At 46.0% G+C, this 71,217-nt stretch overlaps 2 protein-coding genes across 4 annotated transcripts in view; one reads left to right on the top strand and one right to left on the bottom strand.

Moving 5' to 3' along the window:
• LOC310830705 (claudin-4-like) overlaps positions 1-6,350 on the bottom strand; it is a 9,089-nt gene extending 2,739 nt beyond the window's left edge. Inside the window, exon 1 of the mRNA XM_083710538.1 lies at positions 6,243-6,350. The gene's annotated coding sequence lies outside the window, so the exon portion shown is untranslated. The remainder of the gene's footprint in view (positions 1-6,242) is intronic.
• Positions 6,351-28,899: 22,549 nt separating this feature from the next.
• Positions 28,900-46,782, top strand: SRRM2 (serine/arginine repetitive matrix 2; the record flags this gene model as incomplete). 3 transcript variants are annotated; one of them, XM_083708125.1, is made up of 15 exons in its annotated part: positions 28,900-29,081; positions 30,751-31,027; positions 32,571-32,675; positions 32,845-33,039; positions 33,587-33,664; positions 33,833-33,895; positions 34,293-34,319; positions 34,722-34,772; positions 34,879-34,968; positions 35,113-35,305; positions 35,451-40,255; positions 42,588-42,857; positions 44,147-44,272; positions 44,423-44,539; positions 45,711-46,782. In XM_083708125.1, exons 2-15 carry the CDS (start codon positions 30,789-30,791, stop codon positions 45,718-45,720), a joined length of 6,369 nt encoding a protein of 2,122 aa, XP_083564251.1. In that variant the 5' UTR covers positions 28,900-29,081; positions 30,751-30,788. The 3 variants fall into 3 exon arrangements, with proteins under 3 accessions (XP_083564251.1, XP_083564250.1, XP_083564252.1); XM_083708124.1 differs by lacking the exon at positions 28,900-29,081 and adding an exon at positions 29,317-29,492; XM_083708126.1 differs by lacking the exons at positions 28,900-29,081; positions 45,711-46,782 and adding an exon at positions 29,317-29,492 and having other exon boundaries at positions 44,423-44,543.
• Positions 46,783-71,217: the final 24,435 nt, after the last annotated feature.

The following is a 71,217-nucleotide window of genomic DNA, read 5'->3' on the forward strand; positions in this document are numbered from 1 at the left end:
GGAACAGTACCCCCAAACATCTGTTACTTGAGGCAGTTGTCTCACATGGAGTAAAGGTTCGGCTGCCCAAGATTCCAAAAGCTAATGGCAGCCAGGAGTGGACAATACTGGGCTTCGACAGCATTTGAGGTCAATTCACATACCATGAAAAACCATGGTTTGGCATTTTAAATAAGCAAGCCATGTGCTCCAGCTCAGAGGATTGCCTCTTCTTTTTTTAAACAAAACGAAACGAAACACAAGGCCCGTAGTTTGCAACTGCACCTGAACTGGCAGATGCTGGTTTGTGCTTCCTCTCAGCCAGGACTGAAAGCCAAAATTTAAAGTTGGTTTGCAGTCCTGGCTTAGAGATCCAGACCAAACCAGAGCTGGCCAGTTCAGGAGTTAGCTGACAACTAATACGTCTTGCACTAAAGAATATAAGTGCCCTTTCCTGTTGCTTTATTTTTCTGGATTCTAGAACAGCTCTCTCTCTCTCTCTCTCTCTCTCCATTTTCTATGTAGTTTCAGAATGACTGGAAAGGGCAACATTTTGTTTACTGAAAAATAAGCTGATGTTTTTATTTCAGATTAATCCAGAACACTTTTACCTCTGGCACCACCCAGGATTGGCTTCAACAGTGGGTGCCTCTGGCAGCAACATGAAACGCCCAACAGAATGTGGACTTTGGTGGGGTGGGTGAGAAGGGAAGCAGCTCTGAATTCAAATCTGTCCAGACACGAAGCTCATTGAACACTGTTTGGTTAAGCTGAGTGTGTGTGTGCGTGCAAGTGACTTGCTTATCTCCCAAGACTCTTGCGAAGATGCAAGTGGAGTGACTCATGTGTGCCATACAGAGTTCTTCCAATCCATTGCTGTATTTGTAAAAATAGTCAGCCAGCCCCCACCATCCCCATAAGAACATAGAGCTGCAATCCTGCAGTTTTCAAGCCACACCCTGCCTAAAAAACAGAAATTAACCAAGCTGGCACTGCATAATGGTCAGGTTGGGCCCCAAGATAGACCCAAGTTCAAATCCCCACCTTGCCACTGAGGTCACTGGGTCAATCACTGTCTCTCTGCCTAACCTACCTCACAGGGTTATAGTTAAGATAAAAAAGGAGGGTGGGGGAGAGGCATGTAAGTCACTGTGATATTCTTGGAAAGGGAGGATATATACAAGTAACGTCTACAGATACAGTGGTACCTCGGGTTAAGTAATTCGTTCCGGAGGTCCGTTCTTAACCTGAAACTGTTCTTATCCTGAAGACCACTTTAGCTAATGGGGCCTCCTGCTGCTGCCACGCCGCCAGAGCACGATTTCTGTTCTTATCCTGAAGCAAAGTTCTTAACCTGAGGTACTATTTCTGGGTTAGCAGAGTCTGTAACCTGAAGCATCTGTAACCCAAGGTACCACTGTATTTCCTCTGCTTTATTAGCAATATTAGCTGACCTAAATTTTTGCAAGCAAGAACTGTTGGCTGTTCATAAACCCCACTTAAAATTCTACAGATATACTTTGCCCCTTTTCCCCAAAGTAGTGGGATTGTAGGTAGTTGTAGGGGGACTTTGGGCGTACAAATTTTCAGGGGTGCCCTGTGCGATGCCAAAATTTGGTGTGCCCCGTCTTCCACCTTTGTCACAGCACCCTCTGTGGCGCCCAGCATAGGTGAACTGGGACTCAGCTATACAGCTGGAAATAAAACAATTTTAAGTATGTTTTAAGTATAATATACAATGTGACACTAGATGGTTTGAAAAATTCAGTATTTTTAAAAAACTTTTTTTATTTTTTTAAAAAAGCATTTTCAAAACAGTTTTTATATGTGCGTATATTCCACCCAGGTCATGCTCCCCTAAATCTACCTCTGATTGTAGCAGCTGAAGTCCCCACAATTCATGACTTTGAAAATCAGGGCAACCTGCTAAAGGAATTGGCAGGGAGGGGTTCATCAGGTGGCTTATGCTGTGGTAGAGGTGGGGCAGCTGACCTCAGGATCCTGTCTTCTCAGAAGAGAACACCTGTGTTTTAAGCAATGCTCCCACCTGACTCATAGAGGCCGGAGATAGCCTAGGTAGGTGATACTCCTATTTGACTCAGAAACAAGGCCTAGCTCCTGACTCATCTGCTCAGGCAAAACCATTCAGGATTAGCCTTCAGACTCTAAACAAAGCCAGATGATATAGATAGTTCTCTTTTTCTCCTCCTCATACTGAGCAGGACTGAAGAAAAACAACACTCCCTCCCTCCAACTCATCAGGCACCTAGAATAGCAGCGGGTTGCACAACTGGTTGTTCTCTTAAGATCCGCTTTGAGCAGGTAGAGAGGGACACCTGCCCTAGGAGCGACCTCAAGAATTGCATCATCTTCTGCCCTCAGGACTCAACAAGGTAGTTTGTTGCCACTGGCACTCCGCAACATTAACTGAAGGGAAAGAACAGTATAATTTGGCGACCTATTTCACAACTATTAGGCAACAGATACATGCCATTCTCCTCAGCGCTGTGGCTCACTTGTTTGCAGTGTCTGTATGGGGTGGTGGTGGAGGAATGTCCTCATTGTTTTAGTCAAAGCTGGGTATTTAGGTTTCAGCCCACCTCTGCCCCAAGGCTCCAGGCAAGTCAGGTAACAAGGACATGTACAGCAAGAAAGCACTACAAACATCCACTGGGCTCTCTCTGGGAGGAAACAGTGGTTTGGATGGGACATCACCTCCTTCCCACCCCCATTAAAACAACCGGCACATGCCTGGACACAAACTATACATTACGCAAAGGGTCCATTATCAGAACTCGCCCAACATTTTGCTTTATATTGGCATGTCGAAGGGGAGGCTCCAAATTCAGTAACAGCAGTAAAAGTTAAGCCCTACACAGTCTTGGTTGGAGTAGGTTTACTCTGTACAGAAGTGAATCTTTAAAACTATTTACGAATTACCTTTTCTCAGCAAGTCCAAGGCACTCTAGCAGGTGCTCAGTATCACTATTACTTAAAAGGCAGAGCTAAGTGACTGAACAGGTCAATTTGGAGCTTCAGTTGGGGAGCCATGCTCAGGAAAAAACTTGATGTTGCAAACTTGATAAGATGATCCAGGGGAATGGCTCAGCGCTAAGGCAAGTGTAATGGCAGTTTGTGTATCTCGCAATGCAACAAGATTAATAGCAGCTCAAGGGGGGCAGTGGAAGAAATGCAGAATGGGATTTTAGGCTGGCAAAATTGTGCATGAGAAAAGGTTAAAGAAAGACCTCCCGCCAACTGCAACTGCTCCATTAACAAAACAGGCAATCTGATCACAGAATTTCTGCATGGCTTATAGCCTGCCTTTTAAGGTGTACACTTTTGATCTGCTAAGCCTAGGCAAGCGTGCAAAGGATCTTTAAACACTGGGATGTTAAACTTTAAAAAACCCAACAACCCTAGGTTTGCACTATGTTCCATTTCAGCTGCATACAGCAATTGATTGTTAGCTTATTACGATGGAGCCCAGTATTTTTTTAGCCAGCATAAATAAAAATGGGGCTGGGGTATGAGACTAAGTAAAGCACAGAACAGATTTCACCTGGAAGCTGCGTACTTGGCCCCCAAAAGCCCTTAATGCTGATTACAGCAAAGGAGATGCTGGATGTGTCAGGTTAATGATAGAGAAACATAGGCAAGTAGCAACAAGTCTCTCCTCCCAAGTCCAAGCCTGGTTTTCTACGTCCACCAACCATGCTGTCTGAGGCTGATGGGCTTGGAGCCCAAAACCATTGAAGGGCATCCAGGTTGGGGGAAGGGTAGTACAAGGAAGGATTTAGGAAGAACCTACGCAGGGTTGTGTCCTGAGCTAAACTGATCACACCAGCACCGCCATTTTCCTTCTCAAAGAGGAAGAGAAGACAAAGAGACAAGGAAAGAAACATACAGGAAGGAGTTCTAAATGGATCCTTTGTTGTAAATAGTGTCTAACAGCTTCCTCAACCTCAGCCCTCCAGATGTTTGGAGACTACAATTCCCATCATCCCTGACCACTGGTCCTGCTAGCTAGGGATCATGGGAGTTGTAGGTCAAAAAAATCAGGAGGGCTGAGGTTGAAGAAGCCTGATCTAAAACATTAAGCCTTCTGATATGAGAAAAGGCAGAATATTACCTGTGCAATAGGCTCTAGGCCCTCATTTTGTAATTAAGTCCTGGTAAAGATCACTTTTTTAACAAATAAAATGAGTAACAAGTTTTTTTCCAACCACCCACTGTCTCAGTCAATGTGTGTTTCTATTTAAAGCCTCAGGGGAGGTTTACATCACATAAAGATCACACACCCTTTTAAACCATGTTAATCCAGGGCCAATTCCAACCATGTTTTACGGTATAGTTTTCAGCTAGTTTAAAGGACCAACTTTACCTTCCTTCCCAGGTGTAATAAACGCAACCAAAACACAATGCCATCTTGCTTTTCAGTTGGCTCTAAAATCAACCTTACTTCTCCCTCTTCTACTCCCAAAACTAAGTAACACAAGTCTAGTCTGATTTAGAATTAAACACTTTAGACACAGGCCTTAAGTGGTGTCTAGTTCTCATTATCCCAGTGTTTGGGAATACCTGTATTAGGACCAACCAAATGTCACAAAAATGTGGCAAGCTTTTGAGTTATTTAGGCAAGAGGGTGGGGTGCTTGATGAAGAGTTATGGAGAACTCAAAAGCCTGCCACGTTTTTGTGAGTTGTTGGGCAATGCATTTATTAGAATCAACCCAAAAAAATGTATTACCATTGGATTCTACCCTCCCCCTAGGGAATCAACCAATACACTAACAAGAACTTTGAAAAACCAGTATGTTACAGACGTGTGAAATCCACCTGTCGCAAGGCTCCTTTCTAAACACCACCCCATGGTTACAGGGTCCTTCCCCCACCCCCCATTTCCAGAAGACAAGGCAAAGCTCCGACTCTAGCCCTACTTATTCTGTAGCCCCAAAACTCTCGAGAGCAGAAGGCAAGTCTTAGGAGCTGCAGAAATCGGCCTCTTATGCCTGCTAGGTGGGTGGGGTATACGGGCGCAGGTATGGCGGGAGAATCGTCAGCCCTTATGGAAGGTTTTCCAGCCTCTGGGACAAAGAGACACGAGGTCACTGGGTGCCTGCGCTCCAGGGAACAAAGGTTCCCCACCTCCGCCACACGTATGCCTCGGGCGGGGCCGGGGCGTGAGCGTGGGGGGGGGGGAGAAGGCGGGGCCGTCCTCCTCGCTTTGTCCATGCCCTTCAACCGAAACTGTCCCCCCTCCTCTTTCTTCTCAAGGGGGTTTCAGTGGGAGTCCAGCTCGCCACCGAAACATCAGGGCGCCACCCATTCCCTTGCTGGGACAATGGAGGCCAGGGGGGAGGATACCTTTGATATGGGCAAGGGGGGGGGGGAGCGCGGACCCACAACTCCAGCCCTTTCCCACCATGAAGTTCCCAGCAAAGTTAAGAAAGCCATTTCTGTTTGCCGCTCAAGTTTGCTTTCCACCTACCGTAAGTTCCCCTGGGAGCACGTTTCAACGGGTCTACTCTCGCGTAGGGCTCTGGGCTCACAATGCCGCTATAACCCTTTATTTAGCGGGCATTTTTTTTTACTCTTCCAAGGGCTTCTAGACAGTGGCGTAGCGTGGGTTGTCAGCACCCGGGGCAAGGCAAGTAATTTGCGCCCCCTAACCCTAACCCCCAGATGTTGCGCCCGGCCCCCCCTGCACCCCCCACGCTACGCCACTGCTTCTAGAGAAGGCAGACTTATAGCTCCGGAGACCAAAAGGAGCGAGAGAACTCATCTCACGACAAGTCCCTAAATTAGCGCTCGGGCGCTTATTGAAGACGCCCGTAGACGCCTTCCGCACCTGCTTAAGAATCCGCGGGTCTTCATAGATCAAGCGCGAGGTTCACCAGCCGCATTAATCTTACCCCCAATCCAAAGAGAGCAAATCTAAATCTGTCCCAATCTTTTCCAAATACCGCAGGAGATCGAGCGTCCTTTGGGAAGGAGCGTGGAATAGAATAAATTTAATAAATAAAGGACTTCTTTAATACTGTCTAATACACCGATCCTTGGGGAAGGGACCCAGGCGTCCTGGCATCACTCCTCAAGGCATCCCGCGGGACCCACATAACGCAACAGATTTTTAAAAACTTTGCCTCGCACACAATACCAAGCCTTAAAAATAAAGTAAAACTAGTTAACCCATTTCCACCCTGCAGATCACCAATCTCACTAGCCCCCCCCCCCACCTTCAGCTAAAATCTCTTCGCTTACTTGTTGACGGGACCCAAGGAGCGAAAAGGCTTCAAATCCTCAGGAGGCAAGTTGGAGGCAACTTTCCTGGAGGGGCCGGCTATATACCCCTCTCATCCTCCTCCTCAGCCCTCCCCCCCAGACCACACCCCTCTCATCCTGATGACGTCAGTTGCAGGTGAAACTGGCGGCCTGGGATAGAAAACCGTCGGGAGGAAAAGCCCCCAAAAGAGGAGGGGGGGCAAGGAGAAAGAGCGACCGAGACGGGCTTGCCCCACCCAGGGCGAAACTGGCGCGAGCGAGCGCACCTGGGCGGAGGAAGGGGCGCGCTGGCGAAGAGGATCTGGTCGAAAAGTTCCCAGGTGCTCGTCCTCGAACCGCTCCTGAACCCAGCCCGGCCGGACTTTTACTTCGGCCAGCATTATTATTATTATGCCAGTAATATCCGCGGAACTCGGCGGGGGCCTTCCTTGCGAGCAAGCGTGACCCGGATCGGGCTGCAAGAAGTTGGGAGGAAGCAAAATAATCCCCCCCCGGTGGCACGAATACAGTGCAGCCCCGTGGATTAACCACGAGGCCAATAAAGGGGCCATATAGCGTTTAACCTTAGGCGCTTCAGATTTTTCGGCTTTTCGGTTTCCTGGGTCAGTCATGGAGCTCACCCGTTCACCTTGGGCCAGTCGCTCCCTATTAGCCTTCTCTTCCTCCTGGATTTTGTTTCTTTTGAGGGGGAATCCCGGTACATAGAAAACCGTGTCGCGAGGCAAGACATCATTCCTGTCTTTGCCACAGCCAGAACCAGGGTAAGGGTGGGATGGGGGGAGTTTCGAGGAGTATTGTGGATTATTTGTGTTTTGACGATTTTCTCCTCAGAATCGGAAGGGTCATCCAGTCCAACCCGCTGCAATGCAGGAATCTCTTCCGCAAGGTGGGTTTTGAACCCACGACCCTAAGATTCGGCCTCATGATCCACTAACTGAGCTACCCCTAATGATTTGATCTGAATACATTTGTTAATTTTAGATCATTTGTTTGATGCCTATATGTGCGTTCCCATCTGTATGTAGACTCTCTTAAAAAAGCAGCCCCAACCCCAGCCGGGCAGACACAGGATGTGTCCCTACTGCTTCTGCCAGTTGTGGGGGCAGGCGAACTCCTACTCAGAGATACACCAGAATGGAGTAGGTGTAGCAACCAGGCCCCATGCCATCAAAGGGCAGCAGCAGGGCTGGCTCAAGCCCTCCCTATTATTATTGGTTCCTTTATAGACTGCTGAATTTGCCAAGGTGGGTTTCTGAGGGCTACCACCGAAGGATGTCTTGGCGGTGGTAATTCTGCCCACCTACACTTCCTGCATTGCAGGGGGTGGGCTAGATGACAATTCTAGGGGGAGTGCCACGTCCGAGGAGTGATGCTGGCACCACTTTGCGGGGCAAGAGGCTAGTGTGGGCTGTTTTGGGTTTGAGCAGCCTGAGGCCTCTACTGCATGGGTAGGCAAACTAAGGCCTGGGGACTGGATGCGTCCCAATCACCTTCTAAATCCAGGCCGTGGACAGTCCGGGAATCAGCGTGTTTTTACATGAGTAGAATGTGTCCTTTTATTTAAAATGCATCTCTTGGTTATTTCTGGGCCATAGGAATTCATTCATTTCCCCCCAAAAAATATAGTCCGTCCCCCCACAAGGTCTGAGGGACAGTGGACCCCCCCCCCGCTGAAAAAGTTTGCTGAACCCTGCCCTACTGCATCCAATCTCTTCCCCCTTCACCAGTCATCCGCTCTTCATAAGGAACTCTGGGAATTGTAGCTCTGAGAGGGGAACAGGAGTCTCTTCACAAGTCTGAGCACTCTTAACAAACTACACTGCCCAGAAGGTTACTGGGGTGTGGTGGTGGCCATGACTGTTAAAAGTAGCACCACAGTGCTCTGAATCTGTGGTGGGAATGTGGTCATTGTCTTGCGTGTCCATTTGCAAATTCAGTGGATTGCTAATGCAATGAGGAAGGAACAAGTTCATTCCAAAGGCTGCTTGTCATGATTCTTTTTTTAAAGTGGCCCTACCCAAGATCAGTTCTTAAGGATGTCTCATGTGTTTATTTTTTTTAACAGCTGTTTAAATAAAGTCTTCCTTCTAACCACACCTACTTTCCCAAAAGCCTGGACTTCTTGCTCTGTAATGAGAAAGGAGTGTATGCTAAGGATTCTTGCTTTTATACCAAATGGTTGAGAACTGGGCTCTGGTAAACATTTCCTGTGTGGACTTTAGAGACGCTCTTCCCCTCCCTTGGACAAGAGTGTCATCAGGCGATGGTTAAGAACATGAGCTGTGAGCCTGGAAGGCCCTGATTCAACCAAGAATACTCAATGGGCAAAAACTACAACTCTACCAATCTGAAATATAGTACCGGCCTACCTTACAGGGCTGTTGTGTTGGGCAAACATTTGATTAGGTTGCATCCCATCACTTGGGAAAAGTACTTTATATATTTGTGTGTGTGCGTGTGAAATCATTTTTATTGGTTTTACAGATACAAAGATACAAATAAACACTAATAGTGTTTATTTGTATCTGTAAAGAGATTATCTTTGTATCTTTGTATCATCATACCTCGGGTTGAATGTGCTTCGAAATGAGCGCGTTCGAGTTGCACTCCGCGGCAACCCGGAAGTAATGCGTTACTTCCGGGTTTTGCCAATTGCGCATGCGCAGATGCTCAAAATTATGTCACGCGCATGTGCAGAAGCACTGAAAAGCATGCACAGACGTTCAGTCGCTAGTTACATTTGCTTCTAGATGCGAACGGGGCTCTGGAACGGATCCCGTTCGCATCTAGAGGTACTACTGTATCTGTAAAGAGATTATCTGAATCTGGGGTCTTCCCCCACCCCCTCCATGGGGTCTCATTTTAAACTTCTACAACTGCATATTCATCCCTACTCCAATTTTTTTTACCAAACCATATTGTCCATAGTCATTTATACATTGCAAGTGGACTCCAAGGTAACTTATGAATTTCCCCTATTCTTTTATAAAGTTTTTACCCTCTTGGTTTCTGAGTTTTCCAGTCAGTTTTGCCATCTCGGCATAGGCCATCAGCTTGGTTTGCCATTCTTCTCTGGTAGGGACTTTTATCTTCTTTCCAACTCTGGGCTAATAACATCCGGGTGGCTGTTGTTCCATACATAAAAAGTCTTTTTTGCTCCTTTGGTAAGGAAAAGTACTATATAAATGTTATTGCTGTTGACTGTGAACATTGGGTCCAAAGCTGAGCAGCTCTTTGTGGCCCTTGCCCTCTTCACATGCTCAGAGGCAGCCACAACTTTTTTCATTACATTCCAGGCACTTAAAGTAGATCTTAAGCCCCCCTGCTGCAGATTGCCTACTTCTACAATTTTAATTATTTTATTCACACTATTTATATATCACTTGTTTGTAATAAAACCTCAGAGCAGTAGAAGAAGTTGAGAAGAGCCCTGCTTGAATGAGAACAAAGGTCCCATCTAGTCCAGCATCCCATTTCCTACAGTGGCCAAATAATTGCTTCCAAAAGAATCACAAACAGGCTTGAAGGCAACAGCTCTCCTTGTTGTCGCTCCCTCCCTTGGCAACTGGCATTCAGAGGTAGACTGCCACTGAGCCTGGAGGTTCTGTTTAGCTATTGTGGCTAACGGCTTGTACCTTTGCTGAACTCAATCCCCCTTTCAAACCATTACAGAAGATCATTACAGTAGCCGCATTTTGAGACAGCAAATTCTGCGAATTGGATTGCAACCCTAAGCATGTATACTTAGCAGTAAGTCCCACTGTGTCTAATGAGACTTGCTTTCTAGTAAATGCCTTTAGGAACTGCAGCCTTAAATCCCACATTCTCTACTCGCAGGAGTACAGATGTCAAGGAAGGATTTATGCAGAGACCGCAGAAGTTCCACACACAACTTGAGTTTCGATTTAGGACAGCAAGGAAGATGTGTAGAAAAATGGAGAGGGAAGTAGCTTTCCTGGGTACTCGGAAACTCGTGGCAGGATTGGTTGCCTTGTTAGCCGCCCTGAGCCCGGCTTCAGCTGGGGAGGGCGGGATATAAATAAAATTTATTATTTATTATTATTATTATTATTATTATTATTATTATTATTATTATTATTCCAGACACCTTTTTGGCATAAGCAATAAAGTGCTTAAAGAGCAACGCATTTGTTGTAGCAGATTCTTTCGTGGACCACAGCCCATTTCATCAGATGCATGAAGCGCAGTCTTCATTTAAGATGCACGGGTGGCGCTGTGGGTTAAACCATAGAGCCTAGGACTTGCCAATTGAAAGGTTGGCGGTTCGAATCCCCACAACGGGGTGAGCTCCCATTGCTCGGTTCCTGCTCCTGCCAATCTAGCAGTTCAAAAGCACGTCAAAGTGCAAGTAGATAAATAGGTACTGCTCCGGCGGGAAGGTAAACAGTGTTTCCATGCGCTGCTCTGCTTCACCAGAAGCGGCTTAGTCATGCTGGCCACATGACCCGGAAGCTGTACGCCGGCTCCCCCGGCCAATAAAGTGAGATGAGCCCCGCAACCCCAGAGTCGGTCACAACTGGACTTAATGGTCAGGGGTCCCTTTACCTTTTTATAGTGTACCTGTAAAGGGTAGTGGGAGGGATGTGGGTACAGGCAGTATACAATACACACACATACACAGAGATAACATAAGAAGAGTCTTCTGAGTATCTTTCTTCCACCACAGGAGTAACAACAGTCAGCCTCTTTTCGATGAGATTAGGGGTTAAGGGTTTCTGGGACCAGAACATTATTTACCCCCTCTGCGGGGGAGGAAGATAAATTTGGCAGTTTATTAGATCAGAAACATTCTACCAGTTTCCAGGGAGGAGTGGGCTGGGATTTGGCTGTTTGAAGAACAAGGAAGGAGGGGGGCTGTATGAGCCCCCTGGAGAGTGCAAACTATCCACCTGCCTGGGCATGACAATGAGTCATTGAGATGGACAAAGCTGAGAGATCCGGCCCTTTCAGATCTCCTGAGGTTGTTTGGGAGGGGGAGGGGAGCGAGGAGGAAGGGCAGAACAAGGTGGGGAAAGTTAGGAGGGGGATGGGAGAGAAAGTCACCACTTTTTAAACTGGGAAGAGCTCCTGCGCCTTTAACAGCAACTGCCTGTGAGACAGAAAATCAACCGGTGGAGCTTTCCCCAGTCCCTGCCTATGCAGTGCAAGGAAAACTTTCAACCAGTTGATCTTCTGCCTTGCATGCAGCTTGTTAGGTCACTGAACCTAGGGAAGCATGCACACCTAGTTTGAGATCAAGGGATTTCCCCGTCCTAGGTAATCTGCTCATGGCTACTGTAGCTACATTTTCATGACCCTCCTTTGCTGCCCTCTGTGGAACTCTCTCCCTGAACCTTAAGGCAGCCTTCAGCAACCGATGTTTCGGGTTCCCACTCCTATCAGCCCCAGCCAGCATGTTATTAATTTCTGAAAAGTTGGACTTGCAACTTGATCTTGGTCAGGATTCCTTGTCAGTTTGGAACAGAGGCTTTGCTCTCATACCTGGACGTTCACAGTTCCTTGTCAGGCTTCTTCTTCTTCTTCTTCTTCTTCTTCTTCTTCTTCTTCTTCTTCTTCTTCTTCTTCACAAAGCTCTACACTTGGAGGTGTAATAAACAGAAATCTGCCCTTATTCCCTTATGGGGTACACAAGAGCACTTGTAGAGTCCTTTGCAAGTTCTCCACCAGTCAGAGAAAACTAACAGAGGCCAACTAGAGAATATTGAGAAGCAAAGCAGCTAGTAAGCCTGATCTTTATTGATCTGTTGCAACAGGGTGCCCCCTTCACTCGCAGGAGAAGTTGAGGACCCAGAACACAGGTGTGTCCGCCCTTATATAGACATTTTAAATTGCCCGCCCTAGAGTTCAAGACCACCCCCAGAAACATCATACATATATCACAGAAGGGGCGTAGCTCAAGACCACCTCCCAAACACAACATACCTCAATCAAAAGAAATCTGAGTGTGTTGTTTATCTGCTGTCTGGCAGGTTACCTGTTAATGCTTACTAAATTGGATACCCTGAGGAGCCTGGCCAGTCTTTGTAATGATAAAAACTTAGTTCCTTAGCCAGGTCAAAGGCTCACACCCTATTCATATCTTAAATGTGCCCTTAAGACAGGATTTGTGAGGAAAGAGACAATGGGGAAGTTTCCCACTTTGACCTTGCAGAGAAATATTTGAGGTCAATTTGTTCAGGACGTTTTTTTCTGTGGGGTTTCAGACATGTGGTTTATATATTTATGTACATGTTTGCTTGGTACATTTATGAACATTTACTGTATTACATATCTAAGATCTTAAAATTCTTATAACAGAGGCACTTACAGGACCACCTAGGTGTGTAGAAGTACTGGTAACCCTAATTTGGGTGGCTGTTTTGAAATGGATAGACACTGAACCATCTGGGTTCACTATTAGAGGGATTGGTGATAATAGCAATTTTCTCTGGGGATTCTGGGCACTTCCCATTATAATAATATCTGATCTTATATTTTGTCCATTTGTTTCAGAAGCAAACACACAAGTGTGTGTTAGCACACATCCACATGGTGTGATTGCAGTAACACTTCAGACAGTACCACATTGCTTTTTTTCTCCCTGATTCCCCAGCTCACAAATGTGGCTTTAAGTCCTGGAGCACTTATTTCCAGGTAGTTTCATAAATGACTATTCTGAGTTTTAATGTGAAGGCAAAAACCTTCTAGACATTTATGTTTGTCTTGGTTAAATATATATTCACTGATGGTGGTTGTTTTTTGCAAGGAAATTCTACAAGATGTTTTTATAACCTTTGGTCTTATGGAGGGTTTTTATTGCTCATTTTATTGTTTTCGTATCCTTTTGTGTGAACATCACTTCCAAAGCCCAGGCTGATGTGTAAATAAACAAAGAAGTGTGGGCTGAGGTGAATTCAGGAGTCCGCAGAAATTAATGCAATATTGGCATGTGATATTCAATATGGTTTTTGTTCTGAGCTGAGTTCCTCTTTCTAGGATACGCCATGGTTTACGTCAACAGGTTCCCATCACTGTGTCTGAAAAGAACTGTAAATGACATGGGGGGGGGGGGGAGACAGACAAACAGATAGTTTGTGTGTGTGGTAATCACATTTGTTAATGAACTCCTGGGTTACAAAATTAACCGGAAACAGAAAACTACAACACCAGGCAAATGGATGGACACTACAACAATTGTCCCTAATATGCTCTTTTTTAAAAAAAAAAAAAAAGCCTGCATGGATTTTATTATTCTTATTAAATGTGGGAAGCATTTAAAAGTGTATCTCCCATCTGATACCAACCCTATTATTAACGCAGAGGGAGGAGGCTGCCTCAGGCAGCTGATTTTGAGGTTCACGAAAGAGCAGTCACTAAATTTATTATTATTGTATATTTATTTCCCAGGAGAGGTATTTGTGGAATTTTCTAAGGTGCCAAAATAGCATAGCCTGGGGTGTTAATAGTATACACCTTGAATTGAGGAAGGGGGCACCATTTGCTATGGAGGAAAATGGGCCTTGTATATAGAGAAGCCCCAGGTCCAAATACCTGATATTTCTACTCAGAGAGGTACACTTAGTTAATTTTATACTGTGGACTTAATGGTCTTAGCGAAGGCTCTTTAGATAGTAGTGTAGTTTTACTCCAATTACTTCAAGTGTGTCTCACAGGGGCCTCCCTCCTTTGATGGTAATGGCCCATTTCACATGCCACAGTAAACTGTAGTTAATGGTTTACCCTAAACACAAAGGTGGCTCCTGGTTCACTCCTTCCCTATTGCAAGCAAGGACAACGATCCAAGATTACTGGCTTTGAGTTACATCCGAATTGGGAATAGTGGTTTGTTTTGCCCAGACAAACCATGATAGATAAGCCAAGAGCAATCCTACACGCCACATTGGGGCTTGTTTGGAATGAAAGAACTCACAATCCCCAGTTCAGAAACAAAGCTAAGCCAGTGATTGATTGCTCCTGCCTGAGCTATGTGTAGCTCAAAAGGAGAGTGTGTTCACAGTTAGCCATTGACTACAGTTTACCTTATGTATGAATGTAGTCTTATTAGCATATAACACTCAGCCAAACCATGCCTGTACATAAATGAGCAAGCATGAACGAGCAAGAAAAACCTTGGCTACAGCTCACGGATTGTTTGGAGCGAGACAAACCACGAGCCCAGGTTTGCACATACAGTGGTACCTTGGTTCTCAAATACCTTGGTGCTCAAACAACTTGGAACCCAAACACTGTAAACCCGGAAGTAAGTGTTCTGGTTTGCGAACATTTTTCGGAAGCTGAACATGCTTAATTTTAGTGTTACGCTTCTACTTTGAGTGCCACGCTTCTGTTTTGAGTGTTACGCTGATGATTTGAGTGTTATGCTTCTGATTTGAGTGCCACACTTCCGTTCTGAGTGTTACGCTGAGGTCAGTCTGTTTTTCCTATTTATTTTGCGTTTTTGTTTTTGCGGCTCTTTTTGCTTTGTTTTTGTGACTGTGTGGAACCCAGTTCAGCTACTGATTGATTGATTGTGTGACTGCAGTACATTGTTTATTGCTTTCATTTTATGGCTCAGTAGTCTCGTTAGACAGTAAAATTCATGTTAAATTGCTGTTTTAGGGGTTGTTTTTAAAAGCCTGGAACGGATTAATCCATTTTTAATTACTTTCTATGGGAAAGCATGCCTTGGTTTTGGAACGCTTTGGTTTTGGAATGGATTTCCTGAACGGATTAAGTTTGAGAACCAAGGTACCACTGTCATGGTAAACCAAAACCTTAGCTTAGCTTCAGGTAGTATAGGAGCAACAGGAGCAGGGGAGGAGCGAAGTGGCAGCATTTTTTTGTTCTGTCCCTGTTCACGCTAAATCGTGCTTTGGCTTAGCGTTGCATGTGGGCCACACCGCTGTGTAAATATTTCACTTCAAAATGTGCTCAAACCATGGTTTGTCGATTTGGGCTCTCATACTCTCCTCCACATATGACAGTTAAAGCTTCTGCAGTTCTTTGTGACATTCCAACTCAGCAAACTGTATTTAGCAAGCAAGGGTATCAAACCAAGACTGGATATTAAATCTGGAGTATCAAATTCAGGATCCTGGCGTGTGCAAGCCATGCTTTGTGCTAGCCTGTGCTCATGATGACGAACCACTGTTTGATATGACATCTGAACAGGGCTGGTTTTTAAAACTGTTGTTATGGTTAGCCAAAAATCTACTATCATATTAAACAGCTGACACGTTTTCACTTTGTGTGTGGATGTTTCCCAAATCTGCTTAAAATCCTGACATCAGCACCTGGCATACTATGGCAAATGCCATGCCCCACAAACCCTGGAGAGCCCATGGTTACTGATGCCAACTTCCTTTTAAAATAACATACAATGAAGTGCTTCCTTTAAAAAACATTTTAGGGCTCAGAACTCTGAAGCAAAGCACTAGCTGAGGTGACTGCAGCTGCTGCTATCTTCTTTTTCCCCAGAATGCCTCTGGGTTCCATGCTCAGAGGCATTCTGGGGAAATTAAGCTGATAGTAGCTTCTATGACTCTGGGACGTGGGTGGTGCTGTGGGTTAAACCACAGAGCCTAGGACTTGCTGATCAGAAGGTCGGCGGTTCGAACCCCTGTGACGGGGTGAGCTCCCATTGCTCGGTCCCTGCTCCTGCCAACCTAGTATAAGGCAACTTTCTATATTCCCAGATCCACTTCTCTCTCCTCCTTTTTTCCCTTTTGCATAATATCTCTAAAGGCTGCAAACCATTATTATTTTAAACCGTAAACTGGTGCTTTGGTAGAAAGCCAAGGCCAGTTAAGGAAAAAGAAAGTACAGTAGCCTCCTGAGAGCTGTTCTCTGTGTGACAAGAATTGATGCCTGGCTTAGATTGTGCAGGAAATCTACTTTTATTGCCTCTGCCACTTGTCTGCACTGGGCTTTTAGTTCTGACAACAGGCCAGAATAGAAACCAGTTGGGTCTGTTCCTGGGCCTTTAGTACAAGAGGGAGGCACCCACAGGTTAGGAAGAATCCTGAAGTTTGTAAACATACAAAAAACAAACAAACCCAACACTTTTTTTTTGGGGGGGGGGGAGTTACTTACTGCATTGGGGAAGAAATACCGTAATGGTCCAATCAGGACTGAACATGCCTGGTTACCACAGAATGTTGACTGACTGCTGGAGGAAAATATCAGAGAATCGTGTGTGTGTGTGTGTCCTGAACAGGAGCACTCTAACACTGCAATGCTTTGTTGTAGCTCCCACTTACTCCCTCCATGTCTGATGCTCAGGTCTGAGTGGTGATGTTTAAATGGCCAAACTGGTACCATCCATGCACAAGAGGGAGGTAGCAGCATGTTCAGGGAAATCCCAAGGTTTGCAAACCTAAAACAAACTCTTTTTTTTTTTGGGGGGGGGGAGAAATCTTGTGTGTGTGCCCACCCTGCCACTGAAGCAGCCAAATGAAGACCTGGTGTGCTCAGTGGTCATGCAATGCAATGCTGACAGTTGGGGTAAAAAATAAAAAGGGAATAGAATGGAGCAGTGTATCGTGGAGGGAAGCATGGCTGAGGGCTGGAACAGCAGACAGGAGTGCTGCAACTTTTGTTGCAGGTACTAACAAATGGATCTAATAGTCGTATCTTGGTTTTCAGATGCCTTGGGAGTCGAAACTTTTGGCTCCCGATCGAAAACCGGAAGTGATTGTTCTGGTTTTTGAACGTTCTTTGGAACGCGAACGGAACACGTGCTTTGGTTCCCGAACGTTTTGGAAGCCGAACGGACTTCCAGAATGGATTCTTTTTGACTTCCAAGGTATGTCTGTATAGTGTTTCTGTTTGACTACTAGACCTTTGTAGAGCTGCTGCCAGTCAAGAGGGGGCAATGCTGGGCTAGATGGATAAAAGAAAGCAATCATGAATGGCATCACCAAATATCTAAAGGAGCTTATGTTCACCTGCTAATTCAGGGGTGGGGAGTCTGTGAAAACTGCAGATGATGGCAGCCCCCCCCCATTGATCATGTTAACTGGGGCTGATGGCAATTGGAGTCCAACGGAGTCTGGAGAGTCACAGCTTCTCCAACCTTTTGCTAATTGCTATAGACCAAGAGTGAGGAGCCTGTGTGCCCCCCCCCCAAATATTATTGGACTTTTATTAATAAAATTTAAGGTATATATATAATGTTCATAAATGTACCAACCAAGCACGTACATAGATCAGCACAGGAAGACCGACCTGAAACCATTTTGACTCCCAAACTGACCAAATGTTTTCTCTGCAAGCAGGGAGGGGGGCAGGGAGCCTTCCTGTTGTTTCAGGAATTGGGAAATCACCATCTCAAAGGGTGACACACTACCAGGAAAGGCAATCAGAAAAGGCATTATCAGATAACCTGGCAGACAGGAAAAACAACAACATTCAAATTTCTGTTGTAGACCACCTTTTCTGTGATGTAGGTATGATGTTTGTGGGGGATGGTCTTGGGTTACACCCCTTCTGTGATGTATGTATGATGTATGGACAGGTGGTCTTGAGCTCCAGGGCAGGGAATTTAAAATGTCTATATAAGGCCTTGCACACCATTGTTCGAGGTCCTCCTCCTTTCCTGCATGTGAGGGGAGCACCCTGTTGCAACAGATCAATAAAGATCAGGCTTACTAGCTGCTTTGCTTCTCAATATTCTCTGGTTGGACTCTGTTATTTTCTCCTACCAATAGGGAACCCATGTAAGGACTCTATACGAGCTCTTGGATACCCCATAAGGGGAAAAGAGCAGATTTTGTTTACAACAGACTCCAACTCCCATCAGCTCCAGACAGTCCACCAAGGGTCAGGGTTGATGGGAATTGTGATCTGGCAACATCTGCAGGGCCAACAAATATCTGGAAGGTCACACCTTCAGCACCTCTGCTCAACATGTTAGCAACAAACCACCGGAAGGCAAATGTAGGGACACACGCATAGCAGACACAAATTTTCCAGAAACCAAGACTGCTTTCGATAAATAGGAGCAGAGCACATGCTTCATTTTGTGAGTGAGTCCTGTTGCGTCACAGTCCTTGCCTCTAGGGGTGAGAGACAGTTTTTCCAGGATGTTGTTTTGAAAAACCTAGAGCCAAACCCCCAGCTGGGCTGAATTGTCAGCAACTCAGAGCTGACCATGAGTCAGTTATTTGGAGCTAAGTCAAACCTGAGTATCAAGGAACTAGTTTATATAGGATGACATGTTCCTTTACACAACCAGCACACACAAACCCAGGTCACTGTGGAAGTCCAAGTGGGCTGTGTGCCATCGTGCTCTGTGTGCAAGAGAAGCTGAGTATGAGGGAACCTGAGGGAACCTTTCAATGAGGAAAAGCGAGGTGGTTGCCTCAGGTGCAAGATTCTGGGAGCCATTAAGAGTGGCAGAATGGGAGACAGATTGTTCTTGATCCACATAAAGCAGCCAGGGAAGCCTGCCATTTTGAACAGAGGAGCCGTTGTTAGGGAGGGATTGCTCTTTCTTTTTTTTAAATATGATTTTTATTGAAATTTACAATCACCAACCAATCCCCACCACCAAAACATCACATCTTGTTACATGTATCCTACTTTGTGTTTCATAGATCCATTAGCTTCGGTCCTTCCCTTCCACCAGTTTTCCTATTCCATTCTATAGTTTACAGATTCTTTAATTATAAATTATACCATGACATGAGAATTATTTCAATCCTGCCAACGTTTTCTTATTTGTACAATTCTCACTTATATAAACCATAAATTTACTCCATTCTTTTTGGTACTTTGTCTCATCCTGATTGCGAATTCTGTGTGTCAATTTAGCCATCTCAGCATACTCAACCAACTTTATCTGCCATTCTCTTATCGACAGCATCTCCTGTTGCTTCCACTTTAGAGCTATTAGAACTCTGGTTGCAGTTGTTGCATATAAACATAATCTTTGATCTATCTTTTTAATCCCTTCTCCCACCAAACCTAGCAAAAATTCTTCCAGCTTTTTGGGAAAACTGTACTTAAACATCTTTTTTAACTCGTTGTAAACCGCATCCCAAAACTCTTTTATTTTATTGCAAGACCACCACATGTGATAGAAATCGCTGTCTTTTTCCTTGCACTTCCAGCAGGTTTTACTACTTGTTCTATCAGTGGCGTAGCGTGGGTTGTCAGCACCCGGGGCAAGGCAAGTAATTTGCACCCCCTAACCCATGGATTTGCGCCCCCTAACCCGTGGATTTGCGCCCCCTAACCCTAACCCCCAGATGTTGTGCCCGGTGCGGCCGGCCCACCCTGCACCCCCCACGCTACGCCACTGTGTTCTATACATTTTTGCCAATTTGGTGGGAGTGAGATACCAACGATAAACCATATTCATAACATTTTATTTTAAGGCCGAACAAGCAGTGAATTTTATGCTCTCATTCCAGAGTTTGGCCCATACATCATATTCTTTGTTATGTCCTAAATCAATAGCCCATTTTATCATAGCCTCTTTTATAAATTCATCTTTTGTGTTCCATTCTAGTAAGAGATTGTACATTTTTGATAATAGCTTGGATTTACTCTCTAAAATATCTATTTGAAATTTTGATTTTTTGTCCTCAAATCCTATTTTTTTATCCTCTTTAAAGACATCATTGACTTGATGGTATTGCAACCATCCTGTCAATTTTCCAGCAATACACTCATAGGGCTTTAATTTCCAACCTTTTTCAGCCTTCATCAAAATTTCCTCATGTGGCCCCTCTCCCTAGTATGTTCAGTTTTTTAACTGTTAATATATCAATTGGTGACAGCCACCACGGTGTTTTCCTTTCCAACAAATTCTTGTTTCTTTCCCAGACTTCAAATAAGGCACCTCTTATCACATGATTTGTAAACCCCTTATGCACTTTTGCCTTACCACACCAAATATAAGAGTGCCATCCAAATCTATTGCTGAACCCCTCCAAATCTAACAAGTCTAGGTTCTCCTGAATTATCCAATCCTTTGTCCAACATAAACATGCCGCTTCATAATAGAGTTTTAGATCAGGTACTGCAAACCCTCCTCTTTCCTTCTTATCTGTCAATATTTTAAAATAAATTCTTGGTCTTTTCCCTTGCCATATAAAACGCGAGAGGGTTTTTTGCCACTCTTTGAATTGTCTTAAACCTCTTATTATCGGAATTGTCTGGAACAGAAACAACATTTTCGGTAGTAGATTCATTTTAATTGCAGACATTCTTCCCATCATTGATAGCTTTAATCTGTCCCATATTTCTAGTTCTCTTTTATTTTATTTTATTTTATAAATATTTATTAAGATTTTTTGTAAAGAAAATACATAGATAATAAACAACATTGCTTATATCATAACCAAATTTCATAACTTGTTTAGACTTCCTCACGTCTCCTGCTCCCACTTACATTGTTGAGAAGTTTTTTTCAAGCAAATTATCATCTTGTTTACAATCTTATATCCACTCATTTAAGTATAGTCTAACAATTCTCCAAAAGGTTTGTATTTTACTTGATCTCACTTATCATCAAATTCCAATCTAATTTAGTGGTGGCCAATTATTTATGATCAAGCATGCTTCTTAACATTCAACCAGATTACAATATTTTTGTAAATAAATCCTAAATTTCTTCCAATCTTCTTCAATCTATTTCTAGTTCTCTTTTAATCTCCTTCCAGACTGGTTGATAATTGTCATTAAAAAGATTTATATTTTTTGCCGTCATCCAAATTCCCAGATACTTGACTTTTTTGACTACCTTGATTTCACTTTCTTGTTCCAACCTTTCTATCTCACTTTTTCCTAAATTTTTACCCAGCATTTTCGTCTTTATCTTGTTCAGTTTAAACCCAGCCAATTGCCCAAATTTTCCCATTTTCTTCCAGTGCTATTTTAACACTTTCTTGAGGTTCTTCAAGGGTTAATACCAAATCATCCGCGTAGGCCTTAAGTTTGAACTCCTTGACACCTATTTTGACCCCTTTTATCTCTGTTTTTCCTCTCAGGCAATTTAATAATACTTCTAATACTATAATAAACAGCAATGGAGATAATGGGCACCCTTGTCTGGTGCCCTTTGTGATATCAAATGAGTCTGTTAAGATGTTGTTCACAATTAATTTCGCTTTCTGCTCTGAGTAAATTGCCTCAATTCCGTTTAAAAAGGTGCCACAAATCCCCATCCTTTCTATACTCTTCTTCATAAATGACCAGGATACATTATCAAATGCTTTTTCAGCATCAATGAACATCAGTACGGCTGGCTTATCATTTCTTACTTCTAGGTATTCCAGTGTATTGACAACATGTCTCACGTTATCCTTCAATTGCCTACTTGGGAGGGATTGCTCTTTCATGCTATTTTTTTCTGTTCATCAATATGGCTCCCAAGTTGGTTCCCTCCTCCTGCCTCTGGGTGCCAGATGCTAAACTCTCATAAAAATGCATCTGGAACCTTGTAAATGTTGTACACATGTTGAAATGGTGCAAAGCTTACTGGATGGCCTTGGGTCGTTCACTATCTCTCATATTAACCCACCCCTTAGGCTTCTTTGGAAGATAATGCATGTGGACCAAGTATGCCACCGTAGCACTTTGGAGGAAGCGCAGAATCAGAATAAATAATAGTGTTCTTTTTTTAAAAAATCATGCCGGGGACACATCTATCAAATGTGATATCCTTGCCTTTTGTAGAGGAACATGCAGTGGCATTCATGAACATTTTTCCATTCTAGCCTTATAACAAACCTGCCAGGTAGGCTTGGTTTAAAAAAAAGAAGATAACCCCTGAGATCACCCAGCGAATTACATGGCTAAGTGGGGAATGTCCCAGTACAACACTCTTATCCAGGCTACCTCAAACTCAGCCCTCCATATGTTTTTGGCCTACAACTCCCATGATCCCTAGTTAGCAGGACCAGTGGTCAGGGATGATGAGAATTGTAGTCTCAAAAAACATCTGGAGGGCCGAGTTTGAGGAAGCCTGCTCTTATCAATACACTCACTGGCTCACAGGGCTGGTGCCAAGCTTGAATGGACCGCCTGTGGCACTGAGGGGTGCCCTGGTGGGGCACTGGGTTCCTACCACCATACCCCTGGCATTGCCAGTGGTTTTTATAGCCACTTGGTACAACAGCTGCCTGCCACCCTCTTCCCTTCGGGTGGGGTTACATGGCAAGGTTGCAATGGGATGGAAACTGAGCAGCTGATTGGCTCTGGGAAACAGCCATACTTAATCTCCCACCATGCAATGCCTGGGCTGCAACATTAGATGCTGAGCAATGTATTGCAGGAGATAAAACATGGTGGAAGCCCTACACTGATCAATGCAATCCCTTCAGATGTCAAGGAGATAAAGAATTACACAACTTTTAGAAGACATCTGAAGGCAGCCCTGTATAAGGAAGGTTTTTTAACACTTGATGTTTGTATTATGTATATGCTGCAAGCCACCCAGAGTGGCTAGGGAAACCCAGCTGGATAGGTAGGGTGGAAATAATAATTATTTTTATTTTTATTCAGGCTAGACTTGTCCAAGCTATGGCAAGGGCCCAGCCCCAGTAGGCCTGAATTTGCTGAGTGCTGACGTATATATTCACCCAGTCTGCTTCCTCAGTTATTTGAGGATCCACCTGTCGGGAAGATGGTTGTGTGTGTGTGGCTTAGGCCTCTGCTCACTTTTCCGCTGGAGTCATTATCTTGGAATCTGCCTCCAGGAACTTCTTGTTCCTTGGCTTTGATTCCACAAATAACACAGGAGCATAGCTTTGTGTTTGGCTGGCAGCGCTGATGGGCGGAGTGCTTTCGGAGCCCATGGCTACAATTGCCTCTGTTTCCCATTCCCCTCCTGAATTCGTGGAGGGGTATTCCCTGGGGATTTGCTTGCCCTTGTGAGCTCCTTAATTATGTCCAAGGTGTCCTTGTTACAACCTGCCCAGTGGGAAGGAGTTCTTGCTGCCTCCCCTCCTCTGCCCTTCCGTCTCTTCCTGCACATCGAAACTCGGAGTTCTGCGTAAGCAGGTGCCGCTGGTCTCAGTCAATGTTCCAGAGAACAATGGGATGGCGACCTCTTTTTGTTGGTTCTGCTTTTGGGTGGAAAAAGTGGATGGAGATATTTTTCTCTTTCCCTCCTCTCTCCTGACACTAATACATGGATTCACTAGTTAATGGGAATAGCAGCAACAGCTAGAAGGGTTGCTTATCTACATTAGCCTGCCACAGTGAAGTGCCTACTGACACCTTCAAGACAACCCATTTTATTGTGGGATGAAGATTATGGTGCACTTCGTTGGCTTAAACACAAAAAGAGACTGCCGTAAAATTTGCACATGCTAATTCATACATTTAGATGGAGGTTTGGAAAGAATGATTATGATTTACAGTAAATAGAAATTTAATTTTTGTTATCAAATGGCAGGACAGAATTCCAGACAAATATGTGCTCTCCTAAGCGCACATTGGGACAGGGGTGGCACTGTGGTCTAAACCACTGAGCCGCTGGGCTTGCCGATCAGAAGGTCGTGGTTTGAATCCCTGTGACGGGGTGAGTTCCCGTTGCTTGGTCCCAGCTCCTGCCAACCTAGCAGTTCGAAAGCACGCCAAAAAGTGCAAGTAGATCAATAGGTACCGCTCCAGCAGGAAGGTAAACGGTGTTTCACCAGAAGCAGCTTAGTCATGCTGGCCACATGACCTGGGAAAACTGTCTGTGGACAAACGCCAGCTCCCTCAGCCTGTAAAGCGAGATGAGCGCCGCAACCCCAGAGTCGTTCACAACTGGAAGGTGGGAGGATCCCCAAGGACGTGCTCTATGGGGAGCTGGCTTCTGGCACCTGGTCTGTTGGCAGACCAACTCTGAGTTCCAAAGATGTCTGCAAACGTGACATGAAGGCTGGCAAACCCACTGTGGCATCACTTCTGAACTTGTAGCATAGTTGTATAGCTACACGATCTAGCCCTGGAGCAACCTAATGCTTAGTGACGAATATAAACAATATGTCTGTCATGTGAGATATTTCTGGACTCCAAATCCCACCAATCGTCCCAATTCCAATGGTCAGGGATTATGAGAGTTATAGTTCAGCAAGTGCCACAGGTTTCTACCCTATTGTGTGCTATTAACGTGTGTGCTTTTTATCTGAGATGGCCACACAGTTTAAAGGATTTCAGGCCCACGTAATATTGGTAGTGATAGAGTTGATATTCCCTTCTGTGGCTGCATATGCACAATGCACTTAACAAACATGACTTCCCCCAGAATACCAGGAAATGTAGTTTAAAGGTGCTGGGAATTGCAGTTCTGAGGGAGTGAACTACAGGTCCCAGGATTCTTTGAGGGGAGGTGATGTGCTTTAAATGTATAGTGTGTATGCAGCCTGTGTTGCTTTATAATTTTGAGTCTGAGTGTGAAGTAAAAAAGAATTCATCTTTTGTTGTTTACTGTCATTACATTGTGTAATAGCCTTTGACTATAAATACTTAAAGTCTGGCTGGTTTCTGCTTGAGAAAACATAGCAAGTCTTTCATTTTATGCCTCTGGAGATTTAAGACCAACAGTGCCCAGTCTCTATGTTGTGGACAGTGAAGTGGCGACAGTCTTCCAACCGTAATTCCATTTCTGTGCAAACAGGAGTAACAGGAATACCTTCTGATTCTTAGCAGTGGTTCAGGCAGGAGGCAGGATGCGTTATTGTGGGTTGCGAAGCTATAGCTCCTTCCTGTGGTCATGACAGGAAAAGAGTCGGGAGAGAGTTAAGCAGGGCATGAGAAGCCACGCAAAACATATTTACGTCAACAGTATCAATAGGGCATACTTACCTTGAAGAGGCAATGCCAAAGGTTTGGGCTTCTTTTTTGTAGGATTGGTGGCTGTGTCCACACAAACAATGGCAAGGCATTTTTACAAGGGCTGTTCAAACTTCAAGAGCTACTTGATTTGAGAGCTTCACTTCTGTACTCTTCACCCACATTTTAATGAAAAGCATCACATTCCCCACATTCCTCATTGTAGGGCAGGGCGTGTTTAGTGAAATGGTACAGGGCTACCCACCGTTCCCCAGATTCTCTTGCAAGCTCTTTCCCAATAAAGCAAAACCAACAGACACCAGTTGTGTGACTTCCTTGCAAGAAAACACCTTAACAACAATAAAAAGAGCTGCACAATTGAGGTATTCCAGTTTTTATGTGCAACAGCATCTGTGCTCCAAACTCAACAAACCCCACAGTATTAGGCACAAGCTAAAGAAAATACAGGTGTGAGAATTGGCAAAAGAATTAATATATAGTAAGACAAAAGTCATCTCCAAAATGTACAAGCTCCTACTTGAATGGGAGGTTAAAGATGAGGAAGTCAAAGAAATCAGGACTAAGTGGGCAATTGTTTTTTGGGGGAAATATACCAATGTCAGCATAGGAAAGACTATGGAATACAGATTGGAAATTCACAGCCTGTTATACACTAAGGGAAAATCATATGAAAATGTTTTACAGGTGGTATATAACTCCCAGCAAGTTAGCAAAGATGTACAGAACATGCTGAAATACATGCTGGAGGTGTAAACAGGCTGAAGGGACAATGATTCACATGTGGTGGGGCTGCAATAAAATTAAAAAATTATGGGATATGATATACAAAGAAATTAATTTTTCTTCAAACAAACTTTTACAAAAGAACCAGAAGCCTTCCTCTCGGGGATATTGGAACCAGAGTTTTCAAAGAAAAAAGGAAGAATATTCTTATAAACTGCAACAGCAGCGAGAATGTTTGATGTTTGAGTGAACATGCACAGAATCAGACTAACAGAGTAAAATATGAATGGACAAGGCTGAGTCTTTATGAATATTAAAAACAACAAATTCCATAGCAGTGCAAATGAAACTTTTGCTTGTGATACCAGCTGAGATTCCATTATGACAATTTCCCACAAAAATTAGTTGCTAGGCTTGGAAAACTGACGTTATTCCTTCTTTTGTTGAGCTTCTTAGATATTTGAAAGCTTCTGTCATCATCTTAATCATCTCTTCCTTGGCCAAATATGGCCAGTGGCTCCAGTTTTTCCTCATGCACCATGCATTCCAAACTCTTTATCTGCTTCCCCGCTCAGGTATATGGCAAGAACGGATGTGAAAGGTTTACTAGATATTTTGCAATGAGGAAGGCTGGTGTGGTGTAGTCTTTGCTTTCGTATTTGTAGCCCTATGCTCCAGAATTGAGATCATTAGGTTATTACAGAGACTCTAGATAATGTTACATCAATATTCTTACATTCTAATATTCCCATTTGCCCTTCTGTCTTTTCAAGGCTTATTTTCTGGGAGGTTCTTCTAACTTGGAATGCAACTGCAGTGTCACCTATTCATGTGGGGATTGGCAACACGGCTATCAACTTACTTGTTGGAGGACTGGCCTGTGGGGCAGTTGGTGATGTGGCTGGTGAACCCACCTTTCTGCATTGCTTGCCCTGCATTTCCAGGCAACAGTGCCACAATTGCCAGTTCTGGCCAATTTCAAAAAAATTTAATTGTTTGAAGATCAGCAATCCAGGATAGACATGAATAATATACTGGCAGATATACAGTACATAAAATCACAATATAAAATCACAAAAGACATAATAAAAATAGAAACAACCCAATATTTCCCACCCTAACATATTTTAAAAGGTCGTTGGATGTCAAAGGCCTAGTTAAAGAGGAACGTCTAAAGCGCTTAAAGGTGTAGAATGAAGGCGGGAGGTGAACCTCCCTGAGAGCATTCCACTCACCAGGAGCCACGGCAGAAAAGGCTCGTTCTTGTGTTGTCACCCTCATGGAGGAGGCACGTGAAGAAGGACCTCAGAGGATGATCTCAGGGTCCGGGTCAGTTAATATGGGGAAGGGTGGTCCTTGAGGTCTTGCAGTCCTGAGCTGTTTAAAGTTTTCTAGGTCAAACCACGTCGAAACCGCTTCAGGAACAACTGCGTCAAGATGAACAGTAGAAACAAAAATAAGTTAATAAAGTTTGGGTGGGTCGGTGGGAGGTTGTAACTCAGCTGTGGTCTCATTTGGCTGGGCCGTTTCTGGTGACCCTTGCAAGCTCCTGGGCTGGAAGTTCCCATGTATGGCTTAGGGCAGGCTTCCTCAACCTTGGCCCTCCAGATGTTTTGAGACTACAATTCCCATCATCCCTCACCACTGGTCCTGCTAGCTAGGGATCATGGGAGTTGTAGGCCCAAAACATCTGGAGGGCCGAGGTTGAGGAAGCCTGGCTTAGGGCAGTGGTGGCCAAACTTGGCCCTCCAGCTGTTTTTGGACTACAACTTCCATCATCCCTAGCTGACAGGACCAGCTGGTCAGGGATAATGGGAATTGTAGTCCTGAAACAGCTGGAGGAACAAGTTTGGCCACCACTGGCTTAGGGCTATTCTGAGAGCTATGAAAGGTGGAGGGCTGGGTGGTTAACCCCTAGGCAACCAATACGAATATTCAGTTCAGGGCTGGATTTAGGTTTGATGAGGCCCTAAGCTACTGAAGGTAATGGGCTCCTTTATATGTCCAGCTGTCCTTTGTCAACACCAAATTGTTGCTGTTTTTTGTGTTGAATATATACTATATGGTAATTTATGGACCTAATAGGTATGTAGGTTTTATTTTATTTGTTTTTTATCTTCTATTTTGGAAATGTACATCCTTTTTTTCTCCCTTTAATTTTTTAATTTTTGGGGAGCCTAAACTATAGCTTGTTTAAAGGTAAAGGTACCCCTGCCCGTACGGGCCAGTCTTGACAGACTCTAGGGTTGTGTGCTCATCTCACTCTAGAGGCCGGGAGCCGGCGCCGTCCGCAGACACTTCCGGGTCACATGGCCAGTGTGACATCGCAGCTCTGGCGAGCCTGCACCAGCGCAGCACACGGAATGCTGTTTACCTTCCCGCTATAAAGCGGTACCTATTTACCTACTTGCACCCGGAGGTGCTTTCGAACTGCTAGGTGGGCAGGAGCTGGGAGCTCACCCCGCCGTGGAGATTCGAACCGCCGACCATACGATCGGCAAGTCCTAGGCACTGTGGTTTTACCCGCAGCACCACCCGCGTCCCCCATAGCTTGTTTAGCTTATATGCAAATCTGGCAGTGATTTAATTGGTAAAAACTACATTTCCCAGAAGGTTTAGGGTCCGTATTCAGTGCATTCTGGGTAATGCAGTTTCTTAAAAAATAAAAATAAAATGTAAATGCGACTCTTGAGAATTAAACCCTGCTCGCCACGCTGCGAAGCTGAGAACATATCAGGGCTGACAAAATGGCAGAAGGCTGCATTGATGATGAGATATTGCTATCTTAACTTTCCCCAAAATTCACCGTCTGCAGCGCAACGGAAGATACACTCCACTCCCAGCCAAACTTTCCCTTTGGGCTTTATGGAAAGTCCCTCTAGGAATAAAATTCCCCGTTCTTTCCTCTGTGAGGGGAAACGGGAAAGAAAATGCAGCAACATCAGCTCGCAATTCATTCTGGAAGTTGTTGTCTCGCTTGTAGGAGAAGTGTGTGCAAGTGCGATGGTGCAATGGGAACAGCTGAACTACAGTTCCCGGCATGCTTCGAAGGCACGCAACAGTTTGCGTCGCGATAGACGCAACGCGGTTTTCCCAAATGAAATCTCGCGAGATTTGGCTTTCTACTCTGGATTCCTCCCCTCTCCTCTCTAATTTGGGAACGCGCGGTGGCTGACGGGAGGGACGGTTCCGTCTCGTCTCGTCCTGTCCCCGCTCCCTCACGCACCACTAGCGGTGCCTTCCGAAGTGCGTCGCGCATCGATGTGACTACTGTACGAGAGAGAGAGGGGAAAAAAAGTGAGGGTGAGAGAGCGAAAGGAAAAGCCACCCGCAGGGGCAAAGTCTTCCTGAAACACCCTCCCCCCCATCTCTATCCCTCTCCCCAGAGCGCTTTAGAAAATGGCGTCCGACCTTCGCGCTGCTTGTGTTACATGCCGGGAGTTGTAGTCTTTTCCATGCCTTGGGCTCTTGGCGTCGGGGTCTTGATCGCGAAGGAAAGGACTACGTTTCCCATAACCCCGCGGGCGAGGAGAGGGACAGACGGGAGCGAATTGGACGGGAAGGGGGGCGGTTCCGCCTCTCCTCCTTTCCCCCTCCTCCCCTTCACCCTTCGCCTGCGCCGCGGCTGCTGCTGCTGCGTCGGGTGAGGGAGCGCGAGCGAGCGAGTGGCGCAGGCAGAGAGTGCGGCCTCCCTGGGCAGCGCGAGGGAGGCGGGTGAGAGGCCTACTCCGGGGCGGCCGGGTCTCGGGAGTCGCGCAGGGGGAGGGAGGGTTTGGGCAGGGGGCGCGCGTCACGGACGCGGTGCATGCGTGGGCGGGTGTTGGGTTGAGTGCTGAGGTGCGGGCAGAGGGAGGGTCTCGAACGGCTCCATCAGGCCTAGAGGTGAATCGGCCTAATAGGTAGGGCTGTGTGTGTGGATATTCCTGGGGAGGGAGGAAAGGCCTAGTAAGGGGTAGAGGCAGGGGTGGGGCTTGAAACTGCTACAGAGATGGCTGTCCAGGCCTATTTGGGGGTGGGGAATGTAGGAATGGATTGCTCATAGCCAGGTTGTGGGTGCATGTGGTGGGGGGCGCAGGCCTTTAAGTCGGTTAGAAACCTCATAGGGACTAGAGAGGTTATAACAAGATTGGGAGGGGGTGGTTCAGTCCTTCAAAGAAGGAGGTGAATGGGGTGGTTGGAGCCAGATTGGGAAAATATCGGGCTGGCATTTCAGCCGTTTATGAAAGAGGATCAAATGGGATAGTGAGGGAGGAGGGGAGTGTGGGCAGGGCAATCGTGTGCGGTTTGTTTGGGTTTTTTTGCTCAGAGGTAAGTCCGACTGAGCTCCCAGATAATAATGAACAGGATTGTAGCCTTAGCTGGGGGCTTGAAACTGGTGGGGTTGGGGACAAAGGATAGGGTTGTATTTGTGTAAAATGTAAAAATAGGAAGAGGGGCTCAGTAGAGTGGAAGTTAAGACTCTAGGGTTTTGTGATCATCTCTGCTCTCTAGGGGATGGGATGAGTAAATTTAAGCAAATTCTGAAAGCAGGTGGAGGAAAAAAATCAGGTTTCTGAGAGGTTCATAAAGGGAAAAGTGTTGAACAGGAAAAATGTAGGTAAGAGGCTGTAGGTGAAATAGTTCTCTGGGGGATCAGATAGAATTTGAAGATGAGGGGAAGGGAAGCCTGAAATGCAATAAGGGAGACTTTAATAAGGAGTAAATTTGAAGATGCATAGAGAACATTAATGGGGCAAAGTAAGAAGAAAGAAAAGTGTGTGTGAGGGGGTGTTTGGCGCTAGATTCAGGTTGGAATTTGTGGGAAGCATGTTGCACTGCATGAGTTCTATGGATTTCTTCTGTGCATTTATATTTTCAGTCTTGATTGTGAAGAGGCATGGGTCCATCCTGGTATTTGGAAAATGTTGGCAGAAGCTGCCAGTTGCTCTTTTGCCTCTGCTTCTAGCCATACATCCTCTGTTTTATTCTCTAGGCATTAAGAGGCACCGTTGGTGCTAGCCTGTGAGCGCCATGTACAATGGGATAGGACTCCCCACTCCCCGGGGCAGCGGCACCAACGGTTACGTGCAGCGCAACCTCTCGGCCGTGCGCCACAAGAAAGATCGCACTGACTACAAGTCAGAAGAGGAGTTGAGGAAGCTGGAGTCATCCCTGGTTAAAAAACCCAACCAGGACATCCTGGACCACGAGCGCAAGCGGAAGGTTGAGCTGAAATGCTTAGAGTTGGCTGAACTCATGGAAGAGCAGGGGTAGGTTGTAGCAGGCAATAGGGAAGCAGAGATATTTGGAATATAACAATGGGGGTTGAAAAATAAGCATGGAGATAGTGGCAGCTGTTGAATGAATAAGGTTGATAGCAATTGTGGAAGAAGGTGGGGTATGGGAAGGTGGGGGTATGTGGACATTGCACCTGGGATTTCTGCCTTCATTTGTTGGCAACCTTGGTCTTGGTAGCTGACCAATTACTCTGATTTGTTAGCACAGCAGTGATGGAAGGTAGACAAAGTTAGGATGCAGGGATGAGGAAGGAAAAGCTGTCCTTCCTCTAAGGGCAAAGGGTGAGAGTAGGTATTGAAGGAAATTGGAAAGTTACATATTTATGATTAATAATACAGGTATAAATAGACTAGGAGTAGAGAAGAGGAAAACTGAAATGGGAAGAATAAGTGAATGTGTTCAAGGATCGGGCCTGATGGTATGGTAGGGTGGGGGAATGAAGTACAAGTTGAACATGAAAGGTGAATGGGAGAAGAATTTACATGAAATGGGTAAAAATACTTAGGAGAGGTGAGTGGGAGTGGGGAAAAAGCCTTCTCTACTTAAAGTGAGCCTCTGGATCTGTCAATTCTCTGGATTAGTCAATAGGGGGGCTGGGTTTTAGTACCTCCTGAGTAAATGTCTACTATGCTTGAAGAAAGTTAAACCATGGACCAAATTGTTACCAGGAAAATGACCAGGAAAATGCTTTGGCAAAGAATTTAGTAATTTCTAAATATGGATTCGATGTCGGTAATTGCCTGCTGATAGTACCAAACTGCCTATATATATAACCTTTTTGTGATGGGAGGACCTCAGTAATTTTTAGCTGCCTCAAGGAGTTGAAAGTATGAGAAATCATGTCATACATGCTAGGTGTACATATGCGTTGTTGTAGCACTGGCCACTTGCTGACTTGGTTTCAGTGGGACTTGTTCAGAAGTGCCTTTCAAGAAGCTTCAGATATAATATATGTAGTGTTAACTTATTTATAGGAAAAACAAGCAGAGTGAAGTTACATTTAGTAGGTGTTCAGTCAATTTTATGTGTATTGCAAGAAGAGTTAAATTTGTTGATTTTGTTTTGCTGGATTCCAGGAGTGAAGATGACATTTTCATTTGTAGTAGAAAATTATTCCTTTTGGGGGAGTAACAACTTTGCTTAGCTTTTTATAAAATACTTTGAAGTTCTAGTCAAATGCTTTATTGATAATGATGATTCTCCGATGCAGAGATGTTGTAATATTATCTCTAGATTGCAGATCTCAGGGAAGCTGAGGCTGAGAGAATAGTGGTTCGTAGAAAGACACTTAGCTAGGTCATGATGTGTGTGGCGGGGGGGATGTGCTTAAGTATTTGGTTTACATTTAAGTCATAAGTACTATGCTGTGTTAGATAGAAGTAGTCAGTGTTTTGAATCTGTTACGATTCATGTCCCTTAGCAGCACTGCCTACTACCTCATTAGAGACTGGTTACCTTGTTTATGGGACCCATCTGGTAAGCCTTGTAAAATATTTTCTGGCTTTCTCAATCCAGGTATGGAGAAGGGGAAATCCAGGAAAAGGTAGCCACTTTTCGGATGATGCTTTTGGAGAAGGATGTAGCAGTGGTCAAGGAGGGGGAACAGCAGCAGAAGCCGACGTAAGTAAGGCACCTTGGTGGATTTTGATTCTGATGAGCTGACTGATTCATTAGCGCCCCACCTCCTTTCCATTCCTTGTGGGGCTTGTTGCTCTTCCCATACTTACCTTGGGCTTGCCCCATAACCTCTAGTTTTCCCCTTGTAGTAACTATTTCTGTTCTTCTCCAGTGTCACAGAGACCCATCAGCTGGCTGAGGCCAATGAAAAGAAGAACGAGAGGCTTAGAGCTGCCTTTGGAATTAGTGACAACTATGTGGATGGCAGCTCCTTTGACCCCAACCGCAGGGCTAAGGAGGCGGCAACAGCTGCTGCTGCAGCTGCAGCAGCAGCTAAGCAGCAGCAGGAACAGCAAAAGCAGTACAGGTATGTGGGCATCCTTGCTGAGGAAAGGAAAAGTAGAGGTTGGGGAGGTAGACATGGTTGTGCCTACCTCAGTTGAGCTCTTGTCGCTTTGCATGGATTGGGAAACAATTTATTGTATTTTTTTGTTTAAGAAATAGGTATTATTTGATAAAAGTTGTTTGGCGTTCACTGTACTATATAATACAAGCCTTGCCTTGGGGTAAGATTACATCAGATGATACTTTTATTAAATGTATATGTATTTAAAAAATCTGATTTGTATTTTGATATGAGTTATTGATCTCTTTGCTTGATTAACTGCCTGTAAAAAAAATTATGTAATTTGACGTAATTTTTGTAAGGGTTGTTAACGATACTGGGACTCCCTAATATACCTTTTGTGGTGTGCATGCTAATACCCCTAAACTCGAGAATTTATATTTGGCAGCCTAGTTGCCTGCTTGGGGATTTGTTGGGAGGAATGGGGAGAGGAAAGAAGGAAGGGAGAGCTGTTATTTTGGAGCCTGTTTGGGAGTTGGTTTTTCACTATTTCTCTGTGTTTTCCCAGTCTTGTTAAAGAGTCTAGCAGCTCCCGCTCACCGTCCCCAAAACAGAAGAAGAAGAAAAAGAAGAAAGACAGAGGCAGGTGGGTGCATGAACAAAGGCAGTGGTGAGATGTGGCGAGAAGAGGGTGTCAGTTTGAGTTTGGCTAGGTGGGGTGCATTAGTGAGGGGAGAGAGTAAGGGATCTGGGATGTGTGGGTCTCCATTACCCCTTGCCACGTGTAACATGTCCCTTTTGTTTGTCTCTTCAGATCTGAGAGCAGATCACCTTCTCGGAGGGAGAGGAAGAAAAGTTCAAAGAAAAAGAAACACAGGTAAGGGGCTGTCTTGGGAGAGACAGGCTGGCTTAGTGTGATAGACTGGGCTTTAGGATCTTCATCTCTTCAGCTGATGGTTATTTTCAGTGTTCCCTAAATAGCTTATGGTTCTGTCTTCAAGTGTGCATAAGAGAACAAACCTTGCTTTCTGTGGGGTACGCTTGTCTTGTCTTCCGCTACAAAAGAGGTTACATGATGTAGAGTTTGGGGCCTTTCTCACCCTATATGTAGCTATCTCTTGTCAGAGATTCTTTGTCTGGAAGCATCCTGTGTAGGACTGGGTTGGAGGGAAGTCATCACTTTTCATCCAGTATCATGATTTCTGGGCATGCTATTATGTTGTTAGGTAACTGGCAATAAGCTGAAGTATATAAGACCCTGTTTTGTTTTGTAGGTCAGAGTCAAAGAAAAGAAAGCACAGGTGAGTCTTAACTTTTTAAAAGCATTTGGGTATAGAGAGTTCTTTGCAATTCTGATTTTACATTGCTTGTATTTTCTTTGCAATTCTGATTTTACATTGCTTGTATTTTCAACCAATCAGAACTGAGAAATTGTGAGTTCTCAGAGGATACCCTATGATTTTCACTGTTGAGTGGTGACTTGAATCTGATTGTCCCACTTGTACATCCAACGTTACTAGCTACATGTTGCATTGATCTTGTTATGAATTGTGTGGCAGTGTTTTAGAGACATCTGTTTAGTAATAGCTTCTTGGTTATTCCTAGGGGTGGGGATGTTCTGCAGTGGGTACTGTAGGAACTGAGATGGAAATAATGGCTGTGCAATGTTTCCAGAATGTTTCAAAACAAATGTATTTTTCCAGGTCCCCAAGTCCCAAGAGCAAACACAAATCTAAGGAAAAGAAACGCAGGAGGTAAAAACCATGTTTTTCTCGCCATTACCAAGATCCCTCCTTGCTAAAGGTGGTCTTTTTTTTTTTTTTTTTGCTTCCTTTCTGCTCACATTTCTAACCCTCTTAGGTCTACTAGCGAGAGTGCATCTCAGAAAGGCCGACGGGACCGTTCCTCCTCCCCAGATGATTCTTCCTCTTCAGATGCTTCCCGTAGCAGGTATGGCTTTGGGATGGAAATCCAAAGTTCCCTCTATTCCTTCCTCACACTAGTCCAATGTTCTTGAAACCAGATTTCAGACTTGGGCAGACTATTGAAAATAACTCACATTTCAAGCCTCTGATAGTTATTTATCATCTGCAGGTCAGGTAGCCCCATAGCCCAGAAACGGGCCCCCTTAAGGCGACAGAGCAAGTCTCCCTCTGCACCTTCACGGAAGCAAGTGGAAACCGAGGCAGTTTCCAAGAATCTGCCAGAGAGAACACGCTCATCTTCTCCCGAGCCTGTCCGGCGGGGCAGGAGCCCAAGCCCTCGAGAAAGCAGAGAAAAGCGGGAGGTATGGGATTATACTTTAGTGACTTGCAACAGAGATTCCTTAGGGATTTCAGCAGGACTTGATTATATTTGGAGGAGAAAAATCATAGAGTCGGGGTTGTAACACTAAGTTGTTTTTTTTTTTTTTTAAACCTCCTGTCGTCCAGAAAACTATGTCCAAGCATTCTCCAGCACGTGAGACCCGCCAGCGCTCTGGCAGCCCTTTATCTCCTGCCAGAGAGAAGGAAAGAGAAAAGGAGAGGAAGTCTTCTCGGCATGGGGATCGGAAATCCTCTCCATCATTTGAGCGGGATTCAAGGTTCAAGCATCGCTCCCCAATGCCAAGTGATCCTTCTCGGGAAAGAGTCTCGGGGCACAAGCATTCCTCGAAGGAGAGTGTCTCCCCACCCCCTAAGAAGCAGACAGAGGATCGTAATGGGACTCTACCATCCAAGGCTAAATCATCAACTGACCAGAAGGAGAAGCTGGCAGCTGCCTCATCTCCTACTTCTAAAGCAAGTGAGACAAAGTTGAGGAAGGGCTCACCCGATGGGTCTCCACCTCAGCGCTCTTGTTCTCCTTCAGAGAGTGGTAGCTGCTCCTCTTCTTCCTCCTCTTCTCCTTCCCCAGCAACCAAGCCAGCCCCAGTTTCCCGTAGCTCTTCTCCAGAGGAGCCTCCTAAAAGGCAAGGCAAAGAGAAGACCTCCGCACACAGAGAGAGGTCTAGTTCATCCCCCGAAGTCTCCCGCTCTGGGCAAAAGCAGGCTGCCAAGGTCACATCTCGTCGTGAATTATCGGGCACCCCTCCAGCCAGGGGCAACAAGTCAAGGACCAGTCGGAGGGATAGATCTCTCTCCCAAACACCCATTGCTCGAAGAGGTAGATCTCGGTCACGCACCCCAGCTAAGAGAGGCAGATCACGCACACCTCCAAGGAGGGGAAGGTCTCGCTCGGCTCAGAGACGTGCTCGATCCCGTTCACGTACTCCTCCAAGAAGGATCCGTTCTCGCAGCCCTCAGTGGCGGGGCCGGTCAAGAACACCCCAGCGGTGGGGCAGGTCACGCTCACGAAGTCCTCCTAGATGGGGCCGATCACGGACACCTCAGAGGCGTGGCTGGTCTCGTTCTAGAACTCCCCAAAGGCATGGCTGGTCTAGAAGCAGAAATAGTGGGAGATGGGGAAGGTCAAGAACCCCACCAAGAAGAGGGAGGTCACGTTCAAGAACCCCACCAAGAAGGGGCAGGTCTCGATCCAGAACTCCACCCAGACGAGCAAGGTCTCGATCCAGAACTCAACCCAGAAGAGGGCGATCTAGAACCAGAACCCCTCCCAGGAGAGGGAGGTCAAGCTCTTCACCAAGGAGAGAGAAGTCGTTGATTTCAGCAAGACGAAGTAGGTCTGTGTCATCTCCGGATCGGAAGGCCTCTAGAATTTCTTCAAGAAGAAGCCGATCTGGTTCCTCCCCCCAAATGAGAGAGAGGTCCAGAAAACCTTTGCGGCGTAGCCAGTCTGGCTCATCTCCTGAATCAAGAAGCAGATTACGTGTTTCTCCCCGGCGCAGTCGATCTGGATCACTTCCAAAGGCAAAGAAGAAATCACAGTTGTCTCCTAGAAGAAGTCGTTCAGGTTCATCTCCAAGGTCAAGGAAGAAAAAATCAAGAACACCACCACGGCGCAGTCGCTCTAGTTCTTCACCCAGGCTGAAAACGAAGTCCAGGTTATCTCCACGGCAAAGCAGGTCTGGTTCTTCAACACCAAAAAAGAAATCCAGATCACCAGCAAGGCGAAGTCAATCCAGGACACCTCCAGCAGTCAAAAATAAATCTAGGATGTCCTCAAGGAGCAGATCTGGCTCATCTTCAAGACATACAAAGAAGTTTGAGGATTCTTCAGCAGTTGAAGAGAAATCTAAAATGTCTTCTAGAAGAAGCCAATCTAACTCACCTGCAAGACGTAGCAGGTCTGGATCCTCCAGAAGGCGAAACAGGTCTGAATCTTCCCCAGAAGTGAAAACGAAGTCAAGGTCCTCTCCAGGGCTGCAGAAGGAATTAAGATCATCTCCAAGACGAGACCGGTCTGGTTCCTCTCAGTCATCAACAAAAGAAAACTCTTTATCCCCTCCAAGACGAACAGCCTCTCCAGAACCAAAGTCTACACCCCCGTTGCAGCGAAGCAGATCTGGAAGGTCTCTAGCAGCAAAAGAAAAGCCTAGATCACCAGTCCGAAGGCAGAGCTTGTCTGGATCACCTCCAGCTTTGAGGGAGAAATCTCTGTCTCCTCCAAGACGAACTACATCTGGATCATCTTTGGAATTGAAGAGGGAATCCACTTCACCACTGGGAAAATGTACAACCGGCTCTTTGGAGTTGAAGAAATCCAGATCACCAGCAAGGCGAAGCAGGTCTGGTTCCTCTCCATTGGTCAAGGAGCAATCTAAATCTCCTTCCAGGAGCAAGTCCAAGTACTCTCCTGACACAAAGAAAGTCACATCACCGTTGATTCAGGTCAGGCCTGGGCTCTCCTCTCCAGCAGTGAGAGAGAAGTCTAGATCACCTATGCGGAGAAGTGGGTCCAGATCATCTCCTGAACTAAATGGTAAATCTAAATCTCCCCCAAAACAAAACAAATCCCAAGAAATAAAGTCAAAATCTGGGTCACCCTCAAGGCACAACAAATCATTGGCAGTAATGGAGAGAGCTGCATCACCATTCCGGAAGAGTAAATTAGGTTCATCTCCCCCTGGGAAAGAGAAATTGAAGTCTCCACCAAGTCAAGGCCAGCCTGGGTCATCAGTACTCACAGAGTCAGAGATTCCATCAAGGCGAAGTAGATCTGGATCTTCTTCTTCCTCCTCCTCCTCTTCTTCCTCCACCTCCTCCTCCTCCTCTTCCTCCTCCTCTTCATCAACGTCTTCTCCAGAAGACAATAAATCTCGATCACCTCCACGACTGAGTCGCTCTGCAACACTTGCAGTCAACAAAAGCAAATCTGTATCATCGCCAGCACACAGCAGGTCAGATTCATCTCCAGAACCAGAGAACAGCACACTTCCAGCTGTTGCAAAGCACAACAGACCTGGAGCTTCTCCAGAAGCAAGTGAGACTTCAAAGGTTTCTCCTGTAGAGAAGAAAGAGGCACTCAGAGATGCACCTCGGAGGAGCAGGTCAGGGTCATATCCAGAGGTTAAAGAGAAGCCAAGAATACACAACAGTGAGAGCAGTTCAGAGTCTTCACCAGATCAAAAAGAAAAATCTGTAAGCAGATCTCCGTCACCTCCTAGACCATCAGTAAAATCAAGGACACCTGTAAGACGCAGGACATCAAGGTCTCCACCCAGACCTAGAGTAAAATCCAGAACTCCACCAAAGCGTGGTAGGTCTGGGTCACCACCAAGGCCCAGAGTGAAGTCCAGGACACCCCCCAGACGACGTAGGTCTGGATCATCTCCAAGACCACGAATGAAGTCCAGAACCCCACCAAGGCGACGCAGGTCTGGTTCATCCCCAAGACCACGAATGAAGTCCAGAACCCCACCACGCCGCCGCCGCAGATCTGGATCCTCTCCAAGACCCAGAATAAAATCTAGAACCCCACCACGACGTCGAAGGTCTGGTTCATCTCCACGAGCCAGAGAGAAGTCTAGAACACCAATTACAAGAAGACGGAGATCTATGTCACCACTGAGCCCTAGACGGAAATCTAGAACACCTCTGAGACAGAGGTCCAGATCACGCTCCAGGCAGAGGTCAAATACCAGCATGCATCCACATAGGTCTGAATCGTCATCTCACTGTGACAGCCGACCTCGAACCTCCTTGCGACGGGGGAGATCTGGCTCTCTGTCATGGAGGAGTCGCTCCCGTTCACTCTCCAGGCAGCGAGACAAGTCTCGGGGCTCATTACGGCGGGAAAGGTCCATCTCGTCCCCAGGCCGAAGCTGCTCAAGATCCCCTTCCCGTCAAGACAAATCTCGCTTCACATGGAAGGGTGAGCGCTCAGTTGCCTCACCGCGCAGAGGCCATTCCCGATCACCAGCACGGAGAGAGATGTCTAGGCTGTCGCCACAACGGAGTGCTACCAGCCGGAATGCATCCCGTTCACCTCCCAGATTAGATGCCCCGCGAATAACAGCAACTTACAAAAGCACTGGGTCCAGAGTGTCTCCTGATTTTCGGTCGTCTCCTGTGAGGAAGCATTCCAGATCAGGCTCCCGAGAAATCTGCACCTCTCCAGGAAGGAAATCCCGCTCTCCTCCTGTGCTGGAGAAATACCCCAAGTCTGACATCCAGGAGAAGTCATCAGCACCCTCGCTATGGCACAGCAAAAGCAACACTGCCATCCCTCGCACTCCAACCCCACCATGTGAGGACTCTCCCGTAGCTCGAAAGGCCCTGTCTCCTGCTCCATCTGCCGTGTCAAAGAATGGTGGTTCCACGACTGTCCGAGACAGTCCTGGAGATAGGAGTCAGGTCTTTCATCCTTCCACAGTTAGGGATGAGACAGCTGCTGGTGCTCCTTTGTCAGGGAGAAGCAGTTCCCATGCAGACTCCCCTTCTCCTGTTAAAGCTCGGTCGTCCTCCTCCTCCTCTGAGTCCTCCAGCCCCTTGCCAGCCCTGGTTTCTGTGCTAGCCCCAGCCCCCAAAGAAGAGGAGTTTGTATCTGAAGGAAAAGTAGCAGAGAGGCCTGCAGGGCGCCTCCCCACCCTAGAGGCTGAGCCACAGCTGGCTTCTGTTGCCATGGAGAACACCAGGAGCAGCTGTTCTACTGCCCCACAACTGGCTCTCCCCTCTCCGCCACCCTCTGCTCCTTCAAAGGTGAAGAGAAGTTCATCTGCTTCCTCCACCACTTCCTCCTCCTCCTCCTCCTCCTCTTCCTCATCGTCTTCTGATTCCGATTCTGAATCCAGCTCATCTGAGTCCATCCCCCCGGATCAGCCAGCAAAAGACCTTGAGGCGGAGATTGTACCAAAACAGTAAGAGCCTATATTTCTCTCTCTCTCTCTCTCTCTCTCTCTCTCTCTCTCTCTCTCTCTCTCTCTCTCCCCCTCTCTCCCTCTCTCCCTCTCTCCCTCTCTCCCCCTCCCCCCCCGTTCCCGCTCTCTTAAGTTGCTAGTTCATACCTGTTCATACCTGTCTTACATGAAGCTAGGTCACCTGTTCTGCTGTATTTACTCAGGTTATCCCTACCTCTGACCCTTTGTGCCTTGTTTTCCAACCACTCCACTGTACAACTCCACATTGTGCTTTCCACTCCAGAAAAGGGAGTTTTGTAGCACCTTGAAAGACTCACATTATATCCATTTCATCTGATACTTGAAATGTGTGTTTTTCTATGCAGGCTGAGAGTGTGAAATAGCTAAGACCTTGAAAACCAAGAGATATTATTCTCTGTAAAAATTTTATGCAAAGCTCAACTGGTTGCTAACCTTTTGTGGCCTGAGGGGTGCCTTCACTCTTGCTCAACTGTTTGGGCATGGATTGTCAGTAGTAGGTGTTGTCCCCCACCTACACCACCTCAGCTGGTAATTTTCCTCTCTCCACTCCAGCCTGATGGCTGAGGAGAGGAAGATTTACATCTCAAGCAGGGCACAGGGATCTTCACCCTCTTCAGGACTGTATGTACTTAAAATTTATTTTATCTTTTTGCCACCTCCAGAATTGGGGGGGGTCTTGGAGGGCCAGATAAACTTCCTTGGGTGATTGCATCAGCTCTTCAGGTCAGGGGTTGGCTGCCCCAATATAACAAGCGCAAGCTAATAGTTCAATCCTCCTTCCTTTGGTGGGCTAAATTAACCACTAGTGTGTCTTGGCACTAATATCAGCCTTGAAAATAAGCTGTCAGAAGTTATTAAGAATCTGGTAACCTGTGTTTGTATGCTGGCCATTGGAGGGGCATAAAGGCATCTCCATTCCTTAGCACAGAAACTAAGTAGGCTTGAGAAGGGTACAAGGATGCATGTATGCCACCCCCTTTTCAGCCGGTCCTCTTTCTTATCTAGTTGCTAATAGGTGTCCATATGAGAGGCTTCCTTAAGCAAAAAGGGCATAACATGACCTGTATAGCTTAGCTATCCCAGATTCTGCTTGTGGATGGCCAGTGTCTATATCTTGTATGTTTCTTAAGCTTGTCATAGACTTTACCTCTTGCTTTTCGTGGCTTCTCTTTCCACACTCTATTTTGACACTTAAATCTACCAAATGAGGGTGAGAACTTTACCTCTTAGTTTTAAAAGATCTCATAAAGTTCTTCATGTTAGCTGAAATGGTTTTTAAATGCTGTAATGGTGGTCTTTGTCCACCAGAGGCTAACCTTGTTTCACTTCACTGTGTCTTTGTAGTAGGAAGGCACATGGAATCTGGGCTCTGAATCTGCACTGCAGGCCCCATGCAAGCCTTTTGCTCCTTTAAAGCGCACCTGGTGAAACCAAATGCAGGGCTCCCTTGCAGAGCATGTGTTTGTACACATAAAATGCATGTGGCTAGGTTTGTGAACATCCTTTGATTCTTTCCCCAAGATTCTAGTTCAGTGTACTTTTCATATTTACTTTTGACATGGTTTGGGGTGATAGAACTAGAAAACAAGGCATTAGGGAACTGGAGAATGGGAAGAGGAAGCAAGAGTTGGGAGATGGAAGAGGCTGATCATTAGACTCACTAATCGAAATACTGTTCTGATTTTTGAACTTCAGCAGGAATGAGAACCTCCTTTGACTTTATCTTACTAGTGAGATTGCTGTTCCTACTGAAGGTGATGATTCTACATTGATCTAAGAACACCTGAAGTAGGGGGTGAACTTGTGTCCTTGCTGATGTTGTTGGACTCCCAACTTCCATTAGCCATGTCCATTGTGGCCAGTGGTTCTGAGATGATGGAGTTGAAATCTGTTCAGTGACAGCTTGTAGGGTGCAGGCTCCCCACCCGTTATCACAAAGTCTTTCACTCAAGAGGTTTCTGCTTTGTCCCCAGTTGGCAACCATAGAGGTGGCACTGGCCCCTTGAGAGATGTAGCCATTGTGATGGAACAGTAGGCCAATGTGTGTAGAAGCCTTCAATGTGTTCTGGTGTGGTGGGAACAACAGCAACCATTCTGATAACAGAAATGTAAAGGGGGCCAGGCTAAGGCAGCTAGTCTCCAGGACCTTTCCCATAAACACCAAAGGTTAGTGTATCAGTTTCCCCTGGCAAAGAAACAAAAATGGTGATTCTAGAAGTAACCCACCAATACCTCTCTTAATCCTCTTAACACAATTGCCCTGTGTGTCTGAACTTGATACTATCCTTCATTTTCTCTTCTCCCGCCCCAGGCCACCAAGTCCAGTGCTGAAGGAGGCTAACCGTGATGAGCAGCCTTTGGAAGTGGGCAAACGTAAGCGCCGTTCTCAGAGCTCCAGCAGTTCCAGCAGCAGCTCTTCCTCCTCTTCCTCTTCCTCCTCCTCCACATCCTCCTCCTCGTCCTCTGCCTCTTCCTCATCTTCATCATCTTCCTCCTCTGCTTCACCCTCGTCGCCTAAGACTGGATCCCAGGTACCAGCCAAAGTGGTCCCCAAAAAGAAGCCGTCTCCAGAGAAGAGGAAGTAAGTATTCTTATTGGTTATTGATGAAAGAGCTGAGAATCTGCTGCGATGAATGATGCCATGACTTATTGGCAGTGACTTTATTTTAGTATGGGGTGGACCAGTCCCTTCCTCCTACAAGATTGTTGTATCCTGTGGGACTGTTCTCCGTTCTTCCAACTCTTTAATTAGGGTGGCCGTTGGCACCACATTGTTAGTGAAAATGGTGTAAAAAGAGCATGTGTAGCAGAATGCCAGCAGTCCCAAGTGTTGCAGGTGGGTAACAAAGGTGCAGAAGACTTTGGGCCTGATTGTGTGTGTGTGTGTGTGTGTGTGTGTGGTAGTGAGGAGGCTTGCTCTTGTGCCACAGGCATCTCCAGGTAGGAGACCCCTGTTTGAAGTCCTGGAGAACTGCTGCCAATCATTGATGTCTAGGAATAGGGAACCTGTGGCTCTCCAGATGTTGGACTCCATCTCCCATCATCCCTGATGATTGGCCATGTTCCCTGAGGCTGATGGGAGTTCTAGGTCAACAACATCTGGAGCGTCACAGGTGTCATCCCTGGTGTAGACAAGACTGAGCTACATGGAACAGTGATTTGGCTCTGTATAAGGCAGCTTTCATGTTTCTGTTAAGGAAGCTGGAATCTGATGGCTTGCTCTGCATCAACCTCTTCTTGAAAACCACTGTTAGATGCCTGGATTTCTGCTGGGCTCCAAAGTCCTTTCCAGTAGAAAGCTTGCTTAGCCTCTGCCCAACTGAGATCTTGCCAGGCATTTCCTGCACCTACTGTAGCCTGCCTTTGCAGCTTTAAGGATTCAAACAACTCCAGCATTGGGGCTTGGTCTGATGGGGCAATCAGGGGACCCTTTGCAGAAAGTCTGCTTACCCTTAACCGTTTGCTCACCCACCCTTTGGTCCAGAGTGAGTGCATGAGTTATGGCAACAGCAAGGAAAATGTTGTGGCAGCTGCTACTGCTGCACTACTTGCTAGTTCTCTCCCTGACGTGCAGGTGATGTCAGTGAGAAGAATGTGGCCACAGAGAGAATTTTACGTGTGGGCTCCTAAAATATGGAACTAGTACTGAATTGGAAACGTCTTAAAAATGAAAGGATTCTGAACTCTGCATGTAGTACGAGGGCATGGGTATTCAGCTCTGGGTACAGCCTAGGGGTGTGTCCATGCTTTACTCTTGTCCAGCATTTTGCCGGAAAATGATCACACAAGTTCTTTTTCTTCTCCCATAGCTGAAGGGCCAAGTGTGGTGAATGCACTCTTAAGCAGCCCATCTTCTCTCTCTTCCTTCAGGTCACGCAGTCCCCGGAAGCCTATTGACTCCCTGCGTGATTCACGCTCCCTCAGCTACTCCCCAGCAGAACGCCGCCGGGTATCCCCTCCGGTCCAGCTGCCATCAGCTCCAAGGGACCGACGCAGGTAGGAACCTGAGCCTCCCTTCTCACCATGTTGGGATTGTGAGGGAGGGAGGCGGTGGCTAGGGATCTGTTTGGAATAGGGAGGGAGGATATGTGAGAATTGGAGTTAAGATAAATTGGCTCAGCTTCATGCCTTCCTTTGCTTCTCCAGGGACAGGTCCAGGGACAGGTCCTCGCAGAGAAACAGACGAAGCATCAGCAGGTCTCCAGGCCGGAAACGTCGACGCAATTCCCCCAGCCCCCGAGTCCCTCGCCGCAGAACTTCAAGGTAGTATGTGCTTGGTTTCTGACAGTATTCAAGGTGGCTTATAAAATATGACAGCTCATAAAGAGCAGTAATTCAGCAAAACCCCAGCAACTCCAGATTTGAATTATTGACAAAAAGCAGCCTGTAAGAACAGGTTTCTGCATAGAGCCCCTTTCCCCTGTTTCTCTATCCTCTATTCAGGCAAGCAAGATGTACTGTAATAGTTTAAGGACACACATTCCAGTCAGATAAAAGCACAGAGCCCGGCTCTGGGTGTGGCCTGGGAGGCGGTCCAAGCGCCAGATAAAGATGCCCTAGAGGGCCACCTTGGTCCCTGGGGCTGCAGCTCCTCCCCTCTGCTCTAAGTGAATGGCCTTGGGTGTAGTGTCCCAGAAAACGCTGTTCCATGTTCCTGCTGATCTTTGCAGTTGAGTTACAGAATCGTGTCATAGGATGGCTGGGAAAATACATGGTGCAGCTGCACTGTAATTCTGTGGAAGTTGAGTAGGTCAGACTCTGTAACTTCCTGGATGGGAGGTTTCCCTCTAGTAATGTTTGTAAATTAATTGATAGAACATTGAGTAGACCTTTGTGACATCACTCTATGGGGAATATTTGCTTCACCTCACGTTCAAACCAAGATTGACCCCCAGAGCAGCTGACTGTTAAAATCATCCGTTAAAACCACCACACGGGTAGAAAGTATTACAAATATGTGGAGGTTGTTACTGCAGCCTCTTTTGCTTCCTGGTGTGTGATGTCATAGTCCCAAGTTCTTCTCTCCTGGGGGAGAGGGGCAAGAAGCGTGCTGAAGGTTGGCTCTGGCTGGCTCTTTGTATAGACACTTGTCTTCAGAAGCAGGCCTTCTGTGGGTTTTTCTGTTTGGGGGTTGTGGACTCTTTCCTGCCTCCTTCCCTAATGGCCTGCAGATACATAAGGCTGTCCAACCTTCTCCAGTGGGCATTGTGAAGCTTTCCCTTCTCCCTCACAACATTTTCCACTCTGTACTACTGGTGTCCAAGTGGCCATGATTCCTTAAGGTGATGTAGAAAATTGTGAAAAGGTTACAGTTCACTCTGGAGTGACCTCCAGAGCCTGGGGCAGGTGGTCTGCCCCTAGGCTGGGAAATTCGGGTGGTAGCCCATCCTGGGAGCGAAGCTTGCTAATTTCTCCTCTCTTTGCCCCCTTCCAGGTCCCCCTAAGCCTCTTGGAGAATCTGGAAAGCCCTTGCCCTTGCAACCACAGACTGCACCACCCCAGCCTCCCACAGTGCTGTCCCAGGTGGGAGCCCCCTGCCTCCTGAAGCCCACTGGAAGCCAGTGTGTTTGTGTGGGGGGGCCCTCTTCATTTGCCATTGGCTTTTTATTCTCATTAGTTTTTCCTTCACTGTCCCTGTCTTTATTGCCCATCATTTGTCGGCAGCTACATTCCCCTCCCTGGACATCTCTGCTCAGCACCCACCAGGATCCGCTGTCTCTGCGCTCCTCTTCTTCCTCTTCCCAACAGTTGGTGATGTTCATTTGATTTTCTCTCTCTCTCTCTCTTGTGAGCGTTTTTTCTGTGCGTTTTACAGCTAAAATCTTTACTTCTGTGTTTTGAGAGAGGGGTCTCCTTTTTGTTGATTTAGACATAAAAGGTTTAAATAAAAGAAAACACAAAAAGGGTGGGCGGGTGGGGAGTAGGGAGATATATGTGAGCTAATCTGTTGATTTAGCGTTTCTCAGGCACCCCTCTCTGTAATGGTGGAGGGTTGTAGGAAAAAAAGGGGAAGGAGGGCAGGTTGGCTTTGGGGATCCCCTAGTTTTCAGGGCCGGGGTGGGGGGCTCCTTCTGTGACCCACTGCTTCAGGAGAAGTGCAAGCAAACTTTTTGGGAGAAATTAGGGGTTGCTTGGAGCCTGCAACCGTGGGGTTGACTTCTGATGGTGGCACAATTTGAGCATTAGATCATTTCTGCCCCCCAAAACAAACAGATTTTAATATGCGGTGCTCTTTTTCCTTTTTATCCTTCCCTCAAAGCAGACTCTTTCATATTGATCAGCTGAGCCAGGTCAGGAGGGGTCAAGATAGGGACTGGAAAGGGGGCAGACAGGCATTTTACAAGGGAAGGTGAGAGAAATTCTGCTGGAAAGAAGCCGAGAAACCCTAAATCAGGGAGGGATGGGAACAGAAGTTTCTTCATATTTCTTAAAAGCATTTAATTTTTTTTGATATGTACAGCAAGGAGATTTTTTCTGTCAAATAAAAAACTTACGAAATGCAGAAATTGTTGTTGAATCCCTGGGATTTTCTCTGCCTCTTCTGTGGTGTTGTCTTGTCAAACAAGACCTCTTATTACATGTGGAAGTTTTTTATTCTGCTTTGTCTTGGCATTGCAGTTCTGGGTCTTAACTGCGTTAGTTTTTCAGATGTAGAGATTTGATTGCTAATTAGTACATTGGCCCTCCCACTTTATAAAGCTACCCTCCAGGTTCTGAGAGTTGAAGCCTTCAGTTACAACATGGTGACAGCCAACAGCATATTTCTAAAGTGTATTTTAAAATTTAGTTAGAAACGATGTTCTTTGCCCTTTTCTTACAGTCAAAGTGGCTATAAATAGTAAGAGTAAGATTGAGTAACAATAAGGAATTCTGCATATCCTCTTTTAAAAAAAGAAATACTCTGGCTCAATCAGGCGAAGCTGGGCAACCAGATAGAAAATACAAGAATCAAGTGAAGATACTCCTTTGTAATAGCCTGTAAATATGTACTCTTAGTTACCTTTGCTGGGCAAAATACATGTCAGGACCACAGCAGGAAAGGGCCACCTCAGTTCTCTGCCATCATGTTTGCAAAGGGGACTCTGATGAGGCTCTGTTTGATGGACCCTTTAGTAGGAAAGTATGATTGCTAATGGAGAGGAAAGAGTGAGAGCCCAAAATTTCTAAAGGGAAAGTAGTAAAGGCATTGCATCTCATTATGGAAGACAGATTCATTTCGGAGCAAGTTCTCAAGCATGCCTGACAAAAATAGGGCACTCTTGAAAATTTAGTATGAGTGTAAGAAACAAGAGGTACTCCAGTGTTGCAGACATGGGAAACATTAGGATTTGCTTTCTTTCCTGTGGATTCAGTTGCAAAATTTGATATAGGCGTATAATGTTGATTACAGTGAAATAGGAATCCACATATATTTGTATCCTGACTGGTTGTATTGGATCCAGATGGTTGCCAGAACTGTTTTTGCCTAGTGAGTTTTCATTCCTTGCAGCCACAACATGGTTCAGGTGCTCTCAGTCACTTACATCACAAATTAAATTCCCTTAAACCCATTCCTTGACTGAAAAGAGAGAGCATGTTAAGATTTTTTGTGTAAATGTGTTGGAAGGGTGAGATGGGGTGGTGGAGGTGGAGGAAATAGCACTGCTGTCATGCCTAATAATAGTCGCTAGAGTCTGCTGTTGCACAGGCTAGTGTGTTGGTCTTGCTTTACAAAGGAAAATGCATTTCTTGCCAGTACAGCTGTTCAGATTGTGTACCCTCTTGTCCTGGCCACTTTGTTAAAAAAAAGCTTAAAACCACCACCCTCTTCCCCTTTATTCTTCTTTTCAAAGTGCTTTTAAATTTTTTTTAAAAAGGTACATACCCCAAACGATGCTCCCTTTCTCCCCTGCCCTGCCTCTCGAGATCTTGTGCTTTGTTGAGCTTCACTGGTCTTGGGAGAGCTGTTGCTAAACACTTCTCCTAAATTTGCTTCCCTGTACTTTGAACATGGTTGTTTGTTTTGCTCTTTCGTGGTAATCCTGCTTCTGGGGCAACTTGTGACAAGCCTCAAATTGCCAACTTGCAGCTAGCCAATCAATGCCTCTCCTCTCTCCTTCCTAGATAAAGAAAAGCATTTTATTTCCCACTGATTTCCCCCTCTTAGACTAAGCAAGCACAGTTTATTTTGTCCTTGTGCCTTCTAACCTCCTTTATCATCTTTTGTGGCTCTCAACCAAGTCATCTCCAAAGGGCTTTTCACTCCTGCTCCACAAAGGGGAGCCTTTGTGATGCCGCATCACAAACGAAAATGTAACACTTGAAATACCTTCCATGCCAGAAGAAACTTTTGAAATTATCTGCCTTGGAGACACAAGGCCTAAGCCCCCTTGAGCTCACAGGCTAGCTGTGGCCTCAGCTCATGACTTGTGGGGGTGGGAGGGAAGATCCTTCTGCCAACCCAAACCTAAAATGTTAAGTTTCCTTCCTGTTGCCTCCCCCCTTCTCATCTGCTGTGTGCACTTCAGTTTCTCTTTCATTCTCCTCCACCGTGCCAGTGAAGTTTAAAACGAGCTGTGCTTTTTAGAATGAAACAGAAAGCAGTGTGTCTTGCCAACTTCTTCCTCCTCCTCCTTCCACACTCAGGTCCCAGGGCAGGTTACCTCAATTAAAGCACAATGTTAAAAACGCAGAATCATATAATTCTAGGGTTGGAAATGACCCCAAAGGTCATCTCGTCAAGTCCGCTGCAATCCAACCATCTGGAGGCGGTTGGAGGATGGATGGTGGCTAAAAGATTGAGGTTGAATCCTGACAAGACAGAAGTACTGTTTTTGGGGGACAGGAGGCGGGCAGGTGTGGAGGATTCCCTGGTCCTGAATGGGGTAACTGTGCCCCTGAAGGACCAGGTGTGCAGCCTGGGAGTCATTTTGGACTCACAGCTGTCCATGGAGGTGCAGGTCGATTCTGTGTCCAGGGCAGTTGTCTACCGGCTCCATCTGGTACGCAGGCTGAGACCCTACCTGCCCGCAGACTGTCTCACCAGAGTGGTGCATGCTCTAGTTATCTCCCACTAGGACTACTGCAATGCACTCTACGTGCGGCTACCTTTGAAGGTGACTCGGAAACTGCAATTAATTCAGAATGTGGCAGCTAGATTGGTGACTGGGCATGGCCACTGAGACCATATAACACCGGTCCTGAAAGATCTTCATTGGCTCCCAGTACGTTTCCGAGCACAATTCAGAGTGTTGGTGTTGACCTTTAAAGCCCTAAACGGCCTTGGTCCAGTATACCTGAAGGAGCGTCTCCACCTCCATCATTCTGCCTGGACACTGAGGTCCAGCGCTGAGGGCCTTCTGGCGGTTCCCTCGCTGCGAGAAGCCAAGTTACAGGGAACCAGGCAGAGGGCCTTCTCGGTAGTGCACCTGCCCTGTGGAACACCCACCAGATGTCAAAGAGAAAAATAACTACCAAACTTTTAGAAGACATCTGAAGGCAGCCCTGTTTAGGGAAGCTTTTAATGTTTGATGTATTACAGTATTTTAATATTTTTTGGGAAGCCGCCCAGAGTGGCTGGGGAAGTGCAGCCAGAGGGGCGGGGTATAAATAATAAATTATATTATTATTATTTTATTATAATGCATGAATGCAGGAATAGTTTAAAATAACTTACAATTGCAGAAATAAGATGGCGCACATGCATATATATAGTGTGTGTGTGTGTGTGTGTGTGTGTGTGTGTGTGTTTGTAGTGCCAGGGTGAAGAGGTGTCCTTTCAGCATTCACTAAAAGCTATATGATGAAGTAACCAGACTCATCTCTGGGGAGGGAGTTCCACAATTCAGGTGCTGCCACAGAGAATGCCGTCTCCAGGGCAATCACCACCCTGAGCTACTGATGGCGGTAGAACAAACAGTATGTCCCCACTTTGCTGATCCTAACCCCTGACAGCGCCTGTAGGGAAGGAGCAAGCCATTCAGGTTTTAAGGGCCAGTTATTTAGCACTTAAAACACTACTGTGAACACCTTGAATTGGGCCTGGAAATGAACTGGCAACCAGTGTAGCTGTTTTGAAATGGGGTTATGTGAGATCTAAATAGAACCCCCCCCGGCCAGTAATCTGGCTGCTGCATTTGGTACCACTTGAAGTTTTTGGGTAGTCTCCAAGGGCAGCCAGTTAACAGCATGGAGTGCAGTTTCCCAAGTTTTAGTCGAAAGGGGTCATAACTGGTGAACCAGCTTTAGCTGGAAAAAAGCATTCCTAGGCCCCCCCAACTCAGTTGAGCCTCCAGTGATAGGGTTGAATTCAGGAACACTGCCAATCTGTGGACCTGCTCCTTCCAAGGGAGCCAACCCTATCTAGGCCAGGCCATCTCTACCTCCCAAACATGAGAACTTGAGACACATAACATCTTGGTCTTTCCAGGATTCAGCTTTAGTTTATCGGCCCACATCCAGCCCATCACTGCCTCCAAGCGCAGGTCCAGTACCTCAAGCACTGCTCCTGATTCAGATGGAACACGCACAGGGAGAGAGAGTGAGTGCTGGGTATCATCTGCATATTTATGGCACTTCACTCCAAATTACCTGACGACAGCTCCCAAAGCTTTCATGCAGATGTGAAGTAGCATGGAGGGGACTATATGGAACGCTGTAGGATACCTCAATACAACTTGCATGGTGTTGGAACAGTGGCCTCTCGTAAGCACTTTCTGGAAGTGGCCCTGGAACTAGGAGTGGAACCCCTGAAGCATGGTGTCCCCCATCTCTAAAAGGATACTGTGGTCAACAGTAGCAAAAGCTGCTGGGTGATTGAGGAGAATGAGCAAGGTCACACTGCTCTCCACATCTCTCTTGTGACAGATGCAATCAACCAGGGCAACCAAGGCAGTGATCAGGTCTGAAGCCAGACTGGAATGGACCCAAGGCTGGGCTGCTGCCACTGCCTCTATAAAGGGGATATTTGCCACTGTGAAGGAGTTGTTTCTGGGTTCAGAGAAGTCTTCTTAACTTGGAATTGCAGGACTTGGAACATGGTTGAAGTTCAAGGGCATAGCAAGAGACTGAAAATAAACCTGTGCCAGTTTCCTGACTGAAGTGAATGCACATATGGAATTCTATATTATAAACCAAATAAGTGTGTGTATAATAAGTGGCATGGTAACAAATCAAGACACCCGTCATGGTTTGTAACTCTGAAATTGCAAGTGTTTTCTGAAGCCAAATGAGGGTCCCTTCCAAAGCTTGACAGCAGAAGTTTCCTGGCCTAGTCTTCACTTCTGCCTTCTCATGGGCCAGACAGGTCTTCATTAACCCCAGAAGGATGGGTGGGGGTGGGGTGGCTGTCCCAACCCAGCTCTGGCCAATTGAGGGTCCCTTCAGGAGCAGATGGCAGGAAATGCCTGGCCTGGGTTTCAGGGCATACAAGACTTTAAGTTGCTCCAAAGTGTGTGTGTGAGTGCTGAGTGCAATATTAAGACGGATTCAAAATGGTGGAACAGAATATTCCTCTCAGCCCTTCTGGTAAAATACTACCCCTTCCTGTTTTCTGATCCTTTTGTTACAGAATTCGGAAACCTGTGACCCACCAGATGTTATCATTACACTCCCAACTCCCATCAACCTTAGCTAGCATGGGTAGTGCTCTGGGCTGATGGGCGGATGGGAGTTTAGTCCAGAAACATCTGAAGTGCTACAGATTCCCTGTCTATGCTTTACTTGCAACTGCCACCTTGTTTTTACTCTGTTGTTCCATTATTTTGCCTTTGACCAGTGGTTCCCAAGTGTTTTTCCCCGTGGACCACTTGATAGTTGTTTAGGATCGTGGCAGACTACTTAATTATTTTTCTGCCTGCCAAGCAGCGGTAATGCACTGTGCCAGATGCTTATTTATAAAGGTATTTTTATGGTTGCTTTAATTTCTTATATATTGTATTACGATCTGAATTCCATAAAATTCAGGTTGTAAAATAAGAAGTACGAGAAATAATAAAATACAGTTAAGAACCTTTGCTAATATTTAATGTGATGAATGTGTTGTCTCCCATCCTAAACCACAAATCCAGTGTCACAATGTGGAATGAAGCTTGTTGACCAGTTTGGAAACCCCTGCCTTAGACTACTGGTTTTAAATGGAAAGTAAGAATCTCAGTGCATGAGATTGGAGTGATGAGCAGAATACCCCCAGAGTTTGGTTCTGTGTTGCCTGATTCATTTTTTGTGCCCGTTTGCCTGTATCATGCAGTGATGCTGTGAATTTGCTTTAGTAGTAGGATGCTTTCAGCTGTACGTGGATTAGTGGATTGGTTGCATGTAGCGGTTTGAATCCAGAGTAAGTTGATTGAACTTCATTCCCAATGAAACCAGTAGGATGTCATTAGGTCATGAGTAACTTTCCACACTCGTTTCATCAGAATTGGAGTGACTTGCTCTGGAGCCAGGCCAAAAATTTTACGGCATAGGTTGGCAAAGTTTGTAGTGCTGATTCTTAAGTGAAAATTCAAAAATGAGATACACTTGTGAAATTCTGCTCCTGTTTCTTCTCTCTCTCCACCCCCCCCCCCGCACCCAAGACCAGCTTCCCCCACCCTTGTGAATAAGTACAAAGATGCAACTGTGTTGAAAGTTTATTTTCGTGAAGCAAGTGGTCATACAGTACATCCTGTAATACCTGTCCCCTCTCCCTTCAAGCACATAATCACAGCTAGTGACCTTCAGACAGTTAACCAAACAATGAAGGTCTTTAAGAGTATGTTGGACATGGGGTGTTTGCACATGTATGGCCAGCTTCCATACACATGTACCAAGCATCATGTGATATTTTACTCGCCCCCTACTCTGCCCCCAGCAAATTCCCAAACCCTTCCACTTTCTAAAAGCATATTCAGGTAGGGGTGTGTGGCAAGCAGGGTAGAAGGTATCATGCACAGATTGTAGCAAAGTTGGAAAGAGGGTATTGGCAGAATAACTTCTGAGCATTCTAAGTTGGTGCCAATAAATGGGCCTTTCTCCCCAGGTCTTGTTCTCCACCCCACCTCCTACTTAGATTCAGTTATGAGTCACATGTTACAAGCATTCTTGTTGGGAGTGTAATGTGCTATATTTTGGGGAAAGCGATGCATCTGTATTTGTGACAGTCTGGCTCTGTGTGTGTGTGTTCAACCATGATGCCCTCCTGTCTACGGCCACGTGGCATTTTCGCCTTCCCCTCCCCTCCCCCCTTTCCCTGGTCTTGTGCCAGTCTCTGCTTCTCCTTGTTGCCTCCGTTGCTCACAGTACACTCATCCATAAAGTAGGAAACACTACACTTGGACACGAGCGTTTAGTAGTGCTTTCTACTTTATGGATGAGTCCACTGTCCATAAAGTGCAGCTGCTGGTCATGGGTTGGCTCTCGGCGTCTTCTTCATCTGTCGCTGGCTGTTTGTGAGCTGGTCCCCACCCCTGCCCACCCCCTTTAATCTCCCCTGCGCCCGCCCGCTGGCAGCTCCCTGGTTGTGAAATAACAGAGAGATACTAGCAGGAGGGGAGGTTTGACTTACCCTGCCTTGTGGGTTTTGGGTGAGACAGCAGTTTTTACAGAATTAAAAAACGTCCTTCCTTCCCCATAGGGCTCACAGACTACATAAGACTTTATTCTGCATTAGGAAGTGGCGAACAAAACTGAAGGAGACTCAAATCTTGCATGTTCAGCAAAATCTTGCAGTAAATATTTTAAAGCTCCTTTACACCTGCAAATACTTACTTGCCTTTATCCTTCTCTTCCTTCCATGCCTGGCTCCTTTCATTGTCTTTGGAAAAGGGGCCTGCCTCTCTTTCTCTGCAGAAAGGTAAAAGTTCATTTAAGGCATATGCACAGATAAAAACTGAAAGAAGCAAAAACGAGTGCACGTGGTTCGGATTTTCAGATGGTCATTGGAGCTGGCTGCCTTTGAAGAAAGGGCAAATGAGAACCCACTTCATGTGGCAATTGATGGCATGCTGATGCCCTCAGCCTGCCCTCTTTCTCCTACGGGGATGTTCTGAGCCCAAAGTAAAAGGCGAACACAGCATTGGCAGAGCAAATGCCTTGGTGTTCATCCCCTTTTATCCCACCACCCAGAGGACTCTTGCTACCATAATCCAATTTCTACCCTTCCCCTTTGCTGTCTCTTGTGCTTGGAACTCTCTTCCCAGCACAACTATGAGAAGTCCCCTCCTCCTATCAAATCACTCCTCAAAACCCACATTATTTGTGAAGCATTTGGCACGGTCCCTTAATCCCCATATCTTAGAGCTAAGTGCGTACAAATAAGCTGGATACATATTTTTCATTTGTTCGCTCTCAACCCTTCCCTTTGTCAGATTGTAACCTCCTTGGGGCAGGGACTGGTGTTTTAGTTGCTGCTCTTTAAAGTGCTGGGCACATTGAGAGTGACTGACCTATTCATAATCATAATGGCAAATAAGTCTGGGGAAGTTTGGAACAGAGGATCTGACTCCCAGCCACCTCTGATTTCGCTGGCTCCGAGAATTGCTAATAAAAATATACGTGTTCTGGTTCACCCAACATGAGTGGAGGGCATAACCCAGATATCCTACTTGAAACTCCATAACTCAACTAAAAGATTTCCAGATAGTTTCCCTCACTACTCCAGGTTCTATGTTCTGCTGTGCTATAACTACTAAGAATTTATGTCTCACATGTTTAAATCTAGAGGGTAGTTTACTGGGGGACATTGTATTAGTGGTTACTTACTGCCTGTTCCTGTGGCTTTATGAGAAAAGCTCAACCATTTTTCACTAGTGGTGACAAACTGAATAGGGAACTAAGTAGAGCATTTTAATGAAACTAGCTGAGGGGGGATTTTTTGGAATTGCTTTTTTTAGTATTTAACCCCTTAACCAAAAATCTTATGTTTTCCTGAGAGAGTTAAAGAAAGAAATGTTGTGGAGACTGGAGTGTGTGGCTGATCAAGTCTGGAGTAAGTCTCTGCTATTTCTGATGAAATTTAAGAGACATGAGCAATTGGCCTTGAAGACTGAGAAAATTGTCTGGGTAGAGGCTTTCTATAACTATATATCAAATTCTTCTTCCTCTTCTTCTTCTTCAAGCCGGTCCACCAAATATTATGATTATTTAATTTCAATTTTACATGCGGGTTAGCTATAGTTCTGTTTTTTTGTAGTGCACACATCACTGAGTTTCAGAATTATAAACATTTAAAGGTTTTCAAGGCTAGGATCCAATAGCCCATGAAACTAGTTGGTGCCAGCTAGTTGCATGGTTGAATAATTTGAATACATCTAATAATTGCCTCCTTGCTAGAAACATGCAAGTGATTAGCGGGCTGCGGGCCAGTTTAATGGGCGAGACAAATGTAATGCTGGTGGATCTTGTATGTGTGCTCGCGTGTGAGCGGCAAGTGTTAAAATGTAAAACTAGGTCAGTACAGATGCATTGCACGAGGCAAAGTAACTCCTTAGATCCCTGCCCATATAGGCTACCATAAGGAAAATGAAAGTGTATTTTTAAAAAGTATTTTGCCTCCTTCCCAACTCTGAAGGGACAAAGCTGCAATCCCAAGCCCGTTAAAACAACCATTGTATTTCTAATCAAAGCATTATTATTATTTTTTAAAAAATGTTTTAAGTACTGTCCTTTAAAAAAATGTTATAATGTGAAGTTTTGGCAGGTCTCTTAATCGAGAGAATTCTGCAGAATTGGGGTGCAATGAGGAGGACCCTACTTTTCACCCTGGTAGATCTTAGTATAGCAAAGAGGTGAAGGTTGGGGGAAAAGGGCCCCTGACACTGAGCGAAATTCTTGGGATCTCCTTTCCCATACAGGATTTGCAGATTCAGGTAGGCTACAAGGTGGGGAAGTCTGGTTGTAATGCACCATATTGAACACAGGGCCCAGTCATGTATGACACTCTGAGAAGGGCTCATGTTCTGCAAAACTATCTTGAGAATATGCTGGGGTGGGAAAATTTATTCTAGATTTTATCCTGAATAAATTACAGGTTTTGTGGAAATGGCTTAGTCTTGTAATGCTTTGGTTCTAAAAGAACTAGGCAACTTAACTGCAGCAAACTTGGCAACTCAGGAATGTTGGTGTGTTTTTTTAACCCAACCTATAGAACAGTTTACCTATTTATATACAGTGTAATGGTTTCCTTTTAATAAATCTGCATAGAATTGTCTTATAAGTTAAGGAAATTTAAGGAAATACTGCTATAAATTGGCATGGTAAATAGATTATCAACTAAGATTAAACATATAAAACTATTAATGCGTAAACAGGCCTTAAGAACCACTTACTTGGAGCCCAGTTCTATGCAGGTTTACTTGGAAGTAAGCCTCGCTGATTTTAGTGGGACTTACTCCTGAGTAAAATTCCATAGTATTGTAGCGTCAGTTCAGTAATAAGCAGCATAAAATGGTTGTGTCTATGTTTAGCTTTCTGTTCTATTTGATGGCAATCCTGTGTGTATGTAATTTTGGTGTAAGCCCCACTGAATGTAGTTGGGACTTACTCTGAGTTGAACAGGCAGAGAATTGGACTGCTCATAATCTTTAGGATGCAATCCTGCTCCCATGTATCTGGCAGTAAGGCCCATTAAACTTAATGAGACTTTCTTCTAAGTAGACACACATAGGACTGCACTGTCAGACTTTCCCCATTATATGGTTTGTTCAGTTTGATGCAATAACATGTGGCTATACGTTTGATTTCAAGAGAGCAACAGAGAAATAGTTGGAACTTTCCTCCCACAATAGCTGGGGTTGTCGTATCCAATGTTAGTCCTACACATGGCAGACACATTGAATTTAATTAGCATGACTAATTTAGGTTCATTAATTTCAGTGGGTCTACTCTGATTAGAGCTTAGTTGGATGCAGCCCATTTGGTTTAACAGAAAACTTAATGAGATTTTGTTTTTTAGTATAGTGACTGGTATTCAGGGGACATTAGAAGTCTGTTTGCTTTCATTTGCCTAGATGGCGGGCACTAGGTTGGCGAAGGCTGATCTATACGCTGTATCTCTTGCCTTTCCTGTTTTCTATCTCTTACTTTCTCTCCCCGCCCTTTCAGCAAGTTCCTGTTGGGGGTTAAGACTGAATCCTTCATACATTACTTATTTGCCCCACAACCCTGAACACCTTTATGCAAAATTCCCCCCGGCTTTCCTTCTGAGCACTGCATGTAAGTACGTCTTGGGCACAGCATGGAGGCCTTATCTTCACTGTCCACATGCTCTAAAATGGAAAATAACCTGAAATGGTGTTTATTATCCCTCCTCCTTATCCCTGTTAGATTCCAAAAGTGGGGAAAGGATCTCTATGTCCCGTACCTTACCAACTGTCTTGGTCCATAGACTCTTGGAACGAGATTTACGATGGCAGTGGAACTGTCCTCCAAGATCCCCAGGCAATGATCCCAGACCAGCTCATGTTTCATCGAAGAGACTCTTGTGGTCAAATGCTGCTGGGACGGGCATTCCTGCCAAACTCCACACATTTCTGCAAGAAAGGAGCTGCCCTAAAAACCAGAGAGAGGAGGACGACTGGTTAGGAAAATGGCTGCAAGGTCAACCAACTGTTGTTTTCTTCAACAGTGGTGTTCGTCTTCTTTCCTATCAGTAGAGGGCAGGCATGTTGAAATTTCACAGTGCCCTTTCAGTGAAGGGCCTGAATAAGCATGAGTGTGCACCCACTGACTGTGCACAGCCGCCATATTTCCCCTTTGCATAAGCCACCCGTGTGACATCTTCTTTTGGAACTTCCCTAATCTTACTTCCCAGTCTAAGCCTGTTTAGGAGGGGGGTGGAGAGTTAGGACTAATAGCTTACATGCCGATGAACAACCCCGCATGCTCCCAATTCCTCATGCCCTTCTTTAAATATACAGGTTTTGTTCTTCGAACAAGAAGACGGGCCAAAATTAGCTTTGGCCCAGATCCCCATCCTTCTGTCTCCCAAACACCAGCCTCATTCTTCCTCTTGTTCCTTCCTAGACATCATGATAGAACGCCAGGAGTCCTAGAGCTTAACATCCACCCTGCGCATGGATGCAGCGTGCTCTCTCCAAGAGCCTCAGCCGCCTTATCTCTCATTGCACAGCCCTTTCCTGCCCTCCTGCATTCCCAGCTAGAACCCAGGCCTCTTCAGTCAAGTAGCCCTGCTCTTCCCAACTCCCCACCCAGGGATCCTGTCAGCCCACAGCAGTCTACCTCTTGGGTCGCTTGCAATCTACCGGGCCAGACGGGGAGACCAGTCGCCAGCTGAAGTCAAGAGATGGAAGTGCCAGTGCTTGGCCCATTTATAGACGCCTTACTGCACTGAGCCCGCCTCGCGTCTCCTCCCACTTGGGGAGAGAGATAATCACATGACTGTTCGCTATCTCTCCCCTCCCTGCCCCAAACCACAGGAAACGACAAGAGGCCTCTCTCCTCGAACTGGGGCAGGAAATTGCAAACACCCCCCCTCCTGCCCCGAGCTCAGAGTCTTGCATACCCCTCCCACCTGATGCACCGAGGAGCTGTGGTTGATCTCTTTGTGGGGGCAGCTCCTGGCTAGGTTTGTCTCCAGCAAAACGAAGGGGGCAGAAGGGTCCCGGGGGGGCCGCAGACACCTGCATCCTCTGGTAAAGCTCAGGGCGTGTACATGTGGAACAAAGGCCTGACTATAGAAGCATCTTACGGAACCGAAACAAATTTCTCATGAGCCCTTTCTTTTTGTGGGGGGCGGGTGGAGGAAAGGGGAGGCACCTCTGGGGCCCTTTCAGGGCTGTGTTTGGGGACATGGAGCTACGACTGTGCTATCGGGCGCTTTATATGAATGAGTGCTTAGTGAAGGCTGACCTTGCAACAGTTGGCTGGTCTCTGTCACCCATGCAGTGTTCAAATGCAGGTTTTTCTGTGCACATGTTCTGACCCTCTCGCAAGTGTGTGTCTGGCCCTCTTACAAGTGCCTAAAGCAAAGCTAGCTTGAAGGGTGTGGAAGTTGCCAAAAGAGGGGCAAATCTCCTGCTGTGCTCCTCCTAACCCACTTCATCAAAACTAAAACAGACAGGACCTTTGGGTTTGGCCTAGAAGTTGGATGGTGTGTATGAGTGATCGTCTATTTTATGGTTTTGGGAGGCAATACATTCAACTCAGGGTTTCTCCGCAAGGGTTTCTGGATGTTGTTGCTTGCTGACATTCCTCACCACACTTCTGTCTCACTGAGTAGCTCATTACTAGGTGGGGAGAGCAAATAAAATCCTCACGAGATTGCTTAAAGTGCTCCCTTTCTTACCCTAAGCCTTTGCTAGCCTGGTGTCCTACGTAGGCTTTGGACAACAATGCAAGCTGGCGTTGATGGGAACCGTAATCCAAATCATTTAGGGTTTGCCGAAAGCTGCCCCAGGTTATCTCTGAACTTGAAGTGAGAACTTGTGCTAGCTCACAACACTCTTCCTCATTCACAAAGTGCCTGCGTGCTGATTTGTGTTGGGCGTGCACATGTGCCCTGCTTTGCAAATGCACTTTTTGAAGTAGTGCAGAGAAGCTATGCTGAGGTGTAGGCAGAGTTTTTTCTGTAGTGCAGGCATGTCCCAACAGGTAGATCGTGATCTCCTGGTAGATCACTGGACGTCTGCTGTATATCACTGGTAGATAACTGTCTCCCCCCAAAAAGGAGGTAGATCACTGCCAGTTTTAAACTCTGTGAGTAGATCACAGTCTCTTGGGAGTTGGCCACCCCTGCTGTAGTGGAATCCATGCTATGGAACATGCTTCTTAGACATCCACACTTGGTCCCATCTCTATTTCTCTCCCCGCACCCAACCCTCTGCGAGTTGAGATGTTCTTATTTAGGATAAGCCTTTCTATTTGTGTAATGATTGTGGTAATGTTAAACTTCTGCCCAATGGCTTTTGAGATGCTCTTAGTGAATTGCAGAAGTCTTTCCTCTTCCAGTAGTGTTATGTTCCAACTGTGTGTTAGTTTTGCAGCTGGGAGGTGTTTCATGGTGGCTTTTGGTACTGTGCTTATTCTACTTCTGTATTTTGCCTTGAATAATTATGTGTGTGTATAAATACTCCTTGCACACTAACTTCTGCATGTGAGTTTGTGTATGCCCAGGCTCTGGTATGCAACCATATATTTAGCTACCAGCCTTGGATAGATCTGGAGAGGGGTATAATCAAACTCCTAGGTTCCTATATCAAATTTCCAGGTAACCTGCTGGCATGAGGAGTTGTTTTGACTGCAATTCAGTTGGCAAGAGAAAAACAAACTCTCTGCAACTTTTTTTATTGAGCAATCCTATATCCTATCTTCCTTTCCCCGCCACTACATCTCCCTGCAGCTTTGCTTAGAGCCCAGTGATAATTTTTCATGATATTCTCATGGTTTTGGAAGAGGCCTCTTGCTCCTACCCTCTCCCATCCTATATGTCTTCACTTTTTCTTTTGGTTTCTTTCCCCTTGTATTTTCTTTCTGGTCTCCTTCCTTTTTAGATCTCTGCATGCCTACAGCAGGTATGGGGAACTTTTGTCCCTCCAGCTACTGCCATTGGCCTTGCAGAGACTGGTGGAAGCTGTTGTTCGGCAACATCCGGAGGGTCAAAAGTACCCCACTACTGGCCTTTAAATGTTGTTTTTCAGACCCTCTCTGCCAAGAGTTCTTGCAAATCTGCTATGGAGTCCCATGGATGTTCTAGGGCAGGGGAAAATGCAATGCTGATCAGCTGCGGGCAGCATGGCCAGCGGCCATGGCATGCTGGGAGTTGTAGTAGCCCATCAAGATCTGGACAGCCACAGGTTAGCCACTTCTCTTGGTTCATGAAAGGGCCTGGCTCATTGGTAAGGATCACAGCTCAGTGGTGGAGTGCATAAACTACACTGAAGGTTCCAGGTTCTGGAGAGTCAACTAGTGTCATGGACTGGCTGGATGTAGAGGAGTGGTCTGAGGCATCATTTTTAGAAACCCCAAGGGAAGAAGGCTCAGAGCCAGGGGATTGGTTGTGGGACCACGATGAATAGTCAGAGGGAGCAGACTGGGAGGAGGAGGTGTTGGGAGATAAAGAGGGTTTAGTGAGCAGGAAGAGTCTGTGGCAGAGAGCAGTTCAGAATACAGTGGTACCTTGGTTTATGAACTTAATCCGTTCCAGAAGTCCGTTCTTAAACCAAAGCGTTCTTAAACCAAGGCGTGCTTTCCCATAGCAGTGGGGGACTCAATTTACAAATGGAACACACTCAACAGGAAGCGGAACAGGTTCTGCTTCCAAGGCAAAGTTCACAAACCAAAACACTTCTGGGTTTGCAGCGTTCTTAATCCAAGTTGTTCATAAACTAAGCTGTTTTTAAACCAAGGCACCACTGTAAAAGGCTGGAGAGGAGGCTGGAGAGGAGGGGAGCCAAGGTAGGCTGCTGGAGAAGCCAGAGCATCTCCCTCTCCTGTTGCAACCAGCTGCCCTCCCTGCTGGTCTCCCAGAACCTGAAGAGGTAGGAAGAGGACAGAGCAAAGATAGACAGGATGCCAGAGGAGGAGGAGGAGTTTTGGATTTGATATCCCGCTTTATCACTACCCGAAGCAGCCTCAAAGTGGCTAAAATTTTCCTTTCCCTTCCTTCCCCACAACACACACTCTGTGAGGTGAGTGGGGCTGAGAGACTTCAGAGAAGTGTGACTAGCCCAAGGTCGCCCAGCAGCTGCATGTGGAGGAGTGGAGACACGAACCCAGTTCCCCAGATTACGAATCTACCGCTTTTAACCACTACACCGCACTGGCTCAGAGTCTTATATTGCATAGGAAAGACCCAGGAGGAGGAGGAGACTTGGGGAACTTCAGTCGTTGCAACTGCCTCACTGGGGCAAGATCTACATGGAAGAGTTACTGTATTCACTAAGCTTGGCCTCCTGAGCTGTTTGGTTTCTTTGACTAAAGAGAGTTAACTTTGCTGGCACTGTGTGAGTTAATTCTGCTCTGCTCCTGACACCCGCCCTGATAACTTAGGTGGACAAAGAGGCTAACCTGATATAAGGAGCTTATTGGCTGGGCCTGACTCGGATGCTGTCAACTCTCCCATGTCACAGTTTACAATGTGAGAATGTCGGAGATGGTTAAGCTCTCTTTTGAGCAACTCTTCCATAAGTACCACACTTCTCATTGAGGAACCGTGATAAGGATTCTGGAGAATTCCAGGTCTTTGGGGGGGGGGGGAGGGAGGAGGGAGACAGAAAAGCAGTGGCTCGAGGAAAACTGGATGCAAGGGAATAGGAATGGCGAATGCTGCTCCCCCCTCAAATCCTGAGATTATTGCTTCTTTTTACTAGGGAGACCTCTCTAGCAGATTTTTAATTCTTCCTGCCATCTGCTTGTGACGTGCTATAATGTGGGAGCCTACTCTTTAATACATGTCTGCACCTAATTCTGAATACAGCCCTAACCCAACCTGATACAATTTGAAATCACAGTTTTGGAGGTGGGAGTAGTACATTTGTAAAGGTTTTGGAAAGTGTTGGGGCACTGGAAAAATATGTTGGCTGAGATAGAAGACTAGATATGTGACAGCTGGAAGGTGTCATAATTGCTGGAACACTCCCCCCCCCCCCAACTTGTTGGGTTGTGTAAAATCTGTGGGCCATAGCTCACATTTGTTTCTGCAGGCATTATGTGCAGAAATATATCTACTAAAACTTTCTGTTAGTTTGAAGGTGGCATAATTGGCATGGTTATCAGAGTTTTCCCTGAATAAAACAAGGAGAGCTTGCTGGTCAATGGCCCATCTAGTCCAACCAGATGCCCATGGCAAGACTGCAAGCAGAATCTGAGTGCCCACCTGCAGTTGCTACCAACTGATAGTAGCCATTGACAGTCTTATCCTTCATTAAATTGTCTAATAATCATTTAAAGCCATCCCAATAGGCCTTGAGGCACCTGGTTAGCCAGTGTTGGGTGTAGGGGGCGGGACTAAATCAGCTCTTCTGGCACACTTGAACCCATGTTTTTGCTGGCATCCATCTGTCTTGGAGACAGTGGAAGAGCGTGAGATGCCTTCCCCCTAGAAGCCTAAGGCTCTCCCATCTTGAGACCTGTGCAGAATACTGGCTGGGGGACAGGTATGTGCAAAAAGGTAGTGTAGGTGGCAGAGAGCTTACTGCACTCAATTTGTCATATTCTTGGATGACTTGCCTAAGCAACACATATCTTGCCTTTTCACCCCTGAAGGTTCAAAAGAGAGAACAATCACAAAACAACAAAACAACATTGGGGTCAATAATAGTACGCTAACCTAACAGTAGTTACAGTAGTTACAAAACTATTATATATGTTAAAAAAATTATTCCACCCTCCCTCCAGAGAGCTTGGACCACTGTACACCCCACCCGCATTTTGTTCTTGCAACACCCCTGTGAGGTAGACTAGGATGAGATAGTGCCTACCCAGAGAGCTTTGTGGCTGAGTGGGAACTTGAGCCCAGCCATCCCAGGCCTTGTTAAACACTTGCTACTGTTCCACACTGACTCTCACAAATGCTCACCCCAATCCAACTTGGGGGCCCCTTTTCAAAAATAAATGTCAAGCGATGGGAGGTCTGATCTTGGAACTCCAACATCTCATCTCTCTCCCCCTTGACCACCACCCTTTGTGGAAAATCACACCCCCTCCCTCTCCCACCCCCGCTTTGCTCCCATATTCAATGAGATCTCATTACATGATTCCAGGTTCTCCCTAGTTCCGTTTTCTAAGGAGGAAGTGCTCTTCTCTGTGGTAAACGTGGGCACCAAGCCCAGCTCGGTAAGTTTCTCATGAAACTACAATTTGGGAGTCTGTATTCCTGCTAATTCCCTGCTTTAACTTGCTTTATGAGTGAAAACGGTACTGGAATCCGGCCGGAAGCTTTGTCAGGGATTGTTCTGCTAAAGTTTTGTGTGTGTGTGTGTGTGTGTGTTGTGCGTTTTACAACTTTGTGTTTCCCATGATGCTGAATGGATTGAGACAAACGAGGATGTTTAGGAAGTGGAGAGACTGCAGTTCCATCACTCATTTGAGAATGGGGATTCTTTAGGCCTGTCTTGGCTTCTCCAGTGAAATCACCAACTAGACTCACACAAACACCCCACATCCCCTTGGCAACATAACATTAGTCAGTCTTCCCTCACTGTTGCTTTCAGAGCTTACCAGGCAGGACATCTTATCTGATGATGAGAGGGCGTTATTTATTTATTTCATTTTAGGCAAGCCAAGAAACGATGGTTGCAGAAGCTGAAATGTTCACCCTTTAACAACTAGAAGCACCCATTCATTTCTCACATCAGAAAGCAGTAGAAGGTATGGTCAGGTATTGAGGCATTTGGGATCTCTGTTTTTCTTCTTCTTTTTCCCAAAGCAAGAGTAAGGTTCTGCCCTTCCAGTGGCATTTGCAGTGTAATAAGAACATGTGGCCCCAACTGTCTACTGCCGTGACCAGCTGAGAAAAGTGCAGGGATAAGGATGGTGAGGTGAGGCTTTATGGCTGGTTGGAGAAGCTCAGTGGGCATTTGGTGGCATGCTGTCTCTGGATATAGTGGTCCTCTTTAGTCGTAGTTGCTGTGTGGAACTTCCTTCCCCTTGCCTCATGCAGTTGGCCACTAAATTCCAGCCCCCGGGGGGGCAACAGCAGGTGAGGATTATTGCCTCAACACCTTCCTGTGGGCATCCAAGAGACATCTAACTGGTACCTGGGAAGCAAGGTGCTGAATTAAATGGGCTGATCTAGCAGGGCTGGAGGCAGTCTAGGGAACATGGGCTATTCCATTTCCTGAGCTATGGCTAGCTGAGAGACCATAGTTCTGCAGCAAGAGGAATTAAACATTTTTCTACCAACACAAGAACATAGAAAATCCACCCAGCCCAGTTTTGTCTACTTTGACTGGCAACAGCTATCCAGGGTCTCAGGCAGGGGTCTTTTCCATTGCTTGCCATCTGATCCTTCTAAACTGGTTAAATCCATAGATTGAACACAGGAGCTTCTTAATACAAAGCAAGGGTTCTATCCCTGAATTCTTATTCTTACTTTTACATATTGTCAGGGGCTCAGGAGCAGAGGCACAGGAGGGGGAGGAAATGGAGAGCGAGGGAGAGGAATCCGAGGGGAGCGTAGGAGAAGATGACAGTGGATCGGAAGATTCACAGAAGGGGGCGCCGGTGGCCAGGGCAAGGGGGGTCCCAAGGGGGACACTCCAGAAACAAGGGGCCAGCGGGGACTCCCAGAGCAGCAGTTGGAGATCAGGACCAGCTTCCCCACCAGAGCATAGTGGGGGGGGAAGAGTCCCAAGTATCGGGGCCAGTGCATTCCCCACCAGGGAGAGAAGACGAGGCAGAGCTGACCACGCCTCCATCGGAGAGTCGGACAACGGAGGGGAGGTCAGATCCGGCCAGTATCCTGGAAGAGGGAAGCAGTGACAGAAGTAGTGTAACGGTTAGGAGAAAGGTCACTGGGTTGGCGCGAGAGGCAAGTTCAAATGTACAGGAGCGCGGGACAGCAGAGAATGAGGATTGGGAACCGGGTCCTAAAGCCCGCCGGAGGGAGGGGGAGGAGCTAAGCGACTCAGCGTCGGAAGAGTCCAGAAAGGGCAATGCCCCAGCGGGCAGGAGGACCCAGAGGAGGAGAGAGCAGCGGAAAAGGTGGAGCAGGGCTAGGATCTTAAACTGGTGTCAAAGGGGAGGAGACTCAGACGGGACTTCGCCGATCTAGAGTCCAAGACGTAGTGCTGCACGCTGTGGCTTTGAAATGGAAATTGGACTTTAATAAAGACTTTTGTACATTACAACAACTTAGCGTTAGTCCTCTGTGAGCTGGGACCTAGAGGCAGCACTGACACATATGTATAAAACCAACTTTACAGCCTTAGGCCATCGTGTGCAACAAGACAAAAACCACACACAAAAATACAAATTATAAAAACAAAACCGTTCTTACAGGCTTTGAAAGCAATGAAACCATTCCTACAGATTCCTATGGAAAGCCTTAAACAAATATGTCTTCAGTAGATACCCAAACATCATGATGTTGGGTGCCTGCCCAATTTTGGCTGAGAATTGATGCTGGAGTTGGCCACACCAAAAGCCCAGTCTCTAAGACAAACTAAATACACCCTTTGAGGAGCATAGTTGCTGGGCAGGGATATATGGGGTGAGGTAACCCCTTAGGTAGCCTGATCCCAAGTTGTTTAAGGTTTTAAATGCTAAAAGCAGAATATTGAACTGATCCAAGCTGCTTATTGTGGTACCTCACTCATTAAACTTAGAGAAGCGAATCATGGCAATATTTGGGAATCTCTGTTGCAGAGGCCTTAATTGGGAAGTTTTCCAGGACCTGAGATTTTATTCTTCTAATTTGCAAGGTTTGGAAACTCCTTGGCTAGGTGAGGCACGCTTCAGCCACCTTGATTAATCATCAGTGGGTTATTTATATCTTTGTGGAAGCTACAGATATAGTTGACCAACACCACCCACCATTTTGCAGTAGTGAGTTCTAAAAATGACTGAAGGAACTGGTTAAGTAGAATGTCACCTTTCTTTGGTTTAAGACTTATTTGTCTTCTATCTTTACCAAGCGCTGTTGGTGGCATTCCCCTGCTTTCTCCTCAGTCACTTGTTTCAGTCCAATTCACAAGTTCATGTACTACTGTAGTAACCCCCTGACCCCTATTAAATAATTACTTGAATTAGGCAGTCAGTTTTATGACTTGCTCTTTTGCCAGTCCTTTTTGTCATTCTCCTCTATGCATTTTCCTGTTCTGAGGTAGGAAGTAAACACTCTGTGCTGTTCTCAAGAAATAGCACAAAGAAGCGTTACGAAAATCAACCGTGAAAACAAGGGTATGATTTTTGCCGTCAATCTTTTTTTATTGTTGTGTCCCTCATCAGTTACTTTCCAAAGTAGCAATGGAAAATCATGCCAACAATAGTTGGTGAGCCGTAGCTTAGCCACCCCTGATCTACACCTACTGGCAGCAACATCCTTGCCTAAGATTTCAGACAAGGGCCTTTCCTGGCTTATTTGGAGTTGCCAGGGGTTAAACCTTCAGCTCTACCACCGAGCTATGGCTATTTGGCAAATTCTTGGGTGTGATGGCTGACTGAGACTTGTATTAAGTCATCATTTTTTTTAAAAAAAAATAGCCTGCTTTTCCAGTTACATGTTTAAAGAGAGATGAAATAATTATAAAAATTAAAAAAAAATAACATGATTAGAAAATATATTTGTCTGAAAAGTATCTAGGGACAAATCCCACATGAAACGGGGATTCAAATGTTAAGATTTGAATGGGGGCTTCCTCATTTTTAACACCCACTCAGCCTTGAAGCTAGCTGGCTGAGTTACCGAGGGCCAAACGCTCTGTCTTAGTCTAACAGCCCTCACAGGGTTGTTGTGAGGAGAAAATGGAGAAGAGGAACAAGGCCCATTGGCCTTGGCTATTGGCCACCCTGGCTGGGGCTGATGGGAGATGTAGTTCAGCAGCAGCTGGAGGATCAAGGGTTCCCTTGCCCTGTGCTACATGATAAACAGACATGCATGTTAAATTGGTTCCCATGTCCAGTGTTTCTAAAAGTATATCTAGCATGTGCTCTCCAGAACCTGCTGTGCATTTTGGTAAGTCTGCTTCACCCCTCTGCTGTCTTGAGGTCTAATGTCAGCTTCAGGCATTTTTTTCTGGAGGGACTGGCTTGGTGAGGTGTTCTCTGTCCCCCTCTCTTGAGAATCACTCCTTATTCACTCCCTACTGTTCTGCTGCCCTGCCTCCTGCCTTTGGGCCATTTCTGTATCGCCACTTGGAGACAAGAGTTTGCTATCAGAAGGAACAAGTGGGACTTGCGCTAAAACATTGCTGTGTAGTCCCACCCCCGAAGGATGTGCTTGTTTAGAGCTTGGGACAAGAGTCTTGTAGGGCTTCATCCGACCTTGGGGCAGTGGGGAGTATGCAGGTGTTAAGGAAGGGGTCTAGTATCTTCTCACAGTAGCCAACCAGAAGGAAATCTGGAAGAAGAACCTGAGTGCAACAGCTCCCCAGCAGCTGGTCTTCAGAAGCATGCTGCCTATTGTAGCTAGTAGCTGAATCTGTTTAATTCTCTTTGGAACCCACCCAAGTTTTTGTCCTTCTCTTGCCTCCTGAGGGAGCAAATTCCATTGTTTAGACTTGCGGTATCAAGAAGGCTAGAGTGTTGTGTTTCTCTAGATTAGATAGGACAGAGGTTGATGAAATTATGTACCCAGGAAATATAATTTGTTTCTTCGTCCCCCTTTAACGCTATTAACTTGGGGGCACTCTCAATCTGATTGGCAGGAGATTCAGAACAGCCCCAATTCATAGAGCGGTGGTGATGGGTAAACAGAATTTCCATGTACAGAGATACAAGTCCATGCCAGTTAATGGCTGCTGTTGTGTGTGTGCCGGTGGGATGTTTCAACAGTGAGAAAGACCTGTTGCCTTTATGCCCGGCCTGTGAGCTTTCTAGAAACTTCTTTCTGGCCAGGGAGCTAGATGGCTCTGTTAGCAGGCACTTATGTTCTTGACACATATTAGGTCACCCTGCCCTATATGCTTGTGTTCTCGCCTCTAGTTCCCTTTGCAGGGAGTTTCATCTTAGTCTGGGAGAGGGAACTGCAGAGACCCAGCAACATTTGTCAGAAGAGAGACGGGGGCAACCACATCCTGCCCAGAGCCTGAGAGAGGAAAAGCAAAGGCAGGCTCGCACATCGGTCTGTCTCTTGTCTCATGCGTAGTCTGTCTTGCTCTGGCTCCTCCTCCTTCCTCTCAAATTCACAGTCTCCTTTGCTCAGTAGGGCCTTGCTGTACCCACATGGCAACAGTCCAAGGTCACAATCCTGTCACACATCTGCTTAATAACTGGGGAGAGGGGGCTCAGGAAGAGAGGCTTATTTGCGCGCTCTCTCTCTGTGTGTGTGTGGTGTGCACTCATAATATGAGCAAAGTTGATGGACCTAGCAAGGACAAAAACTGGAGCTAGCCGGTTGTAAGGGCCATCGAGTCCAACCCCCTGCCAAGCAAGAAACACCATCAGAGCACTCCTGACATATGTTTGTCCAGCCTCTGCTTAAAGACCTCCAAAGAAGGAGACTCCACCACCCTCCTTGGCAGCAAATTCCACTGTCGAAATTCCACTGTAAGCCTCCTGTTTCCCTCAACCACTTCCTCATAACAAGGATGGACCTGTGGCTCTCTTGGCATTGCTGTAATCCAACTCCCATCATGCTTGACTGTTGGCCGTACTGGTTGGGGCTGATGGGAGCTCAGGCCCAGTAACACCTGGAGGACCAAAGGTTCCCCACCTCTGAGGCAGTGGATGTTGGAAATGACCTCTGCCTTGGGACTCAGGAGAGAGCTGCTGCCATTCAAAGCAGGCACCATCAGGCTAAATGGTATTAAACAGTTGGGTGAGTGTCAACACATGGCACCCTTAGGGAACTGTTGAGTTCACAACATCTTGGTAGGGTCCAGTGCGGACACATGCCTTTGTTCCCTGTTTAAGAAAACAAAAACACATTGACCTGGCACTCCAGACGATGCTTCTGGGGTGCGGTGGGGAGCTGAGTTAGCCACCATTTAAATATCCTATAGTGCTCTGTAGTGATGCTACATTGGAGCATTGTGAGAAACTAAAATGGAGGCTTGACTCAGCTCTCCCGGCACTGCTGGAGATCTGCTGCTGTCTCCATTGCCAGATAAACCCACCAGGTCCCAGTGGCGGATGAGGGGGTCCTCCAGCGGGTGCTTTCCCCAGGGACCCCCTCCCAACCTAGAAGCAGCCCCATTAAGATAGTCCCCTGTGTTAAGGGGGAAAATGTGTAGCTTTCTTTACTGCAGAGCTGTGATCTGCCTGATGCTGCCAGGCTGCTGTGACTCCCCTTCTTTGTTTAGGGGGCATGTAGAGGGAGGGAGGCTGGTGAGCCAGGGCCCATCCCCAGCTAGCCCTGTTGCCTGCAGTTGACTTTCCTTTCGCATCTCTCTGTAGGCGACTAGTGCTGCTGGCAGCATATCAGACACCTCAAAGGGCTGGATTTAACTAGGGGAGAGGCCTATAGTTTCTGATCTCTCATCTTGTCCCTTTAGGTGGATCCCAGCAGGGCAGCAGAGTTGCCATCTATTCCACTCTCATCCTTATTGACCCAGCATTGACTGCTGCTGTTCCCTGCGGCTGTCGCTGCCTCAGCAGCCTTGTTGACCCTGTTTTCCTAAGAGGTGAATGTCTAGCAGCAGCCTGCCAGAAAAGGTCACAAAAATTGGCATTGTCTCCCCACTCTGCCATGTTATTAACCTCCCTTGCCATCTCTGCCAGTTGTTTTGCAGCCTATTGGCTCCCAAAAAGTGTTGGGGGAATTGTGGGGCAGGGAGGTGAAGCTCTTCTAGTTTTCAGGTTGGGCTGCCCAGTTTGGTTGTTTGAAGACAATTTTACCTCAGGTACATGCCTGTTTTACAACATGAAATTGTTTTAGAATTGGATCTTCAACGCTGACAAATCTCCCACCCCACAATTCAGTTGTCTCCCCATTTTACCACAGCATATATGATAGAGAATTTAGGGGAGGGCATTCTCACAGTGTCTCCCCCCCCCCCATTTGTCCTAGTGTGTCCTTAAAGCATCCTGACATTTAGCAACTGAGGCTTTCCCACAGCCTTCAGATACAGTGATGGGGAAAGCACCACTTGCTAAATTTCAGACTGCTGAGAAAGAGCAGGACCCATAAAGAGGTTGACTGTCTTGCATAACAGGCAGGGCTTAAGAGTAGGACTGCATCTGACGAAAGAAACATTTCTTATTTTATTAAGAATTTCTTGTAAGTAAATCGAAACATATAACTTTGTCAATGAGTCATAGAGCTGATACGAATTAATTGAGTCTGCATCAATTTGCGTATGAAGAAAACCAGCTTTTTCCGAACAGAAACTACTGTTACTTGATGCCCGCAATACCTTTCCTGGGGC

The sequence above is a fragment of the Podarcis gaigeae genome (genome assembly GCF_964106915.1).
Source record: "Podarcis gaigeae genome assembly, chromosome: 13".
NCBI classification, from domain to species: Eukaryota; Metazoa; Chordata; class Lepidosauria; order Squamata; family Lacertidae; genus Podarcis; species Podarcis gaigeae.